This window comes from Malus sylvestris, chromosome 12, assembly GCF_916048215.2.
Source record: "Malus sylvestris chromosome 12, drMalSylv7.2, whole genome shotgun sequence".
Taxonomy (NCBI): Eukaryota; Viridiplantae; Streptophyta; class Magnoliopsida; order Rosales; family Rosaceae; genus Malus; species Malus sylvestris.
In genome coordinates this window covers 3853417-3914364 of record NC_062271.1, presented here as the reverse complement: position 1 = coordinate 3914364, position 60948 = coordinate 3853417, and the positions used below count along the sequence as shown (strand labels likewise).

Here is a 60948-nt window from a genome sequence, read left to right as displayed (position 1 = left end):
ATGGTGCCGAAGATCAATAATTTTTTGATCCCAACAAAGAAGAATTTGTTCACACGTCATATCAACCCAAACCCTCTCTGTCCATTTTGTGAGGAGTTTGAAGAATCAACAGAACACATTCTTCTTCTTTGTCTTTGGGTGAGCTATGTATGGTATGGTTCCTTGTTATCCTGTCGACCAAACTTATAAGCAGTGACTACTCTTGGAAGATGGTTCCAATCAGTTTCACATATTGGGTCTACTTCAAAGATTCAAAGGAATAAGATTATGGTTTATATTGGTGTGGTCTGTTGGGAGATTTGGAAAGAACGATGCCATGCTTGTTTCAATCACTCTCTTCCTAACCCGATAAGCGTTATTATCAAAGCCAATATGCTTTTCAATGACATTATCTCAAACCGCATTGGGCATGAGCTCAACTTTAGGTTCTCTGATCCTCTTGCCTGCTTACAGATCATTCATCAAACGTTTCGGGTATGTTTTCTCCTATTTTCGAACATTTCCTATGAAAAAGATCCATGATTTCTGCATTTCTGGCATCAACGTTGACAAGCATCGTGTTGCAAGCCTATGATTAAGAGGGAAAAAACCCGGGGAAGTATATAAAGCTACGTCCGGAGAATATTGAGTCAATGCTGAATGAATTTTTCGAGAGTAAGACGTGGGGAGAAAAGCGATAGGTAGTTGACATGCCTGTTTTGAGAAATAGAGACTTAGCTTCCAATGGTAGTCTTTGTATAATTTAAGATGATGTTAAATAATAAGCGATGTTATATGCCCCATGTAAAGATTTCAATTAATTATTCATGTTCTTTTAGGTTTTGATTTTCAGCTACCCAATGAGAAATGTGTAGGAAATATTCGTTTATGTGCAAATGTTAAAAGAAAACATAATACAAGTGTGGTTATTGTTCGAGTATAATTTTTTTATGAGTATTTCTTCTTAATTAATGTATATACATACATATGTATGATGTATGTGCACCACATGTGTTGTGTATGAAGAAGAAATACGCAATATGTACAATTAACGTTTACAGAGAAAAGCCTTCATTTTGTGGAATGATCAAGTATGTACATGATCAATGACTACAAATGTGCCTTTTTTCAATACACAAACATATATTTAAATGAATATTTAAAAACGGCTGGAACCCCAGTCGAAGTTGGCCGGCTAAGCCCTCACGCCCAATGTAAGGGGAACTTTAACGAAAAGCACCCGGTACTATTCACTTTAACGAAAAACCACATTTTTACACTAAAAAGTCAATCATTGTACTATTCACTTTACCCTTTATTTTGTCCTTATCATTAAAACTCAAAATTTTCAAGCCCTTTTCATTAGTTTTCCTCAATGTAAGCCTTTTCCTCTTAGTTCATTCCCCTTCTGAACAAGTTGTTGATTTAACTGCTGCCAGAGGATGAGTTTTCATCTTGCAACTTGACCTTTTATTCCACTGTAACTACTAAATTGCCATTAGAAAGAAATTGTCTTCAATAAAAAAATCGATTGAATTACCTTCTTTAATGTGAAAGAAGGTTTCTTTGCCGTCCATGATGCCACATCATAAAGCACTTTTGAAAACTTGGGCTACAAGAGGGCTTCTTTGCCGCCCATTATGCCACGCCATAAAGCACTTTTGAAATCTTGGGCTGCACTGTTCATTTGCAACAAAATGAAATACCCATCAAGATATCAGTTAAAATCCAGTGAGTTGGGCCTTGAACAAGCCGGACACATGTTTTCAGTCCGAACACTTTCTTTTTCTCTATTTCTTTTAGTCCAAGTCCATTATAAAGGTTCATGTCAGTCCGATCAAAAGTCCCATGAAATTGAGTAGGAAATGGATGTTTACATCTTCCTAAAAAGATATTTTTCAAGCCGGTACACCAACTGTTAGAGAATCCTAGTCCACAAAAAAAAAGGTGTAGGCCATGCATTCACATTTCCTAATGCCCTCTATTGCATTATAAATAAACTCTCCACCAGAATTACGATAGTACACAACCCACGACTACAACCCTGTCAAGATTCTAGTGTGACAACCATCATAATTCTCTCTTACTCAGGACATGGCATCCCCTCCTAGTTCTTTGGTGTTCATAGTGCGGAGGCGCCAACCGGAACTGGTAGTGCCAGCAAAAGTCACGCCCTATGAGTTTCGACAACTTTCTGATATTGATGACCAAGAAGGTCTTCGGTTTCAGATCCCCGTGCTACAACTTTATCAGTACGATCCCTCTATGCAAGGGAAAGACCCCGTACATGTCATTAGAGAGGCAATTGCACAAACTCTAGTGTTTTACTACCCTTTTGCTGGTAGGCTCAGGGAGGGGCCTAACCGAAAGCTCGCGGTGGAATGCACAGCTGAGGGTATCATGTTCATTGAGGCTGATGCTAACATTACCCTAGAGCAGTTTTGGTGACAACCTTCAACCGCCGTTTCCTTGCTTGGAAGAGCTTCTTTATAATGTTCCTGGTTTCGATGGGGTTCTTAATTGCCCACTCTTACTAATTCAGGTACAATTACGTATATACTTTATAGAAATTTAGGACTCAAAGTTTCATTACTATCATTTTCATCTCAGGAGAGCATCACAATTTAGCTTTTTTCTTCTAATATTTTATACTAACATAATAGTTTTGAAAAATTTGATATAAGTTCAATTTCTTTAATGATAAAATTTACTATAAAAATAAATTTCTTCCTAGTTATATCTTTAATTATTTCTTCGTCTTTTTTTTTTTTGGTTTTTCTTGTTCTTCTTATTCTTACTCTAAACCCCATTTGTAGATTTTAACTTTTAATTTTTATAATCAACCTGTATCACATATTAATATGCATTACTTGTAGGTATATTATGTTTTTGTACCCTTTAATTAGGTTTTGTTTCTTGCTAATATACATTCATGTATTATTTGAGTTAGGTCATATGTTCTGCAGATGAATTTATGTTAGTATATTAATTTTTTCGTTAGAAGTTATTATGTAGATTTATTGAAATTAGAAGATGCATTAAATTTAAATGCCCCTAATAGTTTTCTATGGTTCAAGTTATTTTTCTATGATCCGATTTATTCTGGTTTTAGAGTAATGTGTTATTTGGTTTCCGTACTATGGAGTGAAAATTATATTTGTAAACTCATTAAGAATAGTCATATTTGTTGTGGTCTATTTTATCTGACAGAGGGACTAGGGCCGGCGGCAGAGAGAGAGAGGAGAGAGATGTGTGTTTGTAGAATTGTAGGGGAATGTGTGTGTTGTTATCCCTCCTACATTGTGCCTTTATTTATAGTAGTAAAGGGAGAGAAGATATTCCTTCTCCTCCAAGTAATACAAGTTGTAATAGGAAAGGATAACTAGAATCAAATCTTATCTAGGATTTACACAATCATACTTAAACTAGGAATGTTTACAACACTCCCCCTTGAGTGGGTAAATACTCAAGGTAGATTCAGCATCATGCAGAAGTTGAGGAAGTCGACTCGTCGGCAATGATTCCAAGGAACAACGCTTATTCTCAATAAGGTAGGAACTTGCATAAGTAGTAAGTCTCACTAAAAAACCCTAAGGCTATGGCAAAAACCCAAGTAGGGACAAAATCCATAGTCTAAGGAAAAATGCGTGAGAAATGCAAAGTCAAAAGAAACGTCTACAGGACGTCATCAGGGATATGACCAGCCCAAGGTGGGTGCCTCGTTAAAACCTAGTTAGGTAGCAAAAACCCAGTGGGAAAAATGCTCCTAATCGTAGGGAAAAAGAGTACATTAAGATCAAGCAAGTATCTAGAAGATACTCCCCCTGAGTTTGACATAATTCCAAAGAGAAATAGCAAAGTTACAACTCAAAAAGTTTACGCATACCAATTCCATGAACAAGCTTCTGAAACGTCGCCTTCGGTAGTGATTTGGTGAAGAGGTCGGCCAGATTGTCTTGTGATCGGATTTGCGTGACTTCAATCTTCTGATGCTCTTGTTGTTGATGTGTAAAGAAGAACTTCGGCGCAATATGCTTGGTGTTGTCTCATTTGATGTAACCCTTCTTGAGCTGTTCGATGCAAGCTGCGTTGTCTTCAAAAATCGTCATCGGGGCATTAACGGTGGGATGAAGATCACAGGAGCTTCGAATATGGCCCACTACTGCTCTCAACCAAAAGCATTCCCGAGTTGCTTCATGTAAGGCGAGAATTTCAGCATGGTTAGACGAAGTGGCAACTAAGGTCTGTTTAGTTGACCTCCAAGATATTGCGGTGCCTCCAACGGTAAAGACATAACCCGTTTGAGAACGCGCCTTGTGCGGATCAGATAAGTATCCAGCGTCGGCATAACCAACAAGGCGAGAATCAACCCGATGAGCATAGGGTGCGGCATCACTCGAGGATTCGTAGGGATAGAATAAGCCCAAATCCGTAGTACCCTTAAGGTAACGGAAGATGTCTTTCACGCCAGTCCAATGTCTGCGTGTTGGTGCATTGCTGTATCTTGCCAAAAGATTAACAGCGAAGGAGATGTCGGGTCTAGTGCATTGAGCTAAGTACAATAAAGCGCCTATCGCACTTAGATAAGGAACTTCAGGCTCCAAAATCTCTTCATCATCCTCCTTCGGACGGAAGGGATCTCGCTTTGCATCTAGCGTACGAACGACCATAGGAGTACTCGAAGACTTCGCTTTATCCTCATTAAAACGGCGCAACACCTTCTGGGTGTAGTTCGATTGATGTACTAGGATTCCATCCGAACAATGCTCTATCTCGAGACCGAGACAGTATCGAGTCTTACCTAGATCTTTCATCTCAAATTCCGACTTCAGGTGCGAAGCAGTTCTCGCGAGCTCTTCAGGAGTTCCGATGAGATTCATGTCATCGACATATACTGCAACAATCGCAAATCCGGAATGTGACTTCTTAATGAACACACAAGGGCATAGTTCGTTATTCACATATCCCTGACTAGTCAAATACTCACTTAAACGGTTATACCACATTCTTCCGGATTGTTTCAAACCGTATAGTGAACGCCTCAGCCGAATTGAGAGCGTGTTCCGGGGTTTGGAAATATTTGAACCAGTCAATGTAAGTCCTTCGGGAACTTTCATATAAATTTCCGTATCAAGATCCCCATAGAGATACGCGGTTACTACGTCCATCAGCTGCATATCCAGTTTTTCAGAAACTACCAAACTGATAAGGTATCGAAAAGTAATCACATCCATAACGGGTGAGTAAGTTTCGTCATAGTCAATCCCGGGGCGTTGTGAGAAACCTTGTGCTACAAGACGAGCTTTGTAACGCACAATTTCGTTCTTCTCATTACGCTTCCGAACGAAAACCCACTTGTAGCCAACGGGCTTCACATGTGGAGGAGTAGGAACTACAAGTCCAAACACCTTACGTTTCGCAAGTGAATCAAGTTCGACTTGGATTGCTTGTTTCCAGTTTGACCAATCAGCTCTACGTCGACATTCATCAACGGAACGCGGTTCAATGTCATTGCTCAACATGATCTCAGTAGCTACTGCAAATGCTAATGCATCGTCGACAATCATCTCATTTCTACGCCACACATCATCTAAGCTAGCATAATAGACCGAAATCTCACGATTCTCGGGAGGAGGATTCGTTTCTTCAAGGACGCTTCCATAATCTAGAATTTCCTCATGAGTTGGGTAAAATGAGTAAGCGATAGTCGGATTTACGGTAGGCTCTTCAGGACCTTGTGCCGTGGTTTTCCTCTTCCGGGGGTGTGAATCCTTTGAACCAAGGGGTCTGCCACGCTTTTGTGTAGGGGCAGATGATTGGCTAGCCGCTAATGTACGTGGATCACCAGAATTGGCGTCCCGGGCTTCCAGGAGGGTAGTCCGTCGTACATTTGGTACATCCATCTTTGCAGGCGTATTCGCAGCTGGACTATGTGATCTTGTCACGCGCGCTAGATCGGTGAAAGCATCTGGCATGCTCTGAGCTATGCTCTGGAGATCTAATATGCGCTGCACTTCAGCTTCAGACTGAGCGGTGCGGGGATCTAAATGAGACAAAGTGGGAGTCGTCCACGATAATTCGCGTCGTTCATTAGGAACGTTGACGTTCTTATCTCCCCCTAACGACGGGAAGACTGTCTCATAGAAGTGACAATCCGCGAAACGAGCGGTAAACAGATCGCCTGTCAAAGGTTCTAAGTAACGAATAATCGAAGGAGAATCATATCCGACATAGATTCCCATCCTTCGCTGAGGCCCCATTTTTGTACGTAAGGGCGGCGAGATCGGCACATAGACCGCACAACCAAAAACGCGCAGATGCGATATGTCGGGTTCGCATCCGGTGACCAACTGAAGGGCACTAAATGGTTGTGTCGCAACAGGCCTCAGGCGGACCAACTTTGCTGCGTGCAATATTGCATGGCCCCAAGCAGCGATCAGGAGCTTGGTACGTATGACCAACGATCGAGCAATCATTTGTAAACGCTTAATGAAAGCCTCTGCCAGGCCGTTCTGGGTGTGAACATGGGGTACAGGATGTTCAACTTCAACCCCAACCGACATGCAATAGTCATCAAAAGTTTTAGATGTGAATTCTCCAGCATTATCCAATCGAATAGATTTGATCGGATAATCAGGGTGGTGAGCCCTGAGCTTGATAACCTGAGCCAACAGTTTGGAGAATGCAGCGTTCCTTGTGGACAACAAGCACACGTGTGCCCAACGTGTAGAAGCGTCAACCAAAATCATAAAATATCTAAATGGTCCGCATGGAGGTTGAATCGGTCCACAAATGTCCCCCTGAATCCGTTGTAGAAAAATGGGAGGATTCGAACGAATCTTGTCATAAGAAGGCTTAGTAATAAGCTTTCCCATAGAACATGTTTGACATGCAATTTCATGGATCGAACCTAAGCTTCGGGTTAGTGGATGCCCGTGTGAAGTTTTGAGGATACGGCGCATCGCTATTCGTCCAGGATGTCCCAAACGATCATGCCAAAGTGTAATTTCGTGCGCGGTCCCTGTGGTAGGGCCGGCCACATAGTGGCATTCTATGGGGCGTATGGTCGTAGTATACAGACCACTCGGGTTACGCTCCATCTTCTCTAGAATACGCTTCTGGCCATATTCGTAGGAAGTTACGCACAGAAATTCAACTCCGTTTTCTACGTGGGTTTCAGCGTGGTAATTGTTATCTCTAATGTCCTTGAAACTTAGTAACGTTCTTCCGGAACGTGGAGAATAGAGTGCCTCAGCAATGGTCAAGATTGTACCATTGGACAACATTATACGTGCCTTACCGTATCCTTCGATCAGGTTGGATGGGCCTGAGAGGGTTGTCAGAGGTGCATTCTTAGGTACGAAGTTAGTGAAATAGATGCGTTCACGCAAAACAGTATGCGTGGTTGCACTATCTGCCAGACAACTAACTTTCCCACTAGTCATACCTAGAATGAAAAATTAATTTGAATCGGTCACATGCATAAAAGTTTATAAAAACAAGTATCAATTCAAAATAATTTCATTTATTCAAGGAAAAAACTTAATATCCAAAATAAATCGCCAACTAATAATCCAAAACATAAAGGAAAATTGTTCAAAATCAACCAAAAAACAAGGTGGGGTTCGGCCACAAGGTGGAATTCGGCCCCAATTGTCTTATTTTAACTGAAAAATAAGTCTATGTCTAAGATTCTAATCTTCCATAGGAGTGGTATCCTCCTGAAAATCAGAAACCTCCATCTTTGTAGTCTCCGGTTCGTCCACTTGCAGGAAGTTTGATTCAAACTTCGTACGACGAGAATGATATGCATCCACAACCTTCTTGGGAGCACGGCAAATACGGGACCAATGGTCCTTGAACCACAACGATAACACATATCGTCATTCATTGTGGCAGGTGCTTTGCCCTTATTCTTGAAGTTCGGGGCCTTGGGAGCGAGGTTTGGGCGCTTCTGGGCTTTGTTTCCTCCCTTGGATGGGCCTTGGCTCTGTTGACCTTGGTGGGATGGCTTTTGGCCGCCCTTACCACGCCTCTTTTGGCGTTTTGGGTGCTGATTAGTGCTATAATGTGCTTCAGGCACAGCAGTAGCCCCAGTAGGTCGAGCTTGATGATTCTTCATCAACAGCTGGTTCTGCTTTTCAGCAAGAAGTAAAACAGAGATCAAATCCGAGAACTTAGTGAACTTCTGAGCTCTATATTGTTGCTGCAGGACAATATTAGAAGCAGAGAAGGTCGAGTAGGTCTTCTCTAGGAGATCCTCTTCAGTCAAAGTTTCATTGCAAAACTTGAGAAGTGATCGGATTCGACAAACTTCAGAATTATATTCATTCACAGACTTAAAGTCTTGGAAGCGCAAGTGCTGCCAGTCGTGTCTTGCTTCAGGCAAGAATATGTCCTTTTGGTGATCGAAACGATCAGCCAAAGCGACCCATAATGCACGTGGATCCTCCTCAGCAAGGTACTCAGTTTGTAGAGCGTCATGGATATGTCTTCGGATGAAGATCATAGCAGTGGCTTTTTCAGCCTCGCCAACAGGTTTATCTGTTGCTTTTTCAATAGCAGGACGCAAGTTCTTTGCAGTGAGGTGGAGCTTCACATCTTGAACCCACTTGAGGTAGTTCCTTCCAGAAACCTCCAAAGCGGTGAAGTCGAGTTTGTTCAAGTTCGACATGTTCCTATCACAAAATAGATGGACAAGATGTGGTTAGTGTAATGGAGAAAAATCAATCCATTCACATAGGAGTAGAACATACAGGTTCTAATAGACATGTATTGGTTTAATTTTGCATGAAAAACTTCGGGTTTTCATGGGTGATATGTTTAAGTGAAAACTTCAGGTTTTCAAACAAGGCATGTGTATAAGAAACTTCGGGTTTCAAAGTAATTATGAACTTCAGGTTCATATATTCCTGCAGGCAAACACAAATATATATGCAAACAAATATGCAAAGAATATATGCAGAAATATTGTATAATGATAAGTGAATTAATTTATTTTTGGTCTTCGGGGCCAAATTAAAGTGTGGGTGAAAAAATAAAAACCCATATTATTTAAAAAAAAATTAAATAATAAAATCTCGGGGCCTAAAAATATAGGCCGAGGACCCCCGGGTGTAGGCTGCAGGCCCACGGGGTGAGAGGGGAATGGGCTGCTGTGTGCAGCCTTAAAAAAAATTTCTCTTTTTTCGGTATGGGCCGTTGCAGGCGAGCCCAGGAAAATAAAAAAAACAAATTGTTTTCTTTGTGGGCTGGGCCGCTGCAAGCGAGCCCAGCAAAAAAAATTGTTTTTTTTCTTTTGTTACACGGGCCGAGAGACAGAGCCCGAGTAGGGTTCGGGAAAAAGACCCAAAAGAAATCCCAGCCGTGCTGGGTGTGCAATGCCGAAGAAGAAAACCGGAAAATTTTGACGGCGTCGGGGTTGTTGGGACTTGGGGTGAGTCATGGTTGTCGTGGACAATCACGGAGATAAGAAAATCTCAACGTTTCAACAACTATAAAACCCTAAAAAAAAATTGAAATCGAATTTTTCAAAAAAATTCCGACGAGATTCCGGTGAATCTTGGTTCAATTACCGACATGGGACGACTTCAGGTCGTTTATAGCAAGAACCAATAGGTTCGTGGTTGTGGCTGTAGGCCACTCCATGATCGGGGGACACCATGAAGGGTGTCGGGATTTTGGGTTTTTGGGGCTTGGCTCCGTGGGTTTCTGGGAACAAGGAGAGCTGAATGCTCTCTGATTTGCGTGTGATACCCCATCTGCAGGATGGTGGTCACGGGTTCGAAAGAACTCATATCCCAATCGCAAAAAATTATTATTTTTTTAATTCAAATATAATTATATGCATGTGGATTTCAATGAATCACATATTTACGTTGATGCATATGCAAATAATAGTTTCAATGCATGTACATATGTAGGATTCAATTCATGACAAATATCAAATTCACATAATTGTAGCAATTTTGATTATGAAGCATACACAATTTACGTAGAATCTAAAATACGTAAAACATAAAGTTGGGTCATGCATCATGGTGAATGTTCATGCTATCAGGGCTTGCAAAATATCGAGTTAAAAGCCGTTGTTTGGAAAGAACCTGATTGCGTGATGATATGGATGAACTGGTTTGATGCAGAAAAAAAATCTCCAACGTCAGATTCCTAAGCGCAGCGGTAGGAGCGTGCTGATAACGTGTTGTGGTCTATTTTATCTGACAGAGGGACTAGGGCCGGCGGCAGAGAGAGAGAGGAGAGAGATGTGTGTTTGTAGAATTGTAGGGGAATGTGTGTGTTGTTATCCCTCCTACATTGTGCCTTTATTTATAGTAGTAAAGGGAGAGAATATATTCCTTCTCCTCCAAGTAATACAAGTTGTAATAGGAAATGATAACTAGAATAAAATCTTATCTAGGATTTACACAATCATACTTAAACTAGGAATGTTTACAACAATATTCATCCTTATTATTAAATATAAAATTATTATACCTAATTTTTCATTAATTTAATCCACGAGACTTGCATAAGATATACTTTAAAGGATAGATTGACAATTTTAATGAGTTGAAAAATTTATTTTTCCAAAAAAAGAAATTTAACACTTAATTTTCACTCTATTTTAATTAAGGGACCAAATCAATAATTTACTCTCTTTCCTATTATTTCAGCAAAAAAAAACTTATGTTTATATTACCTTATTTTGACACTTTCAGTTTTTAACTGCAAGTTGGTTAGTTTGTAAATATTTCTTATCCAAAAACAATAAAAGGTACAAATGGATTCATGCAAATTAGATATCGAATGAGACTTGGCTGCTGAAAAAATCAGCAGCAGCCTCTGCTGATGACCAATCATAACTGAACATGTGTCTAAGTTGTGAACCTCTACTGATGACCAATCATAACTTAGACACATGTTCAGTTGTAATTGGTCATCAGTAGAGGCTACTACTGATTTTTTCAGCAGCGAAGTTCTTTCATTAGATATCGACTTAATTGTCTTCTGGCGTAACAAGTTGATTACGTAGGTTTGACTTTACGAAAATTTATAGGTAATAATTTTGTTTAAAATGTAATAATTTGACTATTTTATATGATTACGCAAGTTTGACTTTAAAAATGTCCAAAAAAAAGTACTTCGAATAATATTTAGGCTTATTTTTAATACACTCATTGGAACTCAATTTTAATTTCACTTTACTCTTTGTAATTCAAAGTTATCACTTTACTATCTGAAACTCAAAGTTCGCTCCATTTTGCCCCTTGAAACTTAACTTTAATCCTATTTTGCCCTCCTGAAACTTAAAAGTCGTCTTAAAAAAATTCAAAATTCGCTCAACATTACCTTACATCTGTTAATTTCTTCTATGGGGTTCGATTTCGATGCGCTAGGCTAATCAATTTTTACTTTAAAACATCTCCAAATGAGATATCAAAATCCTAAGTGGAATGCCACTGTGCATATTTGACATTAAAAGTCTTTCCTACCGAAGTATTATTTGTTGACTGGATTTGAAGACTTTGTGATTAGGAGTCAAATTTGAAATTAATGTCAAATTTATTTTTAATTAATTTTAATAGTGGATCCCTTATTCTACTAACATTTCAACTAATAAAATTTTTGTCTTAGCATTTTTTTTTAATAATTATAACCATTTAAAGATCTATTTTATTTGACAATTCAGTTGGAGAAGTAGCAAATTTGACACAAGACTTTAAATTGCCACGTCAGCCACCAATTATAATTTGATATTTCTTTAAAGATGGGCTTAATAATATCAGTATTACTCTTCATTGTAGTGGTAGTGGAATAATATTTAAGAATCCATCTCTCTCTTTTTTCAACGTTGTCATCTATCATGCATCCATTATTGAAAAATCTTGATGGTTTTTTGAGAAAGTTTCAAAGTTGCAATCTATCATTCACGATGAAAATCTATGGAGAAATTTGAAGTGTCAATGTTCATCACATGCATATGTTTCTTTCGACAATGGTACTAACAGTAAACTAGATGATCCAAAAGAGTACATGGCATCTTTAATGTAAGCTCCAAAGGAAGGAAAGAGATCCTCTCTGGATCTCTCCCTCTAAAGCCCAAGGATCAAGTGATCCAGGTTGAAATTTGATCAAATGGCTAAAATTATTATAACTTTTAGGTCTTCCTGTTTTTAGCCGTTGGATCAAACTTCAAAAGTCCGGATCACTTGATTCTTAGGCTTTGGTGGAAGAGATCTAAGGATGATCTCTTTCTCTAAAGGAAAAGGATCCTCGCCGGATCCTTTTCTTGAGGATCCTAGAGATCTCGCGATCGTGACCGTTCATTGTACATCGTGCGGTCATAAATTATTTTAAAATTTAAAATTTAAAATTAACTATAAATAGTACATAACGAAAACTGATCACACGATTTACAATTAATGATCACGATTGCGGAACGGATCCTTTTCCTCCCCAAAAGAGTATCTTGACTTTCTAAACAAACATACTTACAATAATATTTAGGGGTGTGCTATCCACACACCCTATTTTACTTCTCACACACCCCTTGATAATTTTTGTCTGTTGATCTTCTTCAATTCATCCGATCCGACGACCGAAAATTAAAAAGGTGTGTGAGAAGTAAAATGGGGTGTGTGGATATCACACCCCTAATATTTAAGTTATCATCGATGGGAATTTGAATACACAAAAGTGACATTAATGTGATCACATGTTTATACAGCTATCAAGTGACATTATTGTCTTTTTTCATATGATAATAATAGTACATAAAGTTAGGCAACTCGGGACAATTATTGTCCTGTTTGTACAATAATTTGTTTGCAATGTAGCCTTCAACTAAACAACGTTCTTCGTAATTCATAAACAGGTGACGCGCCTCCAGTGCGGTGGTTTCGTCTTCGCCCTCCGTCTTAACCACACCATGAGCGACGCGGCGGGGCTCGTCCAATTCATGACTGCCGTAGGAGAGATAGCTCGCGGCGCAACTTTCCCCACCGTCCAGCCCGTGTGGCAGCGGGAGCTGCTCAATGCGCGTGACCCACCCCGCGTGACATGCACGCACCGCGAGTACTAAGAAGTGGAAGACACCAATGGCACCATAATCCCACTTGATGGCATGGTCCACAGGTCCTTTTTCTTCCGCCCCACCGAGGTGTCCGCCATCCGAAGATTTGTCCCGCAGTACCTCAGCACGTGCTCCACGTTCGAGGTCCTCACGGCCTGCCTCTGGCGCTGCCGTACCATCGCGCTCCAGAAAGACCCAAATGAGGAGGTGCGCCTGTTGTCCGTTGTGAACGCGCGGTCCAAGTTCAACCCTCCGTTGCCGGTGGGTTATTACGGCAACACGTTTGCATTCCCGGTGGCGGTGACGACGGCATGGAGGCTATGCAACAACCCATTGGGGTACGCGTTGGAGCTGGTGAGGAAGGCCAAGGCGGATGTGACGGAGGAATACATGCGGTCGTTGGCTGACCTCATGGTTATTAAGGGTAGGCCCCACTTCACGGTGGTGAATTCTTACCTTATGTCGGATGTGACCCGTGCTGGGTTCGGAGAGGTGGATTTTGGGTGGGGAAAAGCGGCTTATGGTGGGCCAGCGAAGGGCGGGGTCGGCCTAATAACTGGACTCGCTAGCTTTTACATACCGTCTAGAGACAATAGAGGGGAAGATGGGATTGTGGTTCCGGTTTGTTTACCGGCCGCGGCGATGGAGAGATTTATCAAGGAACTAGATGCAATGTTGAATGCGGATGAAGAACTGATTAGGGTTCATAGCTCTACTAAATATATTTTGTCTGCCCTGTAAAATATGAATGTCATATACATGCATGTATTTCTTTGCTTTTATTTTCCCTAATTAGTTTCTTTTCTACTGTAATATGGACGCCTCCTTAATAATAGGGATGTTTTTGGAATGAATATATTCGAAAGTTCCTTGAATTCCTTATGTGGGACTTGTAGGTTGAAGAACGTCGTTGGTAACTTTTCGTAGACAAGCAGAATGTAATTATTCTTTTTGTTAACAGATTAAATGTGTAAAGGGGAGGACGAGACCTTGTCATATCAAGAGCTCCCTCTCCCTCATTTTAGGGACAGGTATTTGTGGCGTTACCCTTTGAGCTTGTAATTTGTTGCCAATTTCTCTCTTATCTTAAGCTTTTATATTTTCCATGTGACATTCAGTTATATTTATCACATGTTATCCACGTGTAGAACAACAAAGAGAATATTTTTGCTCAGCACACTTAAATAATAGTGATGCTTATCACCCAATTTATCACCGTTGGATGAGTTCAAATTCAAGATCTGCGTAACGGGTAAACACAAATCTCAAGTTTAAACTCATCTAATAGTAATAAGTAGGTGGTAAGCATTGCACACCACTTGAGGGTGGTGAGAAAAAGTACACCCACATACAGAAGGTAAAAACGTTCTATTTGCCCTTACACTAGGCCAAATTCTGCTCATGAAAGGTTATCAAAAAGCTGTTAGGAAAGGAGAATCAGATTTGGATTCAACCCCACATAAGATGTTTCCAACCCATAACCCAAGCCTCATATGCAATCACAAACTCCTTCACCCCTAATATATAATGAAATGCAATGTGTTCATATTTAGAAGCATCATATACCAATCATATGCCAATAGTTTATTAACCATAAATCATCACAACGATATTGATCAAGGATATCAAATTCAAGACTCGCAGTATCTGTGTAAGCATATCACTCAATCAATAATAGAAACAGAAACAGAAACATATAAACCTTATCAATACAAGTACATGATTAGATATAAGTGAATGATTAACTTACAGAGTTCTATTCAAATATTAATCCCTAAATCCCCTACCTCGACTCCAAGCAAGCTAATATTTCTTTCCTTAGTTTTTCTCGTGCTCTTAGGCACCCTCAAGTCTATAGCTGAATGTCGGAGTAAAAAGAAATGACAAATAAAGCAAATATAGAATACTATAATATAAAATCACTGTTCATCGTCCCTACCAAAAACAATGCAGAAAAACTTATATGTTTTCCAGTTTTGCAGACAGAATATCTATGAACAACTTTTTTCACAAATCAAAACTCAACGAAAATGTATGAAATTATAATTGGAAATCTTGAAGAATAATCTTTCCAACGATATAAAATTTGTTAAAATTTGAGATATGGAGGGAGAGAAATCACGAGTTGAAATAGAAAGTATTTGCAGAAAAATCTGCACCAGAGTTTTACACAGGTTCAAAGGGACCTTTTTGAACATGGTTTTAAACCATCAAATATAAATGAAAATTTGTGTAAATACTCGATTTAAAGCTTATGCCCCCTCTTCAATCAAGCTTTTTAATGTAAGAAAACAAGGAAGAAAGAAGGGACTACGAAACTGACAGTATTGAAATCTGCACCAAGAAAATTATGAACACTATGCAACTTAAATTCTTTTGCCTTTTCAGAGCTTCAAAAAGGACGATAGGAACATGAAATAGGTACTCAAGGGTTTTTCTTCAGATCAAATTAAAGAATACAAACATTATTTAGCTGCCCACCTGCTTTATAGCTGAGATTAGTTAGCTGCCCCATTCAGAATCCAAAAGTTCACATAACTGCCAACTTCAGCCATAGACTCCACAGCCCTAGCTCCCCCCACCTCCTGCTTAAGATTTTCACCGTTTTCTAAAAACCGTCCACCTCCTAGTTAGATAGTCTTCAATAATCAGTATACTATAATGTCACTAGGCATACAGTAAAAGGTAATTACAAAATGAATAAGGAAAGGAAATGATAAGAAGAAATAATTCTCTTTGTTGGTTTGTAGGTTTAGCTAGAGAGTGGCTTCTAGATCTCTCTCTTTTGTTTGGGCTGAAAAAAAAAAAACAATATTAATCTAATTTAATAAAATTGGGCCGAAATTACGTTACTATTTGAGAGAGATAAAAAATACATATGTAATGAATTAAAATTCTAGGTCTTCACAGAGATCATGCATACACACCATATTAGAGTGTACGATTTATTTCGTGTTTATCGGTGAGGAGTCTTAAGCGGATTCTCACATCTATTTGTTTAAATTGATGAGTGAGAATTGTATTTGTCGTTGGTTGTGTGAAATTGGTTGTTATGTATATGTTGCAGGACCATCGTGGGGTAATTTGTAAGTGACTTAAGATTTGAGTTAAGTTTAATTATGACTCTGTTGGATAAATGCGCTTTATGTACTTGGCAAGTTATTATTGAATTGTGATGAGTTGGCATTTTATACTTTGAGATGACTAGTCACTCCCAAAGCACAGCTGATTTTTTTTTTTTCTTTTTAGAAATTAATGCTTTTTTAGAGAGTTTTTTTTGCATGCAAACATGTTTGTTAGAAACACGTAATGTTTTTAATAAAAACTCAATTGCTACTGGAGAAGTATTTAAAGTGATTTTCTTCCAAAAAGTATTTTCATGTGATTTTCTAATTCAAGATACTCTAAGAGCTTGTTGGGAATTGTTACTAGCAGAGTTAACATTGATTTTTGATGTTGCAGATCCTTGCAGAACACTCGATGACTCACTCCTTTTGGCTCAACTGCATGCATAAAGTGCATGCTTAGCTAACTTTTGCTACAAATATGTGTATCGTCTACATCGATTTTTTTTTTTTTTTTCTCTCAATGGAACCTATTTTGTTTCGATTAATCATGCAGTGAGAATTCCAACATGAGTTTCACAACGACCGTGGAGACGCCTCTGGACTAGTCTCCTTGGAACTCACCATTCCAACTCCTCTTGGCTACTACCATCACTTGCAAATACATTTCTTACGCCTCTCCTACCCTCAGGAGTAGCCATCCACTTATTGGTCCCAATTTAAATGGGTTTGGGTCTTCTTCTGCAGTTACGACAGCATGCAATTCACTGAACCCCCGGTTGAAAGCCCCAACAATCTGTTTTGTTTCCTTCCCTTCAGAGTCTCTTTTTGTAGTATCTACCTCTTGTACATACTTGTATGGGTAAATTATATTTTACCCCTTCAAGTTTGTGTGTAATTGTAAACTTATACAACAAATTTTAAATATTTCAATCTCATACATTTAGTTATATATATTATTTTAATTTCATACAACCGTTAGAAAATTTGTTATGTTAACAGTTAAGTGCTGATGCGGCAACAATAAATTCCACATTTGTGTTGACATGATTGTCAAACTAGAGCCACGTGGCCAAACAACTAATATAAAATATTTAATTAATAGTTTTTTTTTTAAATATTTTTTTTATAACTAAAAACTTAAATAGAGAAAGAAAAACAACCCTAGATCTTCCACAGCCGCTTTCCACCCCAACGCTGCAAATGCAAAGCCCCAACCCCCATCATCCATCCCCTCCAGTACGTCTTCAACATCTTCGTCCACCACTGCAAGCTTGCAGGTGACACCAACATCGCTTCCAACCCCACCCACGTCAACTGGCGTTGCAAATCGGATGGCGACGACATTTTCCGACTCAGTGCTCGCAAATTCAAGGTCCAATGGAATCACGATTTCCAACAACTACTTTGCCCACCACGACGAGGTGATGACTGGATTGTGGTATAGAGGTCAGACATAGGTCGACGACGAATTTGGTGGCGGCATGATTGTTGCAGGTCGCGGTGGTGGTTTAGGCAGACTACAGCAGGGGTCGTCGTCGATGCAGAATCTGGGGCCTGTGCTTCAGGGAAAGAGCACAAAGTGGTGAACACCCAAACTTCGACTGATGAATTTGGTGGCGGTGGTTCAGGCAGAGAGCGCAGGTGGACTAACAATTTGAGACATGGATCGAATTTAGGGGTTTGGTTGGATTCGACAAAATTTGGGGGTTGGGTTTGGTGAATTGGGGACCAATCCCGGTGGGGATAAAGCTTCAAAACTTAAATTAGCTGAGGAAAGTGAGGCGAGGGGGAAGGACAAGATGGGAAACCCCATGGCTGATTGTTAGGGCTCTGTATTACTTAATCACAATGATAAGTCTGTTAAGTGTTACTTAAGTCGTTTTATTGGGTTTAATTAGTTAATTAGTGAATGGCCAGCTGGCAATTGTTGTGTGAGATTGGAATATATTCCTCAGTAGTGGAAGAAGCGTTGTAATGTGGATTCAGATAAATAAACAATATATCAAAAAAATATTCTCTCTTTCTCTGTCTCTTTCCCTATATCCCACCGCTATTATCACCTGCTACTTGCATGTTGAAATAAGGAACTGGGACTGAACTTAACATTGGTACCATCTTCTCAATCCTGAGTCTCCCTCTTGTATGCCTCACCACACCACCAATTCTCGAATGTCTACACTGGAATCACGCCTCTCAGCTGTGGAAACTGTTTTGGAGGCCCTTCCTCAGCAGATCCAAGCCGCTTCAGACGCCAGATTCACCTCATTGGAGATAAAATTCACCCTTCTCTTGGAGTATCTCCATCGCGACCCTGGGGTTCCAGGCGGCGTTCGGTCCTCTACTGCTCAACCTCCTCCAGGTCCTGAGCCCTAGAATCCTGCCTCGTTCGCGACTGACGACGGTGATTTCCGTTATCTTGAGACTTCGCGTTTCCAATGGCGCGATTCCTTCGACGACGGTGGTTTCGCTCCTCGTCCTCGGTGGCCTCATTGTTTGGATTTTCCCCGTTTCACAGATGGTGAAGATCCTTCAGCTTGGATCTATAAGGCTGAGCAATACTTTGCTTACTATCACACCCCAGATCACCAGAAAGTTATGACTGCTTATTTTCACTTCGAAAGTGAGCCGCTGCAATGGTTCCGTTGGCGTGATTGCATCAATTCCACACCAATTTAGGCTGCGTTCACCACCGCTCTGTGCCAAGAATTTGGACCCACATATTTTGAGGATTGCATTGAATCTTTGTTCAAACTCAGGCAAATAGGTACCCTCCATGATTATGTTGCTGAATTTCGTCGCCTTGCCAATCGAACTTCAGATGTCGGCCCTATTTTAATGAAAAGTTGTTTTTGGGTGGTCTTAAAAAAGAGTTGCGTTATGATGTGAAACTCCTACGCCCTAATTCAGTTCATGACGCCATCTCCATTGCTACTCAATTGGATGCTAAGCTCAGTGATTTGAAACACTGTCCGCCCAAACCTCCTCCAATTGCCCGACCTTCTCTCGCCTCCCTTCCACCACCCACAGCTCGTCCTTGTCCACACCACCTGCCCTATAAGAAGTTTACGCTTGAGGAAGTTCAACGGAAGAAGGAAAAGGGCGAGTGTTGGTTTTGTCTTGAGAAATGGGCTCCCGGCCATAACTGTTCTCCTAAGCAGCTTCTCATGCTTGACATCCCTGAGCCCTTAAACATAGTGGTGGATGAATCCTTGGAGGCTGTCGACCTTCCATTGTTGGGAATGAAGCTCAGTGCTTTTGCTTTCTTTGGCACTACGACCCATTATGCAGTGCAAACCATGAAAATTGAGGGGGTCTTGGAGAAGCAACCTGTCACAGTCCTTCTCGATTCGGGCATCACTCATAATTTTATCGATTCTTGGTTACTCAAGAAGCTTGGTTGGCACTGTTACCCTACCAAACCCTTTGAGGTCATGATCACCGATAGGGGAAAGGTCATAAGTCAGGGATATTGTCCATAATTATCTCTGTAGCTTGGTGCATATCAGTGCCATACAGATCTGTTTTCTTTACCATTAGACGGGTGCGATGTCGTGTTAGGCGTTCAATGGCTTTCTTTAATCAGCTCTATGCTTTGGGACTTCCAAAAGTATACTCTGGATTTCTCTGTGAGCCAAGACCATTATACACTCTCACAAGCTCGCACTTCTACCAACTCCTAGTTACAAGCGACTTTTTGCCATAACATTGAGAAACAATTCCCTTCATCCAACCTAAGCATCTTACTTTATTCCTTGGAAGGGGGAAAAATGGAGGCCTCTAATCTGTCACCTCAGCAATTAGGTGGATTGCAGGAATTGTTGCACAAATTTACGGGGGTGTTCATGGTTCCTACCACCCTACCACCACCGCGTGCACATGATCACCATATTCCATTATTGCCGGGGGTTAAACCTCCTAGTATTCCACCATATCACTATGGTCCAGTCCAAAAAAGTGAAATTGAATGAGCTGTACAGGACGTACTCAATCAGGGGTTCATTCGGCCAAGCCATAGTCTATTTTCCTTCCCTGTTTTATTGGTGAAGAAGAAAGAAGGCACTTGGCGCCTATGCATGGACTACATGGAGTTGAATTGAATTACTATCAAGGATAAATATCCCATTTCGTTGATCAATGATTTGCCTGATGAGCTTTTTGGCGCCATGTTCTTCTCTAAGCTTAACTTGTGATCCGGGTACCATTAAATTCGTATGCATCCTAACGATATCGAAAAGACCGTATTCCATACTCATGAAGGACACTACGAGTTCTTAGTCATGCCTTTTGGCTTGACTAACGCTGCGGCCACTTTTCTAGGTTTGATGAATGCCATCTTCAAGCCCTATCTTCGGTAATTTATTTTGGTTTTTTTTTATGACATCCTGGTTTACAGTAAGACCTGGGATGACCACCTATCACATCTGGCTAAGGCATTTGAAGTTTTGCAGCAACACCAATTATTTGTGAAAAAACAAAAGTGCTCTTTTGGTCAGAGTCAAATAGAGTACTTGGGGCACATTGTTTCTCGTGAGGGGGTCAAGGCTGATCCAGCAAAAATTCAAGCGATTCTTGAATGGCCTCGCCCTTCCAATGTCAGGGCTCTTCGAGGCTTCTTGGGATTAACGGGCTATTACCGCAAGTTTATTCTTGGTTATGGAAAAATCTGCCAGCCCTTATACAATTTGACTAAAAAGGATGGATTTCAGTGGTCTTCAGAGGCTGCCTTAGCTTTCGAACAACTCAAAACAGCAATGACTTCTCCACAGTTACTAGCCTTGCCTGATCTTTCCGCATTATTTGTCATTGAATGTGATGCTTCAGGTTCAGGAATAAGTGCTGTCATTTAACAAAACGGTTGGCCAATCGCATTTACTAGAAAATCTCTTGGCCCAAGGAACCAAGCTCTCTCAACCTATGAGAAAGAGTTGATCGCAATTGTGCATGCCACAAAGAAATGGCATAATTACTTGCAAGGCCACCACTTCATTATCAAAACAGATCACAGTAGTTTGAAGCATTTTTTAAATCAACGAGCCTCTACTCCATTCCAACAAAAGTGGGTGACCAAGCTCTTGGGTTTTGATTATGAGATCCAGTTTAAGCAAGGGGTACACAATGTCGTGGTTGACGCTTTGTCTAGACTTTCGAGTTTTACCACTTTACCAGAGCCACCCTTTGAGAAAATTGTCGAGTGCACAGCCATCACCTATCCTTACTATGGGTGGTTATATGAGTTAAGAAGGGACTTGAAGCATGATGCGTGGATTATCCAGAAAATGCAAGAGGTGTTACACCTTTCTCAGGACTTGGCCACAGATACCAAGCAATCCCATTATTCCATTGATAATGGCTTCTTAACATATAAGTCACACAGAGTGATCAGCCCCACTTGTACTTGGCGGAGGAAGCTCTTCGAGGAGCATCACAGTACACCTACAGCGGGTCATGAATGAGTTTTTAAGACTTACCAAAGGTTGAAATGCAATTTCTATTGGCCTGACATGAAGAAGGACATCAAGTTATGGGTTTCGGAGTGTGGACCTTGCCAACAAAACAAATATGAAACATTAGCACCTTCCGGATTACTACAGCCCCTGCCCATTCCTGATAAGGTATGGCAAGATATCAGAATGGATTTTATCACGGGCCTTCCCAACTACAAGGGTAAGACGGTCATTATGGTGGTGGTGGATAGGCTGTCCAAATTTGCCCATTTCATTGCACTCAGACTTCCCTACATTGCCCAAATTGTGGCTCAGGCCTTTGTGGACAATGTATTCAAACTGCATGGCATGCCCGCAACTATTGTCAGTGACAAGGACACCATTTTCTTGAGTGCCTTCTGGAAGGAGTTTTTCAAGTTGCAAGGCTCTAAACTGTGCATGAGCTCTGGGTACCATCCTTAAAGTGATGAGCAGATTAAGGTGGTGAATAGGTGCATTGAGACCTACCTGCGATGCTTCACAAGTTGCCATCCCAAGAAATGGCTTCATTGGCTCTCATAGGCCGAATGGAGTTATAACACCTCCTTCCACATCTTCACTCAATTCACCCCCTTTGAAATTGTTTATGACTATCTTCCTTCTCATGTGGCTTCTTATGAGAGAGGCACATCGAAATTGGATGTCGTGGAACAAGGGCTACTAGAACGGGATATGTTGCTTTCCATGCTTAAAACTAATTTGTTGGTGTCAAAGAATCACACGAGGGCTCAAGCGGATAAGCACCGCAGGGAGAAAGAATTTGTTGTGAGGGACTTGGTCTATTTGAAACTCTTCCCATATCAACTCCAATCCCTTGCTATTCACACTCACCACAAACTCCACCCCAGATTCTATGGTCCGTGTGAGATATTGGAGAGAATTGGCCCTGTTGCCTACAAGTTAAAACTGCCACTAGAATCCAAAATTCACCATGGCTTCCATGTTAGTTGCCTCAAGAAGCACCTAGGCCCACATGTCACTCCCATTCCATTACTTCCAGTGTTGCAAGGTGAAGATGTGTGTACCAAGGAACCATAATCTGTACTGAAAAGAATAGTCTATAAGAAAGGTAATGCAGCAGGAGTTCAGTTGTTGGTGAAATGGCAATTTGGTTCTGATGATGACTCAACTTGGGAGGACTATGATGATTTTTCTACACGGTTTCCCGATTTCAAGTTCTAGCCTTGACCTTAAGGACAAGGTCCATTTTCGAAGGGGCGAGTAAATGTTAGGGCTCTGTTTTACTTGATCACAATGATAAGTCTGTTAAGTGTTACTTAAGTCGTTTTATTGGGTTTAATTAGTTAATTAGTGAATGGCTAGCTGGCAATTGTTGTGTGAGATTGGAATATATTCCTCAATAGTAGAAGAAACGTTGTAATGTGGATTCAGATCAAAAAACAATATATAAAAAAAAAATATTCTCTCTTTCTCTCTCTATGTCTCTTTCCCTACATCCCACCGCCATTGTCACCTGCTACTTGCAGGTTGAGATAAGGAACTGAGACTGAACCTAACACTGATGGATGGTTCGGCCATTGGCTTTCAGCGAAAGAGAGGTTACTGGAGATGAAGATGGGGAAGAGATGGAGAAAAGTAGTGGGCCCTTTTATATTTTAATTTTGTTTTAGATTAATATTATATTTAAATTGGTTTTATTTATTAAATAGATTTTTTATGTAATTTTTATTTACATGGCACAATTAATTCTCACATTAGCAATAAAAAATAGAACCAATAGTAGCCACATCATTATTTAAGAGTTAAACTAACAGTTTGACTAACGAAAATATGAATTTGAAATAAAATAATAAGTAATGTATGAGATTGAAATATTTTAAAGATATTATATGAGATTGTAATTGATCTCAAACTTAATGGTGCAAAATGTAATTTACCGTACTTTATTATCTTATTGTATAAAGCAAATTTTCTTTAAAAACAAGTATATAATCACACATAGTATAGCGTATGAGCTAATTAATAAAACGAATATAACATATGAGCTAATTAATAAAACAAGCAGTGTTCTTGTCACTTAAGACTATATTCTAATGGTATATATATATATATCTCTTTATTTTAAGTGAAATGTATTAGGTTTGAACCTCGACAAAAAAAAAAAAAAAAAAACCCTTGGGTTAAAACCTAAGAACTAACCAAATCATTCTCTAATGATTGGGTCAAAAATAAGTTTTGGGTTAAAACCTAAAATTTTAGGCAAATTTAACCTGGAATTTTTAAATACAACAGCTAAAATAATTGAAAAAATATATTCAAATCAAAATTCACCCAAAAACTTTATAAATTCATTTTCATGGGGTCGGTTTAATGAATTTTCAACTTTTCTCATAATCAAAATATATTTAGATTAAAATGTTTATAAAAATAAATTATTGTTGTAGGCTTATTTGATTGAACGATCTAAGGTTTAGAGAGAGAGAGGGGGCCGGCCACTATTAGAGAGAAGATAGATTGATTTAATTGTAAGGTGTGTTTCATTCACCCCATTGTGCCTTTATTTATAGTAGTAGGAAGGGTAAAACCTTTCCCATTAGGATTACAATATTTAATAGGTAATCTAATCCTAATAGGAATATAAGATACATTCCCAGATTCCCTAGGATTTACACAATCACATTCCTATTCTAAATATGACTGCAACACTCCCCCTTGAGTATGTAAATACTCAACAAACCATCGCATCAGATCTTCAGCAGATAAGGTAGAATAGTTGATGAAGTCATCGGCACAACGGGTGATCGCGAGTCTCAAATTTAAGTGAAGTATACATTTGTAGTAAAACTCACAAAACTCTGCTATGGTAAAACCCAAGGCATGTGGAAAACCTATAGACTAAGGAGAAAAGTGAGAAGTATGCATAATGTCTAAAACGAACGTCAAACTGGACGAAGGTAGTGAACTCAACGAAGTATAATCATCCCAGGATGGATGCCTCATTAAAACCTCGTTAGGTAGCAAAAACCCAGTGGGAAAAATGCTCCTAATCGTAGGAAAAAGAGTACATTAAGATCATGTGAGTATGCTTCTAGATACTCCCCTTGAGTTAGACATAACTTCTAAATAAGAGAACTACAAGCGATTCAACTCAGATCATTTACGCATACCAATTCCTTGGACGAGCTTCTGAAATGTAGACTTGGGCAATAACTTGGTAAAGAGATCGGCCAAGTTGTCCTGGGAACGGATTTGCTTGACTTCAATGTTCTGATGCTGCTGCTGCTAGTATGAGTAAAAAAACTTCGGTGCTATGTGCTTAGTGTTGTCTTCCTTGATGTATCCCTTCTTCAGTTGCTCAATACATGCTGCCTTGTCTTCAAAGATCGTCGTAGGAAGGTCAACGACTGATGTAAGACCACTAGTGCTTCGAATATGTTTCATAACTGCTCTAAGCCAAAAGCACTCATGCGATGCTTCATGTAAGGCGAGAATCTCAGCATGGTTTGACGAAGTCGTAACTAGCGTTTGCTTGGTAGACCTTTAAGATATAGCGGTGTTTCCAACGATAAAGACATAACTCGTTTGAGAACGTGCTATGTGTGGGTCAAACAGATATCCAGCATCTGCATAACCAACAAGGCGAGAATCAATCTGAAGGTCATATGGGGCGGCAACACTTGGAGATTCGCAGGTATAGAACAAGCCCAAATTCGTAGTACCTTTGAGGTAGCAGAAAATGTCTTTAACACCATTCCAGTGCCTGTGTGTGGGCGCATTGCTGTATCTAGCCAATAGATTCACAGCGAAGGAGATGTCGGGTCTCGTGCACTGAGCCAAGTACAATAAAGCCCCATTGCACTTAGGTAAGGAACTTCGGGTTCCAAAATCTCTTCCTCATTCTCCTTTGGATGGAAGGGATATCGTTTAACATCTAGAGTTTGAACGACCATGGGTGTACTCAAAGGCTTCGCTTTATCCTCATTAAAACATCGCAACACCTTTTGGGTGTAGTTCGATTGATGTACTAGGATTTCATCCGAACAATGCTCGATCTCCAGGCCGAGGCAGTATCGAGTTTTCCCAAGATCCTTCATCTCAAATTCTGATTTCAAGTATGTAGCAATTTCCTCAAGCTCTGCGTGAGTCCCAATAAGGTTCATATCATCGACATAAACTGCAACGATTGTAAATCCGGAATGTGACTTCTTTATGAACATGCATGGGCATAGTTCGTTATTCACATAACCCAGACTTGTCAAATATTCACTTAGACGGTTATACCACATCTGCCCGAATTGTTTTAATCTGTAGAGTGACCTCCTCAACCTAATTGAGAGAGTGTTCCGTGGTTTAGAACTATTTGAACCAGTCAATGGAAGTCCTTCTAGAACTTTCATATAAATTTCCGTATCTAGATCCCCATAGAGATATGCGGTTACCATGTCCATAAGTTGCAAATTCAGTTTTTCAGAAACTACCAAACTAATTAGGTAGCGGAACGTTATAACATCTATTACAGGGGAATACTTCTCCTCGTAATCAATCCCTGGGCGCTGAGAGAAGCCTTGCGCTACGAGGCGTGCTTTGTATCGCACTATTTCATTATTCTCATTACGCTTCCTCATGAAAACCCACTTGTAGTCAATGGGCTTCACGCTTGGAGGTGTAGGAACAATATGTCCAAATACCTTACATTTCGCGAGTGAATCGAGTTCGACCTGGATTGCTTGTTTCCAGTTTGACCAATCGGTTCTACGTCGGCATTCATCGATGAAACATGGTTTAACTTCATCGCTAAGCATGATGTCAGTAGCTACTGAGTACGAGATTGAATCGTCGATGATCATCTCATTCCTATTCTAAACCTCATCCAATACTGTGTAGTGGACCAAAATCTCGCGATTCTCAGGAGGCCGCCATGTTTCATCTGAATCATCACCGTAATCTAGAATAACCTCATACGTTGGAACAGATGAGTGAACGATGGTTGGATTTAAACTAGGGTTACTAGTTAGTGCCATTTTCCTTTTCCAGGGTTGTGAATCCTTTGAACCAAAGGGTTTGCCACACTTTAGGGTCGGAGCAGATGTTTGGCTAGCCGCCAATGTACCTTGTCGCGTGGAGGGTGCAGGCTCCCCACCTTTGGGGACGGTCCGACTTTTCCAGGCGGGTTGTTGACGTACACGGGGTACATTTATCCTTGCAAGTGTGTTTGCAGCGGGTATGTGTAATCTTGTCACCTTTGCTAGATCATTAAAAGCATCCGGCATGCTTTGAGCAATGCTCTGAAGATCTATAATTTGACGCACCTCAGTTTCAGACTGGCAGTACGGGGATCTAAATGAGACATAGAGGAGCATACCACGACAATTCGCGGCCTTCTACGGGAACGTTAGCATGCTTATCTCCCTCTAACGACCGGTAGACTGTCTCATCAAAGTGACAATCCGCAAAACGTGTGGTAAAGAGATCTCATGTCAAGGGTTCTAAGTAGCGAACAATTGATGGCGAATCATAACCAACATAGATTCCCATTTTTCTTTGAATACCCATTTTGGTATGTAGTGGCGGCGCTATTGGCACATAAATGGGGCACACAAACACCCGTAAATGCGAGACGTCAGACACGTATCCAGTGACCAACTGTAACGGTGAATGTGGTTGGGTAGTGGTGGGCCTCAGGCGGACCAACATAGATGCATGCAATATTGCATAGCCTAGGCAGATACCGGCAGTTTGGTTCTCATAACCAAAGTCCAAGCTATCAATTGAAGGCGCTTTATGAAAGCTTCTGCCATGCCGTTTTGGGTGTGAACATGGGGCACATGATGTTCCACATTAATCCCTACTGACATGCAATAATCGTCAAAAGTCTGTGACGTAAACTCTTTAGCGTTATCCAGTCGGATCGACTTGATCAGATAATCAGGGTGGTGAGCCCTTAGCTTAATGATTTGAGCTAGGAGTTTAGCAAACATGACGTTGCGTGTGGACAACAAGCAAACATGTGACCATCGTGTCGATGCATCAACCAACACCATAAAGTATCTAAATGGTCCGCAGGTTGGTTGGATTGGTCCATAAATGTCCCCTTGAATCCTCTGAAGAAATTTAGGGGGGTTATGAATAATCTTTGTATATGAGGGTTGAGTATTTAACTTCCCTAAAGAACATGCTTTGCATGGTGGGAGTCCAACATAGGGATGTAACTTATGCCCGTGTGAAGATTCGAGGATATGGCACATCATGTCATGTCCAGGATGTCCCAAACGATCATGCCAAAACAACAAAGTGTCCGGGAACTCAGGCATAGGGTCGACCACACTATGGGCTTCTAAGCCGCGAATGGTTGTGATGTACAGCCCATTCGGCAAGCGTTTCAACTTCTCGTGAATATGCTTTTGGCCATATTCATACGAAGTGATACAAAGAAATTCAGAACATGATCTTCAATGGTTTCAAGATGATATTGATTATCTCGAATATCTTTAAAACTCAGCAACGTTCTTCCGGAACATGGAGAATATAGTGCCTCCTTAATGGTCAGAATTGTACCATTAGACAACATGATACGTGCCTTTCCGTATCCTTCAATCAGGTTGGATGAGCCTGAGAGAGTTGTCAAATGAGCTTTCTTGGGTATGAAGTTAGTAAAATAGTGTCGTTCAAGCAATATGGTATGCGTGGTTGCACTATCTGCCAGACAATTAACTTCCCCACTAAACATACCTAGAAATAAATTGATTGAATTGGTCACATGTATAAATATAAGTCCATTCATTCAATTAAGCAATTCGAGAAAATAATATCCATTCAAATAACAATCCATAATTCAAAACAAACCAAAACTAAACAAATTATTCCAAATACTTAGAAAAATTGTTCAAAATTAAACCATAAACCTAGCAAAATAGGGGGGGTAGGGCTGGCCACTCCTAGTGGGTTCGGCCATTAGGGGTAAACACCCTAAATACATGTCTAATTTATTCATTCATAGGTGTTGATGCCTCCTGGAAATCCAATATCTCCATTGATGTAGTAGCATCTTCCGGATGATCCACATGTGCAAAGTTAGACTCACGACGGGAATGATACTTGGCAATAGCCTCAGGGAAAGTTTGGCATACGTGTGACCAATGATCTCTTGATCCACAGTAATAACACATGTCTAGTTCAGTAGAAGTAGCCTGAACGGGAGCTTTTCCCTTGTTCTTGAAGTTTGGGACCTTAGGGGCAAGTGGTGGACGCTGCTGGGTCACATTTCCTCCCATAGGTGTGGCACTCTGTTGACTTTAGGCCTGTGGTTGGGCTTGTCGCCCATTGCCACTGCCACAATGGTTCTTTCGTCATTTATGGCTGTTAGAATAGGTCGCATGCGTTTTAGGCGCGACATTCGAGCCAGTGGGTTGAGCTTGATGATTCTTCATTAAAAGTTGGTTCCTCTTTTCAACGAGAAGTTTCTGTGCCCTATATTGTTGCTGTAGGACAATATTGGTGGCATGAAAGGTCGAATAGGTCTTCTCCAAGAGATCTGATTCGGTTAGTTCCATTTTGCAGAATTTCAACAGAAAACAGATTTTACAAACTTCAGAGTTGTATTCATTCACGGACTTAAAGTCCTGGAAGCGAAGATGCTACCAATCATGTCTTGCTTCAGGCAAGTATATGTCTTTCTGGTGATCGAAACTGTCGGTAAGAGCAAGCCAGATGGTGTGGGTCCTCCTCAGTGAGATACTCAGTCTGCAGTGCATCATAAATATGTCTTCGGATAAAGATCATTGCAGTAGCCTTCTGAGCTTCGTCAACAGGTTTGTCGACGATAGATGCCTCGATGGTGGCTCTAATACCCTTTGCAGTGAGATGGAGCTTCACGTCTTGAACCCACTTCAGATAGTTTCTTTCAGAGACTTCTAGAGCGGAGAAATCGAGCTTGTTCAAGTTCGACATGTCCCTAAAACGGAGGGAGAAAACGTGATTAGTCATATTGTAAGCCATAAACATATATTGTAGAACATACAGGTTCTATAGACATGTAGTGGTTTAATTTATGCATGAAAACTACGGGTTTCAAAGGCACTAAATTTGAAACTATAGGTTCAATTTAGTTTTATGAACAATTAGTTTATAATGAGAGGTTCCTACAAGAAACGTAGAATGCAATATACTAACTAAGTGTAGTGGATTTGAGGTTCTTCAGGAACTCAAGTGTGAGAGCTTCGTTACTACGAAAATATATGACGATTCAAAGAATAAAAAATAAATTATTGAATCGTTAATGTCCAAAAGTGATCTTCAGGTCAATAATTTTGGATTCATTATCAGATTAATGGACTACAGGTAACTTTTAATTAATTCAATAAATCGGGCCATACGGGGTCGATTGTAGAAGCTAAATAATATTAAAATAATATTATTGGATAAAAAATATAGCCCCAAAATAATTTTGGGCTTGGTGCCGTGGGTTAAGGGGCACATGTTTGGGTGCCTTAAGCATAAGGCAAGGCCCAAAGGTCCTTGGATGGTGGATGCATGCCACGGGGTGAAAGAAAAATAAGCCTAAAAGCCTTACGGGAATGGGAGGAACCCTAGCCATAGCTGGGTTGTTCGTGTGGACCGAAAAAAAATGGGGGTCACAGGCAGGCCTAGGAAAATTGGGTTGCAGGTTGCGTGTGCGTGGGACAAGGCCTAGCCCCATGAACTGGCTGATGCAGACTTGTGGAAAAGACCCAACCGACTGGGCTGGTGGAATCGGCTGCGGGCTAAGGCAACAACAAGGTCCAGCAAGCAGGAAGGCTTGCAGACGCTGGTGTAGGCAGGGCTGCAGGCCCGTGGTGAAGAAAGCAGAAAACAAATAAGCCTTTGAATTTGGTGGATAATAGCCTCCTCCTACGATGCTTCAATTCCTCAGTTTCTGGCAAGAGCGTGCTACTAACGTGTTGTAGGCCTATTTGATTGAACGATCTAGGGTTTAGAGAGCGAGAGAGGGGGCCAACCACTATTAGAAAGAAGAGAGATTGATTTAATTGTGAGCTGTGTTTGATTCACCCCATTGTGCCTTTATTTATAGTAATAGGAAGGGTAAAACATTTCCCTTTAGGATTACAATATTTAATAGGTAATCTAATCCTAATAGGAATATAAGATACATTCCCAGATTTCCTAGGATTTATAGAATCACATTCCTATTCTAAATATGACTGCAACAATTATGATATTCTACATAAATTTTATTTTTAAAAAGTTACCCAAAAAAAATTTAGCCTAAATTCATTAATAAATAATCTAGGCCTAAAATGTTTACCCAGAACCATTAGAGTAAAAAACTATTTCTGAGTTAAAATCTAAATTTTCTGGGTTAACAAAATTAAGTTTAACCCAAGTGTTGAAGGTAGTCTAAAAGACTTGTAGCATAGCGATAAACAGATAAAAAGTAATTATATATAAAAGGTAACTGGAAATAAATGAAGAACCTAACAACATGGAGGTTTTAAGGCTTAAAATATTAGGGTCAGTTTGTATATTGAGTTGGGTGTCTTTGCTTCAGTTTGTCTTTCCTTTTTGTATAATTCGAAATCCATATACTACACCTCTGGAGTCCGTTGGATAATATCACGTGTTGTGCTATTGGATTTGATTACTGGCAAAAAATTAGAGTAGGGTTGGGGGCTCAAGCATGCTTAACCATGCTTATTTTTCTCTTGGGTAAATTACATAGTAGCCCCTCAGGTTTGAGGTTTATTACAATCTTATACAACATCTTTAAAACATTTCACTTTCATACCTCAAGTATTATTTTATTTCAATTTCATACAACCGTTACATTTTCCATCCATGGATATGTTAAATGCTGACGTGGCTGCCACATATATGCCACGTGGCTGCCAAATGTCTGACACGTGGCAAATAAAATAATATTTTATTTTATTTTTTTAAAAACCTGTCTGCCACTTTTTTTTTTCTTCTTTTTCTTATTCTTCTTATTCTGGGTTCGGTCCTTTTTTTTTTTTTTTTTTTTGTGTTCTTCTTCTTCTGGGTTGCAGAGGTTCGATCATTCTTTTTTTTTTTTCTTCTTCTTCTTCCTCCTCCTCCTCTTTCTTCTTCTCTTCTTCTTCTTCCTCTTTCTGGTTCGGTCCCTCCTTTTTTTTTTCTTCTTCTTCTTCCTCCTCCTCCTCTTTTTTCTTCTCTTCTGGGTTCGGTCCCTTTTTTTTTTTCTTCTTCTTCTTCCTCCTACTCCTCTTTCTTCTTCTCTTCTGGGTTCGGTCCCCTTTTTTTTTTCTTCTTCTTCTTCTTCTTCTTCCTTCTCCTCATCTTTCTTCTTATCTTTTTCTTCTTCCTCCTTCTTCTCCTGGGTTCGGTCCTTTTTTTTTTCTTCTTCTTCTTCTTCCTCCTCATTCTCTTTCTTCTTCTCTTCTTCTTCTTCCTCCTTCTTCTGGGTTCAGTCCCTTTTTTTTTTCTTTCTTCTTCTTCTTCTTCTTCTTCTTCTTCCTCCTCCTCCTCTTTCTTCTTCTCTTCTTCTTCTTCCTCCTTCTTCTTCTGGGTTCAGTCCCTTTTTTTTTCTTTCTTCTTCTTCTTCTTCTTCTTCCTCCTTCTTCTTTTGGGTTTGGTCCATTTCCTTTTTTTTTTCTTTTTTTTTCTTCTTCTTCTTCTTCTTCCTCTTCCTCCTCTTTCTTCTTCTCTTCTTCTTTTTCCTCCTTCTTCTGGGTTGCAGGGGTTCGGTCCTTTTTTTTCATTCCAATTTCAGGTTTTTTTAAAAAAAAATTAAAAAATTATTTTATTTGCCACGTGGCAGACATTTGGCAGCCACATGGAATATATGTGGCAGCCACGTCAGCATTTAACAGATCCATGGATGGAAAATGTAACGGTTGTATGAAATTGAAAAGGGAACCCGAAACTAAACAAAAAAAAAAACCAAAAAAGGGAACCACAATCCGACATATTCAGATGAAGGGATAAGACGATTATGAGATAAGGCAACTTGTAATGCCAAAAACCAATAGGACCAGCACCTTCAGTAAGTCCCGTAACAGATGAAGAGACACTGGAGTGTCCAAATTTGGAAACCTTAAGCGGTGCGGCCTTTAAAATTGGTCGACCCAAGCTGTGCAACACCACATTACCCCACCCAAGGCTGAGCAGCCACAAAGTTTGCATGACTAGGCAGCGCAACACTAAATCTGGGCGCATATGGTGGCTGTTCCCCAGAAAAGTCGATGGAAAAATTCGATTTGAAACTCTCAGCATCGGTAAAGAATGGTGGAAGTGGCTCCGACCTGCATCCGCATACCCACCCCTACACGATAAGGTAAGGTCTGGATTTGAAGGTTGGGGGAGAGACACAGGATGGGAGAAGAAGGTGAAGAGTTGAGAAGATTAGGTTGGGGAAGATGGCATAAAGAAAAACAGATCGGGGATGGCTAAGCTAGGGAGATCTGGGGTGGAATTGGGGGAAGAGAGGAAGAGGAGGACGTGAAGAAGAGAGAGAGGCTAGGAGAAGAAGGAGAAGCTGCCTATTGGCAAGAAGGAGAAGCTGCCCATTGGCCCCAGCCTTAGCCAGAGGCCGGCAACCATGGAGAAATGTTAGGGTTTGACGTTGATTTGAGAGGGTTTCTAGAGAGAACAAAGGGGCTCAGTGGGAAAAATTTGAGAGTCCGCTGGATAATATCACGTTATATTACTAGATTTGATTGCTGACAAAAAATTATAGTAGGGTTGGGGGCTCAAGCATGCTTAACCATGCTTAGCTTTTCTCTCTTTGCTGTTTGAAATCCCATCCCATTAATGACTTATTTATTAACCTGTAATCATAATAATAAGTGGAATTGAATTGAGAGAGAATTGGATTAAGGACTTTGCACACTCACATATTGAGCAGTATATCACAGGATTCGAAATATGTAATTTCAATATAATTTCAAAAAGTAGGCATGTGCATGCTAAATGATGATGTTCATATAAGGCTTATATGAACATTATTTCTAATCTAATGTGCCCATTTTGCCAGGAGTATGAAGAGTCCATTGAACACATCTTGTTGTTATGCCCTTGGGTTATATATATCTGATTTGGTTCTAATGTTTGTTATAGCCCCAATGAACATGCTATTACTACTTTGGATCAATGGTTACAAGCTATGGAGCAGATGCAAATATGCTACATCTTCACAGAGAACATGCTTACTGGTACAAATTGAAGTTATTTGCTAGGAGATTTGGAAAGAGAGGTGGCATGCTTGCTTCAACCTCACCCGTCCGAATCCTATTAGTGTGATTACCATAAGCAAGCTATTGTGTAGTGATATTTCTGCATGTGTGCCTATCCCACGTCATGTCTCGCCCTTTGAATCATCACAACCTTTCCTCAATTGATCATCTCCTGCAGCCTCTTTTTATAAGGTGAACGTGGATAGAGCTTGGACCACTTTTTTCCATGCTGGGGTTGGAATCATCATTCGTGATTCAAGGGGTACGATGGTGGGAGGAGAAGCAAAGTTTTTATTACGTTTTACCATCGAAGAGATTGAAGCGAAGGCTGTATTGGCCAAGATGTTGTTGGCTTGTGAACATCAACTATATAAAGTCATTATTGATAGTGAATCAGAATCAGTTATCAATGATATCACCAACAATCATTGCAAGGGGTCATGGCGCATATTCCTGATCATTACCGTTATTCATTGCTTAGCTAATCACTTCTCCAATATTCGATGGAGATGGACCTCGAGGCCCCCTCCACCCTCTTCTCCTTTTGGTCACCTTTTATGGCTTTTGGGCGGTACCTCTTTTTCTATCTGGGTTTCTTGTATTCCCTGTATGCTAAGGTTGTACTTTTTAACTGCCTGTTGGGAGTGAGGGCATTATTGTTTGTTGCTCCAGTGTTTTTTTTCTCCTTGTTATTAATGAAATCCAACTTTACTAAAAAAACAAAAAAAGGCTTATAGAAATATGAAATTGAGATTGAGTTTAAGGTAACGTGGTTGATGTGACCAAACTCCATAGCTCAACGTCAGTGATTCTTCTCTTGAAGTTTAGAGACACACTCCGTGACAAAGAGATAGGGATAGGGTCTAGCATGATTGATTTCTCTTTGGCCTTATATCTTTATTTATACTAATCATGATGGATTTTGCTTTCCTTCCAAATAATACAAATCATACAAGGAAATATTCTTCTCCATCCTATAGGATTCCTATTTCTAGTTTACCAAACCACATTCAGTTTAGAAATTCTAGTAGTTATTTTTTTTGTTCTAAAATTCTAGAGTAAGTATTGGTTACTCTCTTTTAGCAAATGTCAGTTTCCAATCTATTTCAAGTAATAACGACCACTACCACAAATGGCGCATTTCTTCATTCTCATCTCTCTTTAGTAGTTATTCAGGTTATGTCGACCTTTCTCTAGTAATTCAGTTTTATCTTCTCCTTTTTAAATTAACTTTTGTTTGTACCATACTTGACCAATCCCGAAACTACTGAGCACCGGTCAACGTTATACTGTCAAGGACCCATAAAAGTTTCCCTCCAACCAGGAGGGCAATCATAGCGTGACACGTGTCAACATCAGAAGCCAATCATAGCGCGACACATGTCAAAGTCAGAAGCCAATCACACGACACGTGTCAATGTCAGAATGAAACTAGAAACTCTCTTCTATAAATAAAGATCATTCTCTCACAATATTTCCTAATGTCATTTGTACTAAATCATTCACTAGTACTCAATAAAGGAGAGCTTGAACCTATGTACTTGTGTAAACCCTTCACAATTAATGAGAACTCCTCTGCTCCGTGGACCTAGCCAATCTGGGTGAACCATGTACATCTTGTGTTTGTCTCCCTGTCCCTATCCATTTACATACTTATCTATACAAGTGACCAGAGCAATCTAGCGAAGGTCACAAACTTAACACTTTCTGTTGTACCAAAGTCCTCACTGATTTTGTGCATCAACATCTGGCGCCGTCTATGGGAACGACACTTATTCCCACACTCTTCAGCTTTGTCAAGCTGGTTTCCACCATTCGTAAACTCTTTTTTGACCAGGCATCCCTCTCCAACATGAGGAACGAAGGAAGCCACAACACACAGAATGACACCCTTCTTGCACCTAGTATGAATCAACGAAAGAAGGAAGCAACGAGGGTTGCTCTTCAAGTTAAAGTCGATGAGCTAGAAGCTCAGAACAACAAGATAGCAATAAAGAATGAGGTCCTCTATGAGCAGTATGAGAAACTCTTTGAGACGCTCCATGAAACTAGGCATACTCAAACACGTGAGCTCGTTACCCTTGTGGACATCAACCATCATCTGGGTGCTTCCCAACACGGAGGGTCACATTTCTTCGACATGGGTATCCTTGATGAGGAACGAGCTAATCATCAAAACATTGATTAACATGAAACTTCCTTTAACCTAGCTGCTTCGACCCGAAGCAGGAGAAGTGGAGGAAGACACCTCCTTGCAAAAGGGTTGGAAAGATCGAAAGCCGTTTATCGTGACTGCTGAGACTTCTTAAAGTAACGTCGAGAGGGTTTAGGGTTTCCTACCATGTGCTACTGCACCTTGATACTCGGAAGTCTCACGACCACTCAGTGACTTGGATTTTTTCAAGTCTTCAACCGAGAAGTTTTACTCACTCGGGAAATTAAGGGAGCATTACCTCAACCTACATGCTTCACTCATAAAGCTTCAACATACAAGATTCAACAAAAGGAAAAATTGAAAGAACTTAGTGAAGAAGGCCTTGGTATATTTAACACAATGCGTTGAAATGAAGCAAAGCTTGTTTATTGATATCTCCGATAAGTTATAAATATGTACATATACATGAATCAAAATAAACAAGCAAGATGGAGCCTTCACAAAGGTTGCTCAGGAGAAGTCTCAGCAGTCGGCAGAGCCCCAGAAAGAGGAGGCAATAGAGGGTGATTATTCGAAGCCTCAGTACTAGGCAGAACCCCAGAAGGAGGAGGCACCGAAGGTTGATCATTTGGAGCTTCATTACGTGGTACAGCCCCAGAAAACGAAGGCAATAAATGCCTTTCGAACAAACCCATAAACCTCTAATGCTCAAGTAAAATCTGACCATCAGATTCCTGCAGCTGGTCAAGCTTCCTCTTCATGTTTGTAGCATAGTCATGTGCGAGCCTGTGCAACTGTTTATTCTCATGCTTGAGCCCTCTGATCTTCTGTTTGAGACTTATCACTTCAGCCGCCAATGATTCAACTTGGCGAGTTCGAGCAAATAGGCGTTGGGCCATATTAGACATAGAACCTGCACACTGAACACTGAGAGCCATAGAATCCTTAACAGCCAACTCATCAGACCATTTGGAAAGTAGTATGTTATCTTTGGAAGTGAGAAGGTTCCTCGCTACCACTGCAGCGATCATATCATTCTTCATCACAGAGTCCCCAACGGTAAGAGGACTAGTAGGGGATAAGAAGGATGGGTGCCATATGTTGTCTTGAGAAGGCATGACTGCCTCTTTACCAAAGTTCAAGTCAAAACGACGGTCGAATGGGCAGACATTCTCAGAAATGATGAAGGACAAATGAGGTTCAATTAATCTCTGAAGTAAGGGGAAAATTCCTACAAGCAATAACTCTCTGAATGTACTTCTTGCACACAATTGGTACCCTTATAAAAGAAAGGGCAACAGGGTCGTTAGTTCAAAAATCGAAGAGGCACCACTCTCCGGATTCCGAAGAGGCACCACTTTCCACACGCAACATCAACTCCTGGGTTACCACAGATAACTTTGCCAAAGATCTCTGACAAAGTTTAGACACATAAATTTTGAAGGTCCAGCTACCCTACTATTACCCACAAGAGTAAATGAGCAACACAACTACTTGATAACTAGAAAGTCCCAATGTGTGTCAACCTCCGTGCTCCGTGACAAGGCAGACTGGCAAAAATGCCCAACCTTTACTCACATTCGAGAAAACACTCCCAACAAGATTGCTTGCTCAAAAATCGAAGGGGCACCGCTCTCCAAATCTCGAGAGCCAGACTCCCAACAGGATTATGTGCTCAAAAATCGAAGAGGCACCGCCCTCCGAATCTCGAAAGCCAAACTCCCAACAGGATTACTTTCTCAAAAATCGAAGAGACACTGCTCTTCGAATCTCAAGAGTCAGACTCCCAACATGATTTCTTTCTCAAAAATCGAAGAGGCACCGTTCTCTGAATCTCGAGAGCCAGATCCCCGACATGATTACTTGTTCAAAAACTGAAGAGGCACCGCTCTTCGAACTTCGAGAGCCAAATTTCCATGGATAAAGCTTGTCTGCAATCTTTACACGCAACATCAGCTTTCTAGATACCACAGACCACGTTTTCAAAGTGTTCTGACAAAGTTCAAACACATAAAGCCTGCAGCTCCCACTATATTGCTATGACCAATAAGGGTAAATGAATAACGTTACTACTTGTTGTTAAGGAGACTCCTATATATGTCGACCTCCATCCTCCACAGCTAGGCAAACCTGCAAATAAAAAAAATGCTTAACTTTTCTTCACATCCAAGAGGGCACTCTCAGCAGAGTCTTTCGAAATACTCAGCTTCTTTTCCCTCGATAATACCTCTGCAAACAAGCCACACCAGAGCAAGAGTATCTCATATCATCAGTGTTAAAAGTAAGAGTATCCCATATCATACTTTTTCCCTGTCTTTTCCTTTGGCCTTGTTCTTACCTGTAAGACAAGGAGAAAGAGAGTAATCAGTCAGCACTTGGAATCAAGCTTCCAGTCAGGAACTAACTACCTGGAACCCCTTGCCTGATTACTTACCTGGCATTGCTCTCGAGCACTCATCTTCAACATCTTATGCTTCCAGAGAAGATACCATATTTGCCTGATGAACAGATAGGGCAAGTGAGAATGATACAAGGAAGCATGTGGAGACAAGCGTAACAGAACACATGCCGATACATCCACTACTTTGTCAACAGCAAAAGTATCCATATCATCATGGTCGAACGTACTATAGATTTGATGGACTTGTTTTGACCCTTAAATTCTTGAGTCGGCCTTATATTTTGAAGGAAACCAGAAAACCCTTCAGCCCAATTCAAGAATAAGCCTGTGTAAAGTTACTTCTTCAAAAGCAAAAGTATCTCATATCATCTCTTCTCCATTTGCTTCTCCTTATCCTTGTTACTGTTTACGACACAAGGAGAAGGAGAACAATCAACCGGAAGCCGAAGTCAAACCTCCGATCCAGGTTGCTTGCTTGGAAGTCTGATTGCTTACCTTATCTGTTACCTTCTTCAGCAAATCTCCTAGCTCGGCGACTTGGGGGATTCCTACTATAGGGTTTGTATCGCACTTGACCAAGCCCGAAACTACAAGTAAACTTCAAGTGAAATTGATACATTACCATGTGCATCTTCATCGGTTAAAGATACCATCCCTGGATAGAGGAAAAGTACTTCCAGAGAAGATGCCACATCTACATATGAGACAAATAAGGCAAGTGAAAATGATACCACATTTCGGTACTTAAAAGTTTCGTGATTACTGAATAGCTTGGATCTTGCAAGTCCCCAACTGAGGAGCTTCCCTCACTCGGGAACTTAGGGGAACACTGTTTGTACCATACTTGACCAATCCCGAAACTACTAAGCACCGGTCAACATTATATCATCAAGGACCCAGAAGAGTTTAGGGTTTAAGGTTTAGTAGTTTCGGGATTGGTCAAGTATGGTACAAACAGTGCTCCCCTAAGTTCCCGAGTGAGAGAAGCTCCTCGGTTGGGGACTTGCAAGATCCAAGCTATTGAGTAATCACGAAAGTCCTTACTGATTTTGTGCATCAACAACTTTCTTTCGCCCGTATCTTCATTGCCATCTCTCTTTCTTGCAAAAATCCCTAACAAGAACTAACCATGGAAAATACTGCAAAATCTCACCCCTCAACCACGATGCCATTACTCCCAATTTCAAACAACCCTTCAAACCCAATTCTATCTTAGTCGATCATGACAGGTTGCTTTGCGAAATTAGTACTTGTCCACTGTGCTTTATTACTTGCATTAGGGACATTCACATTGCTATGTGTGTTCATGTACACATCCATAATTTCAGAACCCCCCAAAATCCGAATTGACTCTTTTTTCGTGTCCAAGCTTAAAGTCTCAAACACATCACTTGGGGCAAATTGGGACGTGGCCTTCACAATAGAGAACTGAAATCTTGTTTCGTGAGTTCGATTTAAATGCATAGAGGGTTCAATTTCATATGAAGATAACCCTCTATCGAAATTCCCTGTTGAGCCATTTGAATTGGGACTGAAGGAACATAAAAGTTTGCGGGTGAAGATTTCTACAACCGTGTCACACGAATGTCAGCCGGCGGTGAAGGAGCTGGTTTTTGAAGAGTCAAAAGGCAACATGATGATGGTGCTACGAATTTTAACATGCATGTGTTTGCATGAGCTACGTATAGTAATGGTTGGTGGGGAACACAAGAAATTGCGATGGAGGCTCAGTGTTTAGATTTAAGAGTTGGCTTCTTGCCTAAAGTTGGGTTCGGTAGCCGGATTAGCGGAGGGCCAAAGACTTGCTCGACTGGTTCGTATGCTAGTTGATTAAATCGGATTGTATATTTTTTTTTAAATTACTACTAGGATATATATAGTTTGAGACTGTTCAGTTTGATGGATGTAGAAGGTTCAAGTAAATCATGAACTTATCAAAGTTGAGGTATCTTTACCATGTGTATAGGTTGAAAGAATGTTACAAATGTTACAAGAGGGCCGTAAACCTTCTTTAAACATAGTTAACTAGCTACGAACCAATTAAAACCTAGTTTCACCACACAAAAAATAAAAATAATTAAGGTCCTTATACAGTGGAGCTAACCAATTGATCAAGTTTTTTAATTCTTCTTGCATTTTCATACGTAGATGAACTACTGATGATTCAAAAACTCACACTAATAATTAAACATACATTTTAACTAAATTTTAACTAGTCTGTTAATTAATCTATTAAATGTTGACGTGACTTGCGCTCTTATGTACTCAACATAGACAACATGTTCTGTAGATCTATTAATTAATCTATTAAATGTTGACGTGACTTGCGCTCTTATGTACTCAACATAGACAACATGTTCTGTAGATCTGTTAATTAATCTATTAAATGATGACGTGACTTGCGCTTTTAGGTACTCAACATAGACAACTTGGTTCTTAGATCATAGAAAGTTTATTAAGAACAATTAAGACTGTACATAGGGTAGACATGCAAATGTAACCAAGAGGTCAAACATGTCAAAAGAAGCACCACAACTTCACAATTAAAAATTCATCAATAATACGATATACTTCCTTAGCTATGGGAAGTTGACACTCAGAAGGACTAAACTTGCACGTTGTAGAACTACCCGTAATGGCAAGCCATGAGAAAAAGATTGCATCACCCTATGATGATCTTGCAATTCTCAGCAAAAAGCACTACTATAAGTCATACCTTCTACTAACATCGAGCTTTCTTGAGCTTCCTCCTCACATATAGTTCTTTGTCATGCGCACAAAAACTACCACTCATAAGGAAGGTTGATAAACTCTAAATAATTAATATTAACACTAAAAAATTCAAGTTTGAGCAGTAAGACTAAGACATAGTCTCTACAAAGACCCTTCAACAAATTGAGAGAGTGATCACAACCATGAAGACTCTCCTTGCCAAAGAAAAAACGTGGCCACTAGGAGATGATAATAGAGGAGAAAAATTGAGAGGATGAGAGGAAGAGACCAAGAAGGTTTGTCGCTAACCCCAAGACTAAAACCATGGGTCAACAACAATGTTTTTTTTTTGTTCTTATTATTCTCTCTTGCGACTAGGTTTTTCTTTTAAAAATTTTTTTTATAAGAAACCAAAATCACTAAATTATAATCTAATTACGATTGAACGCACGCGTTATTTTTAGGATAATTTTTTTGTAAAATCAATAAAATGTTACGATATTAATAATAATAGGCTTTTTAATCAAAATAGTCATTGAGATTTTCATAACACAAAACTTTGGTCCCTGAGATTTAAAATCAATATAAGTGGTTCCTAAGATTGTCCACCATCCATTATTTTGGTCATTCCATTAAAAAACTCCATTAAGTGGTCCCTGAGCTTTTTAATGGAATGACCAAAATGATGAATGGTGGACAATCTCAGAGACCAAAGTTATGTTTTATACAAATCTCAGAGACCAAAATTATGTGTTATGCAAATCTCAGAGACCAAAGTTATGTGTTGTACCCTCAACTTAATGGAGTTTTTTAACAGAATGACCAAACTAATGGATGATGGACAATCTCAAAGACTACTTCTATTGATTTTAAATTTCAGGGACCAAAGTTATGTGTTATGCAAATCTCATGAACCATTTTGACTAAAAAGTCATAATAATATCAATCAAATTTATTCTAAGGCTTTTTAGCCAAAATGGTATTTGAGATTTGAAATCGATAAAATTGACCCCTAAGTTTGTCCCATCAATAATTTTGGTCATTCCGTGAAAAATCTCCATTAAATAAGAATATAATGACAAAAATACCCTCAATTTTTGTCAAATCATTTTGGTCCATTGTTTATTAGATCAAGTGTATTTTGTCACTTTGATCCTTATTTAACATAATATTTCACGGAATAACCAAAATAATTGATGGTGGACAATCTCAGGAACCACTTATATTGATTTTAAATCTCATTGACCAAAGTGAGAAGTTATGCAAATCTCATAGACCATTTTGGATAAAAAGCCTTATTCTAATTACAAATGGGCCAATGAGACTTTGAGGTACACTATAACACTTCAAAACTTATTAATTCATGCCACTATAGCTGGTAGTGTGCAAATTCTTTTATTTCAAATCAGGTCAATCCCACACATCACTCATGCATCACATCTCGTGAGACTTTGTTCATTTAGACATTGTGTTACAGTGTCTGTTTCATGGTTTTGTTGTTTACATTTGAATTCAAATGTTGCCTTGCAGTGTCAATTTCTAGTTTATTTTCTACATTTGGATTCAGATGCTCCATTGTAGTCTCCGTTTTTTGTTTTGTTGTATGCAATGTAGTGTTTGTTTCTAGTTTTGCGTCTACATTTGGATTCAGACTCTGCAATGCAGTGTCTGTTTGTGATTCTGATTTTACACGCGATTCAAACTCTGAATGCAGTGCCTATTTTTGTAGTCATATTATGGATTGTTTTCAAGTTTCGAAGAGATGCAAGCATTGCCTTCCACCCTTCCAAAATCAAATTCAACTACAAAATTATATAGCAAAAGTGACCTAAAATCTAAAGCACGAGTTTCGCAAGTTTGATCCACCTCTCAATTTCACCCTCGACCTCTTTCTATGGCGTCTTCTAAACCTCATCGATATCCAGGTTCAACTTCTACGACCCTAGCCTAGACAAGATTTATTCCAGAAACTCTCTCTGACGTCTAATTTGTGACCACTCCTTCCCGAACCATGATGCCACCATCCACTTCACGATCTTGTGGAGGTCGTAGATTGTTTTGGAAGGAATCATGTCAATCACGATGTCGTATTCACTAATCAACTGAGTCGTTGGGATTTAGTGCTACTCACCATCACTAATGACCTCTTCTTCTTCATTGGAGAGAAATAGGAGAGAGAGAGAGAGAGAGAGAGAGAGAGAGAGAGAGAGAGGAGGAGGAGGAGGAGGAGAGAAGGACTTGAGAAAGCGAAGGGATAGAAGGGGACATGAAGTCAAGAGAGAAGGGAGCTGATAAAGACAAGAGAGAGGGGAGGAGAGAAGGATAGCAATAAAATGAAGCGAGAGAGAGTAAAATAGTTATTTTCTAAAAGAGAATGCTAGGGAGACCAAATTTCAAAACCAATTTTGCAAACTCAAGGACGTGTCACCAATATAAAATAAGCACATTAATCAACACTTCATTAACAATCCAAACATCAACAACCACGTCATTTGGTTTACAACTTTGGTCTCCCTAATATTACCATTTTCTAACTAGCCTAAACCCATGTGACATGCTTTATTTTGCATTTTATTTTATTTTTCAAAGGATAGGCTTTATTAACCTATATATGATTATGTCTAAAACAATAGAAAAGATTTTATTCACCTCTGGCTAAATAATCTTTGTTTTATAAAATGTTTTACATAGGTAGGTCATTAACAAGTTATTAGTCACGGTATTTATTTTGGAAAGTGTTATTGGCATTTCAAAAATCTCATTTTACACTTGTTACAAGTGTATTTTTCTTTCCTAATATAGAAAGCTTGGAATGTAGAATTAGATTTTTGGAGTGCTAATAACAATTCCCTTTATCTTTTATAATATTAAAACAGATCTTAAATTCGATTTGCCATGTTTCCAAAAAGGCTCTAGGTCTTTAATATTTCAACTACTTTCTACTTCTAGCTTGACATTTACCGCAGTTAATCATTTTTTGTTATCAAATGACTGATGTTTAGAAATTCCACTATTTTTGTTACTCCTTTTTTGTAAATTTTGGTTATAATAAATTTTAGTTTATAACGACCTCTACTATCTAGTAGTTATTCAGTTTTAACCTTTCACCTTTATATTGACTTTCCTTCCCCGGTTCATTTCTTCATCTTTTCTCTCTTTCCCTCAAAAACCTTAATAAGCTCTGACATTATTACAATCATAAACTCCTATTAATCATGGAAATTAGTAAAACAGCGCGGTGCTCCGTCATCGTTCCGCTGCTTCCGGTTTCACACAACCCTTTGATTTCAAACCCCTACATACCGCAGCCAATTACATCGAGATGGGCACCGAAATTAGTACTTGTCCACCGTGTTTTGTTACTTGCATTAGGGATTGTCACCTTGATATGCGTCGTCATGGCCACATCCCTCTTTCCACAACCCCCAAAAATCCGACTCAACTCGCTCTTCGTGTCCAAACTTAACGTCTCAAGAGGCATGCTAGGTGCCAACTTTGACGTAACCTTCACAATAGAGAACCCTAATCTGGTTTCATGGGTGCACTTCAACCGCTTAGATGGTTCAATTTTGTACAAAGATAACGCTATCCTGACATACTCGTTGGAGCCATTTGTATTGGGATTGAAGCAACAAAGAACCATGCGCGTAAAGATATCGACGACGGGGCTACAAGATGTTGGTCAACCGATTGTGAAGGAGGGGGTATTGGACGAGATGAAAAGGCAAGGGGAAGACGGGGCTGTGGATTTAAGCATGGAAATGTTTGCTTGGGCGACGTACAAGACCGGTTGGTCGGGAACGCGGTCTGTTATAATGAAACCTCAATGTTTGGATTTGAGGGTTGGCTTCTTGCCTAAAGTTGGGTTTGGTAGCTGGATTAGTGGAGGGCCTATGACGTGCTCAGTTCCCATGCTAATTGACTAAATCAGACTTTTCTTAATCAAATAGCCTAATTAGGTTTTATCTTTTTCATTTTTTTTAAGGTGGCACAAGCAGGGAGCCCAGATTTAGCTTTTTAATTTGAGGTTGTAATGTAATAGTTCGATGCAGAATTAAGGATCTTGCAATTGCAAATTAATCAATTGGGATGAAGCCTTATTTGTCTTCTTATTTGGAACCTGTAGCCAAGCATGAGTAGAAGGCATATGAATAGAGGCGCACGACACGACACCAACAACAACAATCAAAGCAAAGTTAGATAAGGACGTAACAAATTAATAGCCACCATGCTAAGTCCCTCGCAAAGCACAGCTGACTTTTTAGAATTATTTTTTTTTTTGGAGAGTTTCTGCTTTCAAGCATGTTTTTAAGAAGCACACAATTTTTTAATAAAAATAGAATTGCTATCTGAAAAAGTATTTGAAGTGATTTTCTTCCAAAAAGTACTTTCACGTGATTTTCTAACCCAAATAGGGCTTGTTTGAAATTTGTTACTCGAAGAGTTAAAATTGAGTTTTTAGGTTGTAGATCCCTCCTTAACACTCAATGACTCACGCCTTTTGGCTCAACTAAACGCATAGAGTGCATGCCCTAACTGTCGCTTCAAATATATATGCGTATCGTCTGCATGGGTTTTTTTGTTTCTCAAGTAACACGTACCACGTCCGGGGCATAGAACCTGTTGTGCTCCGACAAATCATGTACTGTCTAGTCCTCCTAATGCCTTGACAATTCCAGCATAAATCCGTGGAAACTCCTTTAGACTAGTCTCCTTGCAACTCACCATTCCAACTCCTCTTGGCTAGTACATCACTTGCAAATACTTGTCTTGTTCGCGTACACCTCCTATCCTCAGGAGAAGCTATTCCAATTATTGGTCCCAAGTTAAATGGGTTTGGGTCTTCTTCTGCAGTTAAGACAACATGCATTTCACTGAACCCCCGGCTGAAAACCCCAACAATGTGTTTTGTCCCCTTCAGAGTCTCTTTTTTTGGTATCTACTCTTGTACGTATTTTTATTATCTTATTCTATAAAGCACATTTTCCTTAAAAAAAAAAAAAGTATATAATCGCACATAATATAACATATGAGCAAACACAAGCAGTGTTTCAAAACCATATATTTTCTCCTAGTTTTCTTGTCACTTAATAATATAGTCTAGCAGTATTCTTCTTCACTTTTAAGTAAGAGGTGTTTGGTTTGAATATCGTAAATGACGAATTCGATTTCAAATTATTAAGACTGACTTATTGTCACTCTTGTAGGTAATTGTAGATACAAAGAAACTGGAAATAAATGAAGAACTTAAGAGAATGAGGTTTCAAGATTTAAAAACTTGGGATCAGTTTTGTCTATTGAGTTGAGTGTCATTTGCTTCAGTTTGTCTTTCATTTTTATAGAATTCGAAGTCAACCTACTACGTCTCTGAAGTTCGCTGAATGATAACACGTTTGTACTATTGGATTTGATTGCTGACAAAAAATTAGAGTAGGGTTGGGGCGGGGCTTAAGCATGCTTAACCATGTTTAGCTTTTGTCCTTGCTGCTTGAAATCTATCACATTAATGGCTTGTTTATTAATCTGTAATCAGATAAAATGGAATTGAATTGAGGAGTTTACACACATCAATTTCATATTAAGCAAAACCAATATAATTTCGAAAAGTAAACAGGTGCATGCTCAATGGTGTTCATATAATCAAGGCTTATAGAAATATGAAATCGAGATTGAGGTTAGGGTTACGTGGTTGGAGTGACCAACAACGTCAGTGATTCCTCTCTTCAAGTTTAGAGATACACTCCGTTTAGTTGTCATTCAGGTTATGTCGAACTTACTCTAGTAGGTATTCAGTTTTACCTTCTCCCTTTTAAATTAACTTTCAATTTCACCCATTTCTTCATTCCCATATCTCTCTCTTGCAAAAACCCTAACAAGAACTAATCATGGAAAATACTGCAAAAGCTCACCCCTCAGCCACAATGCCATTGCTCCCAATTTCAAACAATTCTTCAAACCCCATTCTATCCCAGTCGATCACATCACGCTGTGTTGCGAAATTAGTACTTGTCCACCGTGCTTTATTACTTGCATTAGGGACATTCACATTGCTATGTGTGGTCATGTACACGTCCATAATTCCAAATCCCCCAAAATTCAAATTGAATCACTTTTCGTGTCCAAGCTTAAAGTCTCACTCAAACACATCACTTGCGGCAAATTGGGATGTAGCCTTCACAATAGAGAACCCAAATATTGTTTCGTGGGTTCGATTCAAGCGCATAGAGGGTTCAATTTCATATGAAGATACTCTCTCTCGAAATTCCCTATTGAGCCATTTGAATTGGGACTCAAGGAACATAGAAGGTTGCCGGTGAAAATTTCTACAACCGTGTCACACGAATGTCAGCCGGCGAAGGAACCGAATTTTTAAGAGATCAAAAGGCAACATGAAGATGGTGCTATGAATTTTAACATGCATTTATTTGCATGGGCTACGTATAGTGGTTGGTGGCGAACACAAGATGTTACGATGGAGGCTAAATGTTTGGATTTAAGAGTTGGCTTCTTGCCCAAAGTTGGGTTGGGTAGCCGGATTACCGGAGGGCCGATGACTTGCACGACTGGTTCACATGCTAGTTGATTAAATGGGATTTTTTTTTAATTAGTAGTAGGGTATAGTTTGAGATTGTACAATTTGATGGATGTAGAAGTTTCTTGTAAATTATGAACGTATCAAAGTTGAAGGTAAACCTTCTTTGATCTTTACCATGTGTATACGTTGAAAGAATGTTACAAAGTGTTGTGGGGAAAAAAAAGGAGAGGAAATTATTGAACGTTTGAGCTATTACTTTAAATATACTTAACTAGGAACTAATTAAAACCGAGTTTCACCACACAAAGAAAACAAACATAAGATCCTTAAACACACAAATTAACTTATTTTTAACGAGTTTGTTAATGAATCTATTAACCACTTGACTTTTGCGCTTTTGTGTACTCCACATAGACTAAACTTTTTCTTTTAGATCAAAAGAAAATTTACTATGAACAATTAATTAATAATGTACATAAGGTAGACATGCAAATGTAACCAAGAGATAAACATGCCAAAAGAAGCACCACAATTTTACAATAAAAATTCATGAAGGATATGATAATATAGTTCCTTAGCTACGTAGAATCCACTTCCAACCAACATGAAAGATGACACTCACTAAGACTAAACTTGCATGTTGTAGAACTACTTGTAAAGGTACCACAAGAAAAAGATGACATTACCCTTAGATGATTTTAGGATTTTCGGCAAAGAAGCACGGCTATGAATTATAACTTCTACAAACATCGAGCTTCCTTGATCTTCCTCCTCATATATAGTTCTTTGTCATGTGCACAAAACCACAAGAAACACCAAAACTACCACACTCACAAGGAGGCTAATCAACTCTTAACACTAACATTGCTCAAAGATTCGAGTTTGAGAAGAAAGATAGTCACCACAAAGATTATCTTCAACATATTGAGAGAGCAATTACAACCACGAAGACTCTTCTTGCTAAAAAGAAATTGTGACCACTAAGAGATAGGGGTGGGTTCGGTACGGTTACCCTACCAAAACCCCTATACCAATTACTGAACCAAATTTTTGGTTTGGCAAAATCTATTACCATTACCGTGCCAAACTTTTGGTATATCAAATAGTTCGGTTGGCATTGAATGGTAATGGTATTTGCTACAATTGGGCCACTTTTTTGGGCCAAAATCTTTTTTTTTTCCAACCCAATTCAAGGGCAAGACTTTTTTCTGCATTTATCTCATATATTGTGGCCTAAATTCATCAATCATTCATTATTCATAATTCACACACATATAATAAGTCAAATGGTGCATCAATGGAAATTAAGGTTACAATCCAAATAGAAGTTAAACTTTCAAACCAAATGAAATTGGAGTGGGCCTAAAATTTTAAAAATAAAAAATTTCAATGATCAATTCTTCAAACTTGAGATGTAGAAGTGTTTGGAGGAGACATTGAACTTCTAGAACATTGAGGTTGAGCTTGTGTCAAGCCTACATTATAAACAAGGAAAACATAATAGTAGCATTTAGAACAAGAATTAAAGTTGAATACCATTTAATATTATTAAAATAAATATTATATATATATATATATATATATATATATATATATATATATATATATATATTATTCATATATAAATAATATATATTTATATCTTTCGGTACGCTATGGTAATACCATTGGTAATTGTATTGTATATCAATACCATATCATAGAATTTTAGTTTGGCACAATACCGTACCATTATAGATTGACACAAAATCGGTAAGGTACAGTTGACAATTTGATTGTCATGGTAATTTGACAAAAAAAAATCCACCCCTACTCAGAGATGTGTTGATGCACAAAACCGGAGGGGTCTGGGAACAACGTAAATCCGACCGTGAATCTGCAAGAAAGTAAATAACACAAGATGTATCATGGTTCACCTCAATGTTTGGGCTACGTCCACACTGATATTGTATTTCTCTATTTGTTAGAGGATGAGAGGCTGAGAGCCTCTGAGGGTGAGAGTGAGGCTTCTTATGGCCTAGGAATTGGCCTCTCCAAATGAGAAGGGTAAGGAGTCTTTTTATAGACTAAAGGCTCCTCACTTATTGCATATTTGCCCCTTCCTTTATTACATAATTACATTTGAGTCCTCTGAGTGTTTATACGAGATCTAAATATGGAGGCCCTAAGTATGGTACAAACAGTAGTCCCCCAAGTCTTCAGTCAAGAGAGTCTTTTGGTTGGAGACTTGCAATTCAGTCTATGTGTGGGCCGAAGTAACTAGATGTCATCTAGAACTGAATACTTGATATGAGGCGGTACTCAATGTGAAATGATGTTCAACTAGAAGTAGCACATGTTGCGAGGCTGCTCTGCTTGTGGCTTATGTTGCCTTGGTTGGCTCGGCTTGTGGCGTTGAAGGTGAGGGAGTCATTTTTACAGAATAAGGGATCCCTCCTCATTACAAAAATGATGGGCTAGAGTTGGTGCTCGCGGCGAGGCGGTTGCTCAGCAGGCGGCAATGCTTTCTAATGATGGTGAGAGAGTCCCTTTTATAAAATAAGGGATCGCTCCTCAGTATATGAATAATGGGTGCTCTCTAATGAAAGTGAGGGAGTCCCTTTTATAGAATAAGGGCTCCCTCCTCAATACATAAATAATAGGCTAAGTCCCCCAAGTATTTTTCATGAAGCCCAGTTGAGGCCCAATATATGGTACATAATGTAGTCCCCCAAGTCTTCAGTCAATAAGGTTTGTTGGCTGAAGACTTCAAATTGAATCCATGTATGGGCCGAAGTGGCAATTGTTCGGAGGCGGTATTTGTATACCCTGCACTGAAGCTTTGTAAGTGAAACTTTGCAAGTGAAGCTTTGAATCTAGAGCTTTGTAAATGAAGCTTTCGAAATTGGAGCTTTTGTAAATGAAGCTTTTGAAGCTAGAGCTCTGTAAATGAAGCTTTCGAAGCTGGAGCTCTATAAATGAAGCTTTCGAAGCTAGAGCTCTGTAAATGAAGCTTTCGAAGCTAGAGCTTTTGTAAATGAAGCTTTTGAAGCTAGAGCTCTGTAAATGAAGCTTTTGAAGCTAGAGCTTTTGTAAATGAAGCTTTCGAAGCTAGATTGACATGAGTGATGCTCATGAATGTTTATGTTGATTGACATGAGTGATTCTCATGGATGTTGGCATGAATGATGCTCATGAATGTTAACATGAGTGATGCTCATGAATGTTGACATGAATGATGGTCATGAATGTTTATGTATGATTGACATGAGTGATGCTCATGAATGTTTATGTATGATTGACATGAGTGATGCTCATGTATAATTTTGGAGTACTGGACGTACTTTTGATCACCTGGTTGGTGATAGTAGCGGCAAGCTACCGAATAATTTTGGAGTACTGGGCACACTTTTGATCACCTGATTGGTGATAATAGCAGCAGGGTGCCGAATAATTTTGGAAGTACTAGGTGTACTTTTGATCACCTGGTTGGTGATAATAGCGGCAGAGTGCCGAATAAATTTGGAGTTATAGGGCCTGGCTCTTTTGGCCATATGGGCATTCGCCCTCCACATGACATTGCAGCCCATTATTTTGGGCTTGCCTTTTTTTTTTATTACCCTCTGATGGGTTTATACAGATGTCTCCGAAAGATAAGAAAAATAATTTACATCATTCAAAAATAAGAAAAGTAAATCACATCATTCTGGTGGGGTGTTTATTCCTTGCTTTTGCAGTATGGATGTTTATTCCTTGCTTTTGCTTTCTGCTTTGCTTTCGCTTTTGTTTTCCACTGCGTCTCCTGCAACTTTCAAAACTGCAGGGGTTGGATTCTTTTTGCTTGCTGGGATGAAATAGTAGGGAAGCATGATAGGAAAGCCACAAAGTTGCACTACTGTCACCAGCCAATTGCCTTTTACTTTTCCTTTTCTCTTTTCCTATTTTTGAAATATTCTCTCACCAACATCATGATCTTTTTCTTTTTCTTTATCCTGATCTCCTTCCTCATCCTTTTTCTTTTTCTGCATATGCGCAGTGGACGACCCACTTGACAGCGGATTGCATGTTACTCTCCAGCTCTTTCCTCTTTTCCCCCATGCACCTCCATTGTAGGCCCATGCTCTTCCCCCAACTCCTGACGTTACTGTTGCTCTGGTAAACCTTCTGAATACTTGTTCGTTAGACATGAGCCAACTGCCTCCATCACTGCTCGATAAGTAAAATTTTTTGAGGCAATAAGCTCAAGACTCTTGAACTATCACTGCTTCTCCATATCAATAATAGCACGCACCTCAGGGTTAGCCTCACTTAATCCATTGTCTACGAAATTCAAATGCTTGGTGTGAAGAAGCTTTCCACCAATAGAAATAGGACGGTCAAGTTCATCGTTCTGGTACAACATTCTAGGATCAGACACCATAAACAACTTTCTCTTCTTGTAGGCAGCCACCGACACTTGTATCAACCGGGTAAACGGACTCCCGGCCGGAGCCAAGTTCCGGTAAAGCGAGTACCTGATCACAAACGCAATAACTGAGAGAAACATGGCTATAGTTGGAATTCCAAGTCCCCAACCCCATCCAATGTTGTCTTGAATATACACAAGCACCGTTATAGACACTAATATTGATACCCCCATCACAAAATAGTACCAGTTGAAGTAGTTCCACGTCTTGGTGGTTTGTTTTTCATCATTCTCGTCGAACTGATCCGCCCAGAATGCCATGACTCAGGGCCGGATTCCGCCCGACGCGAGTGCTTCTAGTAAGAGGGAGACATACAAAATTGCTAGATGCCCTCCGTCGGCTTCTTCGCAAACTTGGTCGTGGGTGCATGGGGGAGGTCTTAGTTGTGGAAGTACTGTTGATATTGTTAAGCAAATCATTCCAATCTGGTATATAATGGAAGAAATAGTGATAGTCCAGAAGGGGCCAATGTAGGCATCAGAAATAAAGGCGCCAAGCAAGGGGTTAAGTTTGCAGTGCCACCAATACTGGTAAGGGTGTTGGCTGCTTTTGTTAACGGCATATGAAGCTGCGTTGTCAAGTCACTTATCATGTTTGCATGGAATCCCACCACAGCCAACTTCTCACAAACCTTATTAGCATGAAGGGCATTGTGACCAAGCCTCCCTTCTTCCTTGCAGCATGGATGCTGCCTTGCTCCTCCATCTTCTAGTTTTGGTCTTACTCTTATACTAGGTTTCTAGAGAGAGATAGATGAGACTGGGATTTTGGTTTGGTGTTTCTGCAGATTCACGGTGGATAGTGTGAGATTTTTCGGTGGTGAGATGAAAAAATGAAAGAGAACCGACATAGTTTTTCGTGTCGATTCTCATAGACGGCGCCAAATGTTGATGCACAAAACATGAGGGGTCTTGGAACAACGTAAATTCGACCGTAAATCTGCAAGAAAGTAAATAACACAAGATGTATCGTGGTTCACCCCAATGTTTGGGCTACGTCACACTGATATTGTATTTCTCTATTTGTGAGAGGATGAGAGGGTGAGAGCCTCTGAGGGTGAGAGTGAGGCTTCTCATGGCCTAGGACTTGGCCTCTCCAAATGAGGAGGGTGAGGAGTCCTTTTATAGACTAAGGGCTCCTCACTTATTACATATTTGCCCCTTCCTTTATTACATAATTACATTTGAGTCCTCCGAGTATTTATACGAGATCTAAATACGGAGGCCCTAAGTATGATACAAACAAGATGAAGAATAGAGGAGAGAAGTTGAATGGATGGGAAGAAAGAGACCAAGAAGGATTGTTACTACTAACCCATGACCAAAAGCATGAGTCAACAACAAAAGATTTTTCTTCTTCTTATTATTATTTTCTCTATCGACTAGGGTTTTTCTTTTTATTTTAAGAAAAAGAATATTAATGGTTTAAAGAACATAAGAAACTAAAATCACTAAATTATAATTTATATACAATTGAACGCGCAGACGTTATTTTTATAAAATGTTTGACCTAGGTAACAACAAACTGTTAGTCTTGGTCGAGGATCCCATCCGGATTCAAATGGTGAGGATCCTAGAGATCCTCTCATCCTAGCCGTTAATCGTATATCGTACTGTAAAAAATTATTTAAATTTTATTATTTAAAATTAAACATAAATAGTATCTGACGAAAACTGATCGCACAATATACGATAAATGGTTAAGATATGAGGATACCTAGGATCCCCACCATTTGGATCCGGATGGGATCCTCATCCATTAACAACAAGCTCTTAGGGTTGAGGCTCTCTCCACCGTCTGATTAACATCTAGAGATATGCGCAATATTCTTTATGGGTTGTGATTTTCACACACCCTTAACTACTTTTCCCACACCCCTCCCTATTTTTTAATAGTTAATTGGTATCATACTGTTTAATCTTTTATATATATCTTTCTTACCTTTTTTATGGTAATTAATGAAAGATTAAATAGGGAGGGGTGGATTTTTTTGCCAAATTGCCGTGCCAACCGAATTGCCAACCGTGCCATACCGATTTTGTGCCAAATTTTTTGTACCAATCGGTAATGGTACGGTATTGTACCGTACCGAAATTTCATGGTACGGTATTGGTAATGGATACCATTACCATGGTATTACCGTACCATACCAAAAATACAATATAATATATCATTTATAAATTATATAATGGATAATTATATAACACATATTTATAATATTCCAATAATTTGAAAATAAAACCCTACTTATTTTAGCATTGTTGTTGGTGACTTTGATATCTTGAAATTGTGGAAATCAAACACAAAAGAGTTCTTAATTCTTTCACAAATAGCCAAAATATCTTTGTAACCCCCACTTCTATTGTTGCTATTGAAAATGCATTTAGTCTAGGGAGGAGGGTTGTGGACCCTTTAGGGTATCCTTGACTCCTAAAATAATGGAGGCACTAGTGTGTACTAGTAGCTGGCTTAGGGCAGATGAAGTAAACTTCTACAAGGAACTAACAGAAGATATGCTTCAATTTTACAAGGAAATGGAAGAAGAGAAAACAAAAAAGATATGCTTTAATTTTTTCAATAAATTTGTTATTAAATGGTTTGCAACTTTAATTCTTCTTGGTACTAATTAATATGTTTTCTCTGTTTGTAATGTAGGCTCGACATCTCAAGCTTGAATAACTGATCAATGAATTCTCCTTTTTGAAGTTTACTTCCAATTTTCATTTGGTTTGAAACTTTAATTTCTATTTGGATTGTTAACTTCTATTTGTTTTGGTTCGTAACTTTTATTTGGATTGTAAGCTTAATTTTCATGATGAATCTTGATGCATCATTTGAATTATTATGTGTGTGAATTGTGAATGATGAATTTAATCTATAATGTATGAGATAAAGGTACAAAAAAAAAAAAGTTTTGCCCTCGAATTGGGTTAAAAAAAACAAAAACATATTTTGTCCCAAAACAAAATGGCAATTACCATTGCTATACCATGCCAACCGAACTTTTGGCAATACCGAACTTTTGTATACCGAAAGTTTGGTATGGTAATGGTAATAGATTTTACCAAACCGAAAGTTTGGTACGGTAATTGGTACAAGGGTTTTGGTACGGTAACCGTACCGAACCCACCCCTAGGTATATATAGAAGATTAAATAGTAAGATACCAAATAAAGAGAGGTATGGAAAAAGTAGTTAAAGGTGTGTGAAAATCACAACCCTTCTTTATATAAGAATACGAAGGAAAATTTTATCATCCTTTCCAACTGATCACGTCAACTAAAAATAATTGGCTAGGCCCTCCCCGACAATATTTCAACAACTTTCAACTTCTAGGTAGACATTTAGCGCAGTTAATCATTTTTTGTTATCAAATGACTGATGTTTAGAAATTCCACTAGTTCTTTGTTACTCTCTTTTGGTAAATTTTGGTTCCGAATAAATTTTAGTTTATAACGACCTCTACTATCTAGCAGTTATTCAGTTTTACCCTTTCTCCTTTATATTAACTTTCTTTCCCGGGTTCATTTCCTCATCATCTTCTCCCTCTCTTTCCCTCAAAAACCTTAATAAGCTCTGACATTATATTACAAGCATAAACTCCTATTAATCATGGAAATTAGTAAAACAGCGCAACGCTCAGTCACCGTTCCCCTGCTCCCAGTTTCACACAACCCTTCGATTTCAAACTCCTACGTACCGCAGCCTATTACATCGAGATGGACATCGAAATTAGTACTTGTCCACCGTGTTTTGTTACTCGCATTAGGGATTGTCACCTTGATATGCGTCTTTATGGCCACATCCCACTTTCCACAACCCCCGAAAATTCGACTCAACTCTCTTTTCGTGTCCAAACTTAACATCTCAAGAGGAATGCTTGGTGCCAACTTTGACGTAACCTTCACAATAGAGAACCCTAATCTGGTTTCATGGGTGCGCTTCAACCGTTTAGATGGTTCAATTTTGTACAAAGATAGCACTATCCTAACATATTCGTTGGAACCATTTGTTCTGGGATTGAAGCAACAAAGAACCATGCACGTAAAGATATCGACGATGGGGTCACAAGATGTTGATCAACCGGCTGTGGAGGAGGGGGTGTTGGACGAGATGAAAAGGCAAGGGGAAGAAGGAGCTGTGGATTTAAGCTTGGAAATGTTTGCTTGGGCGACGTACAAGAGCGGTTGGTGTGGAACACAGTATGTTACAATGAACCCTCAATGTTTGGATTTAAGGGTTGGCTTCTTGCCTAAAGTTGGGTTTGAAAGCTGGATTAGTGGAGGGCCTATCACGTGCTCAGTTCCCATGCTAATTAATTGACTAAATCAGACTTTTCTTAATCAAATAGTCTAATTAGGTTTTTTTTTTTTCCATTTTTTTTCAAGGTGGCACGAGGCCAGAATTAGCTTTTTAATTTGAGGTTATAATGTAATGGTTCGATGTAGATTAAGGATCTTGCAATTGTAAATTATCAATAGATGAAGCCTTGTTTTTTTTTTTTTTTTGGAGACTTTGGATGCGGTCCTTAGTTATGAATATTCTTTGATTGAAACCTTGTTGGTTTTTAATTTTTTATCGAGGTCCTTGAAATTAATGTGATAATTTATTTCTTTGTACATTACTATATTTTTTAAATTATAAATTAGAAATTTTAGTTGTTTATATAAATGAGATTTTAAATAATAAAAAAACATAATTTGTGGGATTAAAAATATTAAAAATATAAATATACTATTGTGTGTGTGTATGTGTGTGTGTGTGCGCATGGGTACATTCATCAAAATTAGCCAAAAAATTTATTGTATCAAAACATGGGTACATTCTTCAAAAATCACAAAAAAAAAAAGATATTAGGCTTAATAACATTAGTAAATTTCTTCGATTAAACTTGACATGGATACATTTTAAAATCAAAGAAAAAAGAATGTACCCATATAAGTTTAAAAATGGATTAGAAAAAAATTGAATAGATTTTATATAAAAAAAAAGGTACATTTTACATATAACAAATTGGTATATTTAAGAATGAGTACATTTTAAGATTAAAAAGTTTTACATGAATGGGTACATATAATTAGCATGGGTACATTTAGCAAAATAAAAAGTACAAATAAAAAAAATATGGGTACAAATACAAATAAACTTTAAAAAATATGGGTACAAATTAAAACTGAAAAGAAAATTGGTACAAGTTAAAAAAGAATTACAAATTAAAAATAGGTAGAAACTAAAACTAAAAATATATGATAAAAAATTTAGTCATAAATATAAATATACTAATTGTAACATTTTTAACATTAAATAAATATATTTAGAAATAAAAAAATATTTTATTATTGAAATAATTAATGATGTTATTAATACCCAAGGACCTTGATCAAAAATTGAAAAGGAATAGGATTTTAATCAATGGAGTAGCAATATGAATGATGAAAATCTAATTTCTCCTCTTTTTTTTATCTTTCTAATTGGAACCTGTACCAAAGAAGTAGAAGCCATATGAATAGAGGTGCACCACACGACACGACACGGCTAAAAAATTCTGATGTTATCAATTTGCTAGTTAAAGTTTAGCCCAGCACCATCAGCAACAAAAATCAAAGCAAAGTTAGATACGGATGTAAGAAATTAGTATCAACCATGCTAAGTCCCTCGCAAAGCAAAGCTGACTTTTTAGAAGCACGTAATTTTTTTAAACAAAAACTCAATTGTTACTGAAAAAGTATTTGAAATGATTTTCTTCCAAAAAGTATTTTTTATGTGATTTTTTTAACTTAAATGCTGATTAAGGTTTTCATTTCTTATTGATGACACATTACATGATTTGTAAATTTGATCTAAAATGTTGGTCTAACTAGCATTAATCTTATCTTAATTATAAAATAGTATGGAATAAAGGAAATCGAACTCATAATCTGGCAGTTAAAAGAAAATATTTTCTCCAATCGTGAAAGTAAATGGTCATAGTCAACGACTCACTAGAGAGCTATATTTATCAAAGTTTTAAAGAAAGTTTACCGTACAAAAATTATAATTTGCATTAGAAAATGATCTACCAACTGACCTGGCCCCCCTTTCCAGCATTTGTGATCCCAGTTAAACCGTGAAACTCAGAAACAAATAGTAAAGTTAAAACTTAACTGCCAACGAGAGGTTTTATGTTCGATTCTCGTCAAAGACGAATTTGAACCACTTTATTGTTAGTCCATTATGAGGCTAAGCTCACCATTTTTTCTTTAATGTAGATAATATCGTTTATTTAAAACATAAAAATAAAAAAAAATAAAAAAAACTTAACTGCAAACATGAAACATCGCTTCGCCAGAATAAATTGTTAACGTCCCCAACCCCAACCGTCGTATGTATCTATATATCTTCCCGTACAAATAATTCTCCTGTAATATTGTGTAACCGCTGCCATCTTCCCTCATTTGTTCTTCTCTCTTTCGATCAATATCTCCACTTTTTCTGTAAGACTGACTCATCACTTAATTATAATTTTCCCCACCTCCATATAATTGGATTGATCGCTGTCCAAGAAAAATAACCACCACATTCACAAGGTATGATTTTATTTATTTGTTCTTTTTTAAGAAAGTTGTAAAAAATCTTAAATTAAATTGTCAACTCGGTTTATCATATTTGGCGAACGGGTTTTACAAACCAATTAAGTTTCCTAAACGATAGGGATTTCATTATTCAATTTCTGAAAAGAAAGATGGAAATTTACAGACTGCAGTGACAATGAGTGTACATGAAGAAATAATAAGAATTCACTTGCAACAATTCAGATTGATATTCCTCTAGTGGCCTGCCTACCACGTACTCCTATGGAGTAATGTACTTAGAAAAGATTTGCGTACTCTGTTTTATTTCAAATTAATTTATTGTTAGAATGTTATTTCTTTTGCCGGTTAGTGAGATAGACTTTTTAGGAACATTAAGTGGTACATATATAAACAAAGAGAAACAATGTTTCGCCATATGTCTAGTATATTATGCTATCAAACTGTAAATCAAGACTAACCATACATACTAACATATTATGTTATCAAATTGCAAATCAAAACTAACCATACTAACATAATTTCAGGAAGAGTTTTATATGGCTTCTTTGTGGTGCAAATCATCTCCATATTTCAATAAAGCTCGTGGATACATAGTCCTTGTTTTGATTGTGGTGAGTCTAGCAACCGCCATCGGATTTTCTTTATGGTTCGTTGGCAACTATGTGGATTCAAAGTCCGGTCCGGGGACAGACCCCCTTGTGCTTCGTTTGGATGCATTTTCTCTATCGAATTTTGAAGTTTCAAATTCGTCACTTTCAGCTGAGTGGGAAGCCAAGTTGACATTTGGGAACCAAAATGGCGGCTTAATTGTTACCCTCAGCCCTTTTGCGAGTTATGTGTATTACAAAGAAAGTGAGGCTCTATCATGTGCTTCAGTGGATGCAACGCTGCGCATTCCTCCTAGGAAGCAGAAAACTGTACAGATCAAGTTTGATTCCACCAGTTGTGAGGGGGAACAACCGTATGTGGAAGATCGAGTGATGAAGCAGTTGTGTGAAGATAAAAAGAAGGGTTACCTTAGTTTTAGTTTGAAGATGCATATAGATGCTTCCTATAGTATGAAGGAGCTACTGGGAATGGGAACCCAAGTGGCCTTAAATCCCAACTGTTCAGGTTTGAAGGTTGAGTTTTGGGGTTCAAAAGGTACCGAGGGAAAGATAATTGAGGGGCGTAAGTGCTCCATTCCGTTGCCTAAATGATGTAATTTATCTTACTCTACATGTCAATAATGTGAAGCTTGAGCTAGTTGCTGCTGTAATATAGGCAAGGGAATGATGTTTGGTTAAAGGACCTTTGTTTGTAATTTACGTGGTGATCTCATTGTATTTATAGGTACAAACTTTCAAGGACTGTTGACTTAACTCTTCATTTTAGTCTTTCAAATTCAAAATCGACCAATGTGATCCCTGAAATTGATTACCGCACATCTATTTGTGTTTTTTTTAGAAACGGTAATGTCAGTGGGTTAAATTGATAAACTTAGCGATAACGCGCCATACTGTCTAGTACGTTAATGCTAAAATGATGGGTCGGCCCCTTTCAAAAAAGTAGCAGGGTATTTAGGGCTTAATTTATGAAGATTTTGTGATTTTCTACTCGTTTTTCTCGTATGGTAAAATGGTTGTATTTTCTATTCGCTTTTCTCATATGGTAAGCAACTGAATTTATTTTATTCAATTAATGACATAAATTTTATCGTTTGACAATTTGATGCACTGATTCGCTGAATTTGACTGTAGTTTTCCATATTAATTTTGCTCTAATACTCTCTCTCTCTCTCTCTCTCTCTCTCCTCGCAGAAAAACTGAAACAAAGTCATGGCTTCTCAGTGGCCGTCCGATCATAATAAGGCACTGTTCGAATCAATGCAAATCAAACTTGCTGCTGGCACAATTCTCCTCACAGCACTTGCGTTTGCCACAACCATCTGCATGTCGTTGAACTCCGGCATCCGAACGTACCCCATTGCCATCAATCAGCAATCCTTCTCCATCTCAAACTTAACTAACCCTATCTTGGAACTGGAGAGTGCCGTTTGGGATGCGGAATTGATATTCAGCCAAAACAATGGTCTCCAAGTTGACACCAAACACTTTCAAGGTTTTGTGTACTACCCGAAATTCAAGGCTCTGTGGTGTGCTTCAGTGAAGCCAGTGAACGTTGAGGCAAAGAGGCCGAACGCGCTGCTCATAAGATTTGATATGACAGAGTGTGGGGAGGAATTAGTGTTTGATGTTTTGAGAGAGGAGAATTTGAAGGAGGTTAGTTTGGAGATGAAGATGGACTTGGTTGTGCCTTATCAGTTTGGGAAAACTAGAATTTGGGCATGGCTTTGGGGTTTGAGTGTTGGAGAGGCGTGTAGG

At 39.0% G+C, this 60948-nt stretch overlaps 3 protein-coding genes, 1 long non-coding RNA gene and 2 pseudogenes across 4 annotated transcripts; 4 read left to right on the top strand and 2 right to left on the bottom strand.

The window, feature by feature from the left end:
* Positions 1-1939: 1939 nt before the first annotated feature.
* Positions 1940-13926, top strand: LOC126594267 (benzyl alcohol O-benzoyltransferase-like; annotated as a pseudogene).
* A 688-nt stretch (positions 13927-14614) lies between these two features.
* Positions 14615-16048, bottom strand: LOC126594269 (uncharacterized). The gene is made up of 2 exons (XR_007613197.1): positions 15979-16048; positions 14615-15845 (listed from the first exon to the last, which is right to left on the bottom strand). It is a non-coding gene; the product is annotated as an uncharacterized LOC126594269 (long non-coding RNA).
* Positions 16049-44249: 28201 nt separating this feature from the next.
* LOC126593628 (uncharacterized) lies at positions 44250-44960 on the top strand. Its single transcript, XM_050259723.1, has one exon. It carries the CDS (start codon positions 44250-44252, stop codon positions 44958-44960), a length of 711 nt encoding a protein of 236 aa, XP_050115680.1.
* Positions 44961-51806: 6846 nt separating this feature from the next.
* Positions 51807-52719, bottom strand: LOC126593627 (protein NRT1/ PTR FAMILY 3.1-like; annotated as a pseudogene).
* Positions 52720-55808: 3089 nt separating this feature from the next.
* LOC126593625 (uncharacterized) lies at positions 55809-56336 on the top strand. The gene has a single exon (XM_050259722.1). The coding sequence runs from the start codon at positions 55809-55811 to the stop codon at positions 56334-56336; it is 528 nt and encodes a 175-aa protein (XP_050115679.1).
* A 1884-nt stretch (positions 56337-58220) lies between these two features.
* On the top strand, positions 58221-59888 carry LOC126594353 (uncharacterized). The gene is made up of 2 exons (XM_050260646.1): positions 58221-58579; positions 59110-59888. The coding sequence occupies exon 2, from the start codon at positions 59122-59124 to the stop codon at positions 59782-59784; it is 663 nt and encodes a 220-aa protein (XP_050116603.1). The 5' UTR covers positions 58221-58579; positions 59110-59121; the 3' UTR covers positions 59785-59888.
* The last annotated feature ends 1060 nt before the right edge of the window (positions 59889-60948 follow it).

Coding starts and splice junctions, on each gene's coding strand:
- LOC126593628 (XM_050259723.1), top strand. CDS start 44,250: ATGGAAATTAGTAAAACAGCGCGGTGCTCCGTCATCGTTCCGCTGCTT.
- LOC126593625 (XM_050259722.1), top strand. CDS start 55,809: ATGGCCACATCCCACTTTCCACAACCCCCGAAAATTCGACTCAACTCT.
- LOC126594353 (XM_050260646.1), top strand. CDS start 59,122: ATGGCTTCTTTGTGGTGCAAATCATCTCCATATTTCAATAAAGCTCGT.